The 60,948-nt window shown below is 56.4% G+C and overlaps 6 protein-coding genes and 1 pseudogene across 20 annotated transcripts; 3 read left to right on the forward strand and 4 right to left on the reverse strand.

The window, feature by feature from the left end:
* Nucleotides 1-9,041: 9,041 nt before the first annotated feature.
* Nucleotides 9,042-15,604, reverse strand: LOC122420597 (tigger transposable element-derived protein 1-like). Of its 7 annotated transcripts, XM_043435878.1 has the most exons (5): nucleotides 14,531-15,604; nucleotides 14,141-14,183; nucleotides 13,208-13,664; nucleotides 11,344-11,423; nucleotides 9,042-10,974 (listed from the first exon to the last, which is right to left on the reverse strand). In XM_043435878.1, the coding sequence occupies exons 3-5, from the start codon at nucleotides 13,605-13,607 to the stop codon at nucleotides 9,145-9,147; spliced, it is 2,310 nt and encodes a 769-aa protein (XP_043291813.1). In that variant the 5' UTR covers nucleotides 13,608-13,664; nucleotides 14,141-14,183; nucleotides 14,531-15,604; the 3' UTR covers nucleotides 9,042-9,144. The 7 variants fall into 7 exon arrangements, with proteins under 7 accessions (XP_043291813.1, XP_043291816.1, XP_043291812.1 ...); XM_043435881.1 differs by lacking the exon at nucleotides 14,141-14,183 and having other exon boundaries at nucleotides 13,208-13,660; XM_043435877.1 differs by lacking the exon at nucleotides 14,141-14,183.
* A 2,485-nt stretch (nucleotides 15,605-18,089) lies between these two features.
* On the reverse strand, nucleotides 18,090-23,643 carry LOC122420609 (tigger transposable element-derived protein 1-like). The gene is made up of 2 exons (XM_043435917.1): nucleotides 23,110-23,643; nucleotides 18,090-20,834 (listed from the first exon to the last, which is right to left on the reverse strand). The coding sequence occupies exons 1-2, from the start codon at nucleotides 23,182-23,184 to the stop codon at nucleotides 18,996-18,998; spliced, it is 1,914 nt and encodes a 637-aa protein (XP_043291852.1). The 5' UTR covers nucleotides 23,185-23,643; the 3' UTR covers nucleotides 18,090-18,995.
* Nucleotides 23,644-25,084: 1,441 nt separating this feature from the next.
* Nucleotides 25,085-27,199, reverse strand: LOC122420489 (annotated as a pseudogene).
* A 1,860-nt stretch (nucleotides 27,200-29,059) lies between these two features.
* Nucleotides 29,060-37,709, forward strand: MZF1 (myeloid zinc finger 1). 3 transcript variants are annotated; one of them, XM_043435890.1, is made up of 5 exons: nucleotides 29,060-29,477; nucleotides 29,825-30,008; nucleotides 30,486-30,556; nucleotides 30,666-30,786; nucleotides 36,109-37,709. In XM_043435890.1, exons 1-5 carry the CDS (start codon nucleotides 29,082-29,084, stop codon nucleotides 37,542-37,544), a joined length of 2,208 nt encoding a protein of 735 aa, XP_043291825.1. In that variant the 5' UTR covers nucleotides 29,060-29,081; the 3' UTR covers nucleotides 37,545-37,709. The 3 variants fall into 3 exon arrangements, with proteins under 3 accessions (XP_043291825.1, XP_043291826.1, XP_043291827.1); XM_043435891.1 differs by having other exon boundaries at nucleotides 29,888-30,008; XM_043435892.1 differs by having other exon boundaries at nucleotides 29,900-30,008.
* A 4,332-nt stretch (nucleotides 37,710-42,041) lies between these two features.
* Nucleotides 42,042-45,071, forward strand: UBE2M (ubiquitin conjugating enzyme E2 M). Of its 2 annotated transcripts, none has more exons than XM_043436075.1 (6): nucleotides 42,042-42,458; nucleotides 43,605-43,699; nucleotides 43,822-43,860; nucleotides 43,973-44,076; nucleotides 44,333-44,451; nucleotides 44,551-45,071. In XM_043436075.1, the coding sequence occupies exons 1-6, from the start codon at nucleotides 42,350-42,352 to the stop codon at nucleotides 44,562-44,564; spliced, it is 480 nt and encodes a 159-aa protein (XP_043292010.1). In that variant the 5' UTR covers nucleotides 42,042-42,349; the 3' UTR covers nucleotides 44,565-45,071. The 2 variants fall into 2 exon arrangements, with proteins under 2 accessions (XP_043292010.1, XP_043292009.1); XM_043436074.1 differs by having other exon boundaries at nucleotides 44,388-44,451.
* A 372-nt stretch (nucleotides 45,072-45,443) lies between these two features.
* On the forward strand, nucleotides 45,444-48,472 carry CHMP2A (charged multivesicular body protein 2A). Of its 3 annotated transcripts, none has more exons than XM_043436064.1 (6): nucleotides 45,444-45,864; nucleotides 46,545-46,781; nucleotides 47,628-47,807; nucleotides 47,878-48,008; nucleotides 48,091-48,152; nucleotides 48,265-48,472. In XM_043436064.1, the coding sequence occupies exons 2-6, from the start codon at nucleotides 46,614-46,616 to the stop codon at nucleotides 48,390-48,392; spliced, it is 669 nt and encodes a 222-aa protein (XP_043291999.1). In that variant the 5' UTR covers nucleotides 45,444-45,864; nucleotides 46,545-46,613; the 3' UTR covers nucleotides 48,393-48,472. The 3 variants fall into 3 exon arrangements, with proteins under 3 accessions (XP_043291999.1, XP_043291997.1, XP_043292000.1); XM_043436062.1 differs by having other exon boundaries at nucleotides 46,568-46,781; XM_043436065.1 differs by having other exon boundaries at nucleotides 46,602-46,781.
* A 567-nt stretch (nucleotides 48,473-49,039) lies between these two features.
* TRIM28 (tripartite motif containing 28) lies at nucleotides 49,040-55,316 on the reverse strand. Of its 4 annotated transcripts, XM_043435866.1 has the most exons (18): nucleotides 54,681-55,316; nucleotides 54,236-54,348; nucleotides 53,893-54,025; nucleotides 52,764-52,805; nucleotides 52,150-52,285; nucleotides 51,956-52,072; nucleotides 51,757-51,871; nucleotides 51,451-51,597; nucleotides 51,233-51,347; nucleotides 51,048-51,154; nucleotides 50,923-50,959; nucleotides 50,796-50,841; nucleotides 50,462-50,714; nucleotides 50,063-50,382; nucleotides 49,862-49,985; nucleotides 49,696-49,782; nucleotides 49,480-49,617; nucleotides 49,040-49,385 (listed from the first exon to the last, which is right to left on the reverse strand). In XM_043435866.1, exons 1-18 carry the CDS (start codon nucleotides 55,027-55,029, stop codon nucleotides 49,209-49,211), a joined length of 2,556 nt encoding a protein of 851 aa, XP_043291801.1. In that variant the 5' UTR covers nucleotides 55,030-55,316; the 3' UTR covers nucleotides 49,040-49,208. The 4 variants fall into 4 exon arrangements, with proteins under 4 accessions (XP_043291801.1, XP_043291802.1, XP_043291799.1 ...); XM_043435867.1 differs by lacking the exon at nucleotides 52,764-52,805; XM_043435864.1 differs by having other exon boundaries at nucleotides 49,480-49,782.
* Between the last annotated feature and the right edge of the window lie 5,632 nt (nucleotides 55,317-60,948).

Here is a 60,948-nt window from a genome sequence, read left to right on the forward strand (position 1 = left end):
GAGGGGTGGGATTTCCTGAGGCAGGCCATTATGTATGGACAGTGTCCCTGTAGCAAACAAACCAACTGGGAGCAAAGGTTAAATTAAAAGATTTAATTTGAAGAAAAAAATTTTTTAAACATGGAGTCAGATTTTGTTCTTCCCTGTATTATTTCCCACTCTCAGTGTCCATTCCACAATCTTATGGGAAAAGGAGTGATAATTGTTCTAATTGCTCCATCAGTTGCATCTTTAGGGGAGTGTCCACCATTGGTGCCAGTGTTTCAAATGTTGAGATTTGTCTTCTTTTGTTGCTCTTTGGAAAGTGTCTACTTCATATGTGTAGGCATAAAAATATTTATAATCTAGGTGTTGAGAGTTAAATTTTACTCAGCAAGAAGCTTTTAGGACTTCAAAAATGCAGGCAACATCTAAAGGTAAGGAATTTCGCATTTTTAATATATGGGAAGGTGCAAGAGTCATCTCATTGAAATCATCCCCTTTGATACACACCTCACCATCTGGGGCCAGTATCCTGTCTTCTCTTTCCTGAGTTTCCTCAGGGCTCACAGTGGGGAGTGGCTGAAGCCTGATAGCTGCTAGAGGGCAGGTATTCCTCTCCTTCCCGAGTTTCTTCAGGGCTCACCATGAGAAGTGGCTGCAGCCTGGTGGCTGCTAGAGGGCAGGTATTCCTCTCCTTCCCGAGTTTCTTCAGGGCTCACCATGAGAAGTGGCTGCAGCCTGGTGGCTGCTAGAGGGCAGGTATTCCTCTCCTTCCCGAGTTTCTTCAGGGCTCACCATGAGAAGTGGCTGCAGCCTGGTGGCTGCTAGAGGGCAGGTATTCCTCTCCTTCCCGAGTTTCTTCAGGGCTCACCATGAGAAGTGGCTGCAGCCTGGTGGCTGCTAGAGGGCAGGTATTCCTCTCCTTCCCGAGTTTCTTCAGGGCTCACCATGAGAAGTGGCTGCAGCCTGGTGGCTGCTAGAGGGCAGGTATTCCTCTCCTTCCCGAGTTTCTTCAGGGCTCACCATGAGAAGTGGCTGCAGCCTGGTGGCTGCTAGAGGGCAGGTATTCCTCTCCTTCCCGAGTTTCTTCAGGGCTCACCATGAGAAGTGGCTGCAGCCTAGTGGCTGCTAGAGGGCAGGTACTCCTCTCCTTCCCGTGTTTCTTCAGGGCTCACCATGAGAAGTGGCTGCAGCCTAGTGGCTGCTAGAGGGCAGGTATTCTTCTCCTTCCAGAGTTTCCTCAGGGTTTACTGTGGGGAGTGGCTGCTGTCTGATGGCTTCTAGAGAGTAGGAGGGGGAACCTGGGTCCCCTTGAGATCATCTCAGCAGAGAGAGCAAGCACGTCCTGTGACTCCAGACAATCTTCCAACATTCAGGGTTCAGCATTCAGCCTGCAGGATCCACAGCCATCAGCTCAGCCACCATGCTCTGCACTTAGTTGCTATGTAGCCCTGAAACCTACACTGCAGGAGGCCCTCTAAATGTGGCATCCTGTCCAGCAAACTCTCGGTCACACCCTCCAAGCCCAACCCAGGCCAAACTTTGCTGAGAGGGCCTCAATGGGGACCCAGGTTCCCCCTCCTGCTCTCCCACATTCCCTTTGGTTCTGTGTGATATTAACTGTTTTTACAGCCATCATAATAATGTTGAACACATTACCTTCGTGCTGTCAGTCTCGGTCTTTTGTTGTCCCACTGAGATTCTGTGAGAACACACCAGAAGCTGGGCTGGAAGAGGAGGGGCAGGTCTGGTCTCTGCTGAGTATGGACATCTACTGGAAGGAGATCACAGTTGCAACCTCACCTGCTGCTCATTGGCTTTTTGCTGGTCCATGTGCCCTGCAATCAATTGCCCAGATAAACCTGCTCCCTTCTCCCCATGCTCTTGCTGGTGAGTTGGAATAATTACCAGGTAGCTCACCTGAGGAGTCTCCAGGAGCCCCAGGGATGGGGAACTGCTCAGGGGTAAAGAGGAAATAGGCAGAGGCCTGTATAAAATGATATTGTAAAGCATTGATTCCTAAACACAAGTCAAGTGAAGCTCACATGTGTTCTTCCCTTTTTCTTAACTTCAAGTGTATAGTCTCCCTCCACACATGATTCTGGCCCATGCAGATGGGGTGAGAGTCCCCAGACCTCCCTAACTGGGGTCACACATTCCCTTGGTCAGGACATCATGGCTGTGGTCGGCAGGCCCCCAATGTATAAACAAGCCAGGTCCATATGGTCAAAGCTGTGGTTTGTCCAGTAGGCATGTATGGATGTGAGGGCTGGACCATAAAGAAGGCTGAGCACTGAAAAACTGATGCTTTCGAACTGTGGTGGTAGAGAAGATGCTTGAGAGCCCCTTGGACTGCAAGGAGATCAAACCAATCAATCCTAAGGGAAATCAACTGTGAATATTCATTGTTCGGACTGACGCTGAAGCTGAAGCTCCAATACTTTGACCACCTGATGGGAAAAGCTGACTCATTAGAAAAGACCCTGATGCTGGGAAAGATTGAAGGCAGGAGGAGAAGGGGATGACAGAGGATGAGATGGTTGGATGGCATCACTGACTCAATGGCTGTGAATTTGAGCAAACTCTGGGAGATAGTGAAGGACAGGGAAGCTTGGCGTGCTGCAGTCCATGTGATCACAAATAGTTGGACACGACTTAGAGACGGAACAACAACAACCAGGTAGCCTATCTGTGTCTTGATGAGCCCCGGGGGGCGGTGAACGTGTCAGAGGGAAAGACTAAGAGCCCTACCTCAGCACTGACCCCCGGGAGGGCCATGGAACCCCACGGCTACCCAGAGAAACCCACCTCAGCTCCAGACCCCAGACCTCTGAGCACTGACATGCAGACACAGGCACGGAGTTTTCCAGGACAGAGGCCAGGCCGGGTCTGCACCCAGGTCTCCACGTCCTACTGCACAGAGAACCCCGCCAGGTGTAAATGTCCTCACTGTAGAAGAACACGTCTCATCTAAACATAATCAGTGTAGACAGGACTTGCAGAGGTCTGAATCCACCATGTAGACAGAACTTGGCCAGGTTCAAAGTCGCCTAGGGCTGCGCTCCCAGAAGGCACAGGTCACACCCCCTGGGTTTCTCATCGTTGGACAGGGGCTCACCTGCATGTGAGAACTGGGATGTATCTTTCTTAAAGAAATCATCACTGGCTCCACATTTCACTCACATCAGGAAAGGGAACAAAAGCTTTGACACTAAACACGTCGGCAGGCAAAACAAAACTGTGACCAGGTTCTGCGACCACGTGGTGGTCAGGGCCCGGGGAGAGCCAGGAACCTGGTGGAGCGCAGTCCAGCATCCTGCACAGACAGACCAGAAGTGGCCCGGCTGCAGCATTCCGGGCTCCTAGCAGGAGGCGCTACCCAGGTCTCCCAGGAAGGACAATCCTGCAGCGTCCATAGGAAGAGACAGTCCATCCATCCTGCTGGTCAGTTAGGGAAGGAGAGCGCTCAGGAACTGCTTCCCCGCAGGGGCCGGGGGGTGGGCCTAACACATTCTAGGCTCCAGGTCAAGTACCTTCCTGCCGGGGTTGATGCCCACAGGGCACTGTGCTGCATCAAAGCAGAGAATGCGGGCAGATGTGGGGAATAAACGCCATCAGAGCTGAGCACCTGCGGGGAGCTCCCACCTGCACCCGTCTGCCCATTTCATGCCCCAAGCCCCCACCACATAACCCTAACCCTAACCTTACCCTAACCCTAACCCTAACCCCTAACTCTAACCCTAAACACAAGCAGGCCAGTGTGCACACATGACGTTAGAAGTCAGGACAGGTTGGCTTCCAGGGCCTCCACTGCTGTTTATTGAACACCTGATAGATAATGTAAATGTACAGAGTCACCTTATCTTACCTAGAAATTCACTGCAGACATATTTGATCACAAAGTCCTTGATTTAGGAATGTTCAGAGCATCCTCCTTGAACGCCAGCTGAATCTGTTTTTATCAGTGATGTTGTTGTTGTTCAGTCACTAAGTCATGTCTGACTCTACGACCCCATGGACTACAGCATGCCATGCTTTCCTGTCCTTCACCATCTCCCGGAGCTTGCTCAAACTCATGTCCACTGAGTCAGTGATGCCATCCAACCATCTTATCCTCTGTTGCCCCCCCTCTCTTCCTGCCCTCAAACTTTCCCAGCATCAGGGTCTTTTCCAATGAGTCAACTTAAAGTCAGGTGGCCAAAGTATTGGAGCTTCAGCAATAGTCTTTCCAATGAATAGTCAGGATTGATTTCCTTTAAGGTTAACTGCTTTGATCTCCTTAAAGTTCAAGGGACTCTCAAGAGTCTTCTCCAACACCATAGTTTGAAAGAATCAATTCTTCAGCATTCAGCCTTCTTCATGGTCCAACTCTCACATCCATACATGACTACTGGAAAAACCATAGCTCTTACTATACGAACCTTTGTCAGCAAAGTGATGTCTCTGCTTTGCTGGAGCGATGTCAGGCTGGAGCGGGAGCTCACAGCAGAGGACAAGCCGGGGTGCCCCGTGCCGCCCGCCCCGCTCGCCATGCTCACCAGCTCACCATTGTCTAGGTTTGTCATAGCTTTTCTTCCAAGGAGCAAGCATCTTTTAACAGCTGCAGTCACCACCAGTGTTCCCTGCCCCCAGACAGCCCCTTTCTGAACCTGACACTTGGTGGGCAACTTTCAGGCATCCACAGGGGAGAAAACCACTGGCCCTGGAGGGCTGATGGGGGAGCAACGTCCCAGCACAGCCAGACCCAGCCCAGCTCCACTTGGAGCCAATGGTGAAAGAAACAGGACAGAAGGGGAGCTCAGGGAAGTTTTTGATCACAAACTGGAGTGCCCTGGGACTTGGGCAGGAAGAGGTGAACCGTGGGTTGGGGTGGGAGAGGAGCTGAACCCAGAAGACGGTCTAGGACAAGGGTCCAGGGGCAAGCTTGCTGACTGTGGGCAGCTGAGCAGGGCTGGGGGCCCAGATCTTGCCTCCAGGCCTGGCTGAAGACGGGATGGGCCTGTGGGGGCTCCCTCTCTGCTCAGGTCCCGTCTCCCACGTCCACACTAGCTTCATGTAGGCTAGCACGCCCCACAGACAGGTCTATTTTGAGGCCAGGCATCCAAAGGCAAGGGGACCTGAGCCCCAGGCTGGAGCGGGAGCTCACAGCAGAGGACAAGCCAGGGTGCCCAGGGCCCCCCAGCCCCGCTTGCTGTGCTCACCAGCTCACCCACGGCCATGTCCCTCCTCCCTCTCCGGGCTGGTCAGCAGGGGCTGGGCTTCACTGCGGGGGTGAAGAGGCATCTAAGATTTGGGGGGAACAGAGATCAGAGGCATGTGGCAGGACACTCCTTCCACCCAGGCCCGCGCTCTGGATCCCTGAGTCTCTTGGTGGGGCTTGTCTGGGGCCAGCCTTTGCCGCTGCAGGTCCTGAAGCCCGGCTGAAGGGTGAAAGGCCAGAAAACAAGCAGAACCCTCTCTGAACCCCACCCCAGGAGCCCAACTGTGGGGACAGGAGGGACTCAGTGCAGTGAGCAAGGCGGAGGAATACCGCCCAGGGAGAATGACGCTTCTGGCGATTCCACTAGGAAATCTAGGGCGCACTGGCCCCAAAGTGCCCAGGATGCAATAAAGAAACTTGAGAGTTCATCAAGACTTCTAAAACCATGTATTTGAGAGGTTCACTTGAGATAAATTACTTGATGACAAAAAAAAAAAAAAAATCAGGGATTGATATAAAATGGAAGCATGCAGGCCAGTGTCACTTCCTTGTGAAAATTGGAGAGGGAGTACCCCCACCCCCAACAGTCTGGAGGTCTCAGAACTTCCAACGCGCCCCCCCCTCCCCCCCCCCCACGACATATAAGGCCTCGCTCCTCTCTGAGAAGCTGGCGATAGCGGCTGACCTCGTTCAGGACACGGCAGACGCGGGGGCTGCGCTCTGGCTGGGGGTCGTTGTCCCTGATGCCCCGCAGGCCAGAGTCCACGTGTGCTCCGGCCTTGGCCAGGTGCCCGGTGAGCTGTCCTCGCCCTCCCCCGGCTGCCGCTCCCGCTCCAGCCCCGCCAGCTCCTCGCAGGACGGCTCTGTGCCCCCAGCCCTCGCCGGCGGGAAGCGGAAGACCCTCCGCAGAGAGCAGGCCTTGAACGTGGCGATCAGGCCCTGGATGGATGGCTAGCTGGCTGAGGGCTGCGGCATCCGTGGGCAGGTCCTCCACGGGCACGTCGTCGGAGAGGTCGTCCAGGTTCCCGGGGCGGCGGAAAGCGCCGTCCAGGACGAGCAGTTCTTTGAACGGGGGCGCGTGCCGGGCGCAGTACTTCTCCACTGCGGGGCAGAAGCCCCCGAGCCGCTCCTGGAAGAGGCTCCTGGTGACCCGGGCACCCTGTGCGAGTGCCACAGCGCGGGCAGGTTGGGCTTGGAGAAGCCCCTGAGCGCTCGCGGGTTCTCCGCGAGGAACACCAGCAGCGGCTTCAGCTTGAAGCCTTCGGCGGCGTTGCTGCTGAGCAGCAGGGTCAGGAGATCGCGGGCGCCTGCGAGCTCAGGGTCCGGCTTCTCCGCCGCGGAAGGGCCTGTCCTGCCGGGCAGCCGCCTCCAGAACAACCGGGTCTCGTCCCCACGGAACACCTGCCGGGCCGCGTCGCCGCCGTCCGGGATCACTCTCTGCAGCTGCGCCGGGCACGTGCGCGCGGCCCGTGCCGCGCCTTTAAGAGCGCTAACCAGCCGCGGCTGGCCTCGACGGTCTCGGGCCCAGCCCCGCGCCTTGCGCCCACTTGAACTCCGCGAGCAGGCTGCGGGCCTTCTCCTGGCCCAGCACCGCGGTGCCGGGCGCCGCGCGCCTCCTCGTGTCCTCCATCCGCACGCTCAGCAGCCGCTGTTTTCCATCGCCCTGGCGGTGGTGCGCGACGTGGACGCCTGCGAACTCATTCGCTCTGATCTTGTCCTTGTTGCGGATGGTAGCCACGGGGGCGACAGACAGCCCTAGGGTCCTCCAGATCCCGCTGAGCTTCTCTCCGGCTCCAAGAGCCGCAGCACCTCGAACTTCACCTGCAGGTCGATGGCCTTGCGGTCCCACTTGGCACTCCGGCGCTGGCGCACACGCAGCAGCCTCTCCAGGGCGGGCTTCAGGCCCACACCGCTCTCTCCAGCATATTCTGCTCCCGCCCTGTGCCCGCCGATTTCAGGACCGCTGCCGCCCCTGCCCCGACCTGCTGCAAAACGGGTGGCGGCATTTACGAGTGCTAAGTGCCCACGGGATCAGGGAAAACCGTCAGAGATCACCGGCTCGTGTCTCGCTCTAGGTGAGGGGATTCCGGGCCATATCTGGCCAGAGCTCACTGCCCACTGAATGGATTCTTGCCCCACGGACCACAGAAACTTCACCAAAAACCCACCGCCACCTGCCCGGGCTCTCAGGACACCAGCCCACCTCACCTACTCGCAGGCCTCAGCGAAACCTCCAGGGTGGCAGGACACACCGCATACTGATGTCAGGAGGAGCACAGAAATTACCAGATGTCAGAGACTGGCCCAGGGACGGCAGCCAGGGCACATGAACCCAGCTCCCCGCTCCACGGCGGCCAGGCAAAGGAGAGGCCAGCGGCAGCTGCCATGTCAGGGCCCTGACTTACCAGACGAGCCGTGTCGCTAAGGGTGTCAGAACTCCGGGCTTTTGTTTCTGGGTGTGTTGTGGGTTTTTTTAAATTCATTTATTTTGGGGCCATGCCACGGGGCATGTGGGATCTAAGTTCCCCAACCCGGGGTGGAACCCGAGCTCCCCGCTGTGGAAGAGTGGAGTCCTAGCCCTGTACCACCAGGGACGTCCTGTCTTTGACTGTTTCTAAGGAGGAAATGCTTGTGCAGGGGGAAACCGCCCAGACGGCATACTGCAGGCCCTGGCCCCCCATCCTTCCACAGCACAGTGGGCGGCCCAGCGCTCAGAGGCAGCCCCGCAGTCCAGAGGGGTGATGGAAGCCTGACCGGGGAGCCCCCAGTGGGTCTCAGAGTTGCCAGCAGGACGCCAGCTAAGCCAGACTCAGGCAGGTCTGGCAAGGCTGCTGCAGATGCTCCCAGGCCCGGTGGTGTCTCAGGAACACCCAGCAATGGCAGTCAGGGATAGGGAGGGCCACGGTGGGGTCCCCTCTCCCCCCTCACCCAGCCAAGCTCCTGGGCTGGTCTGCTCTCCTTCCTGCATGTGAGCAGGTTCCTCTCATCATGGGGCACTCCCTGGGTTACCCACCATCACAAACATGCAGGAGCCCCTGACACAGAGAGATGTTCTGGTCCCATCCAGAGGACAGGCAGGCCCAGAGGGCAGAAGAGCCCAAGAGGGCAGAGCCAAGATAATGGTGTGTGTCCCAGAATGAGAGGCAAACAGCGGCCCACACGCCCTCTCAGCCTGGGCAGACGACTCCAACAGAGCCACTAAAGGCTGAGGCTGCCTGCACCACTGGAGGGGAGCCTGGCACAAATGAAGTGACAGCAGTGGGCTGCAGACTGTGGATGGGGCTTTCTTTTGAAACATCTATGTGGCCCACGTTCACACACACGTCCATGTGTGCACTGCCCGTGTGTACATGAGGGACGAAGGACACACAGTGGGTGACAGTGACCATCTTCAGGGAGGCAGACTGGGTGTGAAGCTTAAGCTTTATACACTTCTGCTGAGGTCTGAATTATCATAGAATGCACCTACATTTTACATTTTTCTTTAAAATCAGAAGACATAAATAATGACCACTGTATTTCTATCTTTGTCCAACAGAAACTGCTAAACTATAGTAAGTCCCCTACATAAGAACAAGTTCTATTCCAAGAGCACAGCTTGTAGGTCCAACAAAGTTAGTCTAGGGACCTAACTAACACAACTGGCTACACAGTACTGCAACAGTACTGCATTTAGTATAGCTACACAGTACTATAATAGTACTGTATATAATACTGGCTACACAGTACTGCATAGCACTGTATACAGTACTGGTTACATAATACTATAATAGTACTGTGTGTAGTGTTGACTACAGAGTACTATAATAGGTTTATAATACTTTTCACATAAATAATACATAAATAAACACACACAAAATAAAGAAAGCATCTTTAATCTTACAGTATAATACCTTAGAAAGTACAGGAGTACAGCATAACACCTGATTAGAGGGACTGGCATGGAGTGAATAGGCAAGAAGTTACTGGTGGAGCTGGACGAGGAGGGGGAGCTGGCAGAGAGAAGGACCGTCAGCAACAGGCGGGCGGGCTGTGACGTCACTCAGGCCTGACGTCGAGGCACAGGTTCTGGCTCCTTGCCAGCAAGGAGCTGGCAATTCCATCTCCCTCTTTAAAAGCCGATCGAGGGATGTCTGGGCAGTGGCTCTTTTTTTCTCATCATAGATGACACGGTAGCACTGGATTGCGTTCTGAACGGCTGCCTCAACCTTCGTGTACCGTTCTACATTTGGGTCCTGGGCCTCTAAAATGAACAGTGCCTCCTCAAACAGAGAGAACCCCCTGGCCATGTCCTGCATCGTGAATCTCTTCAGCTCTTCACTTCGTTCTTCCTCCTCCTGTCTCTCTTCGTCCTTTCTCTGGGCCTCCAGTTCCATCAGGTCTTCGTTAGTGAGCTCCTCGTGTTGCACAGCAAGGAGTTCAATGAAGTCATCCTCCTGCAGATCCAGCTCCAGCTTCTCACTGAGGGTCACTAAGTTGCTGAAGACCTCTCTGGACTCCTCATTCACCTTCTCGAATTCACGAAAATCATGAACAAACTGCGGGCAAAGGTTCTTCCATACGCCATTCATGGTGCCGGCCGTAACCTCACGCCAAGCAAAGTCAATGTTTTTTATGGCCTTGTAGATGTTATAGTCCTTCCAAAATTGTCGCAAGGTTGTTCCTGACTCATCACTCGCCTTCACTGCCTGACGAAAAGTGTGACGTAAATAATATTTCTTGAAAGTCGATATAACTCCCTGGTCCATGGGTTGGATAAGGGGCGCAGTATCCGGTGGAAGACGCACTACTTTGACGTTGGGATGAAAATCATCCATGAATGGGGGGTGGCCTGGAGCACTGTCAAGCAACAAAAGAATGTTGAAAGGGATGTCCTTCTCCAAGCAGTATATCTCTACCTCCGGGATAAAGTGGTGGAAAAACCAGTCCTGGAAAATGGCCTGTGTAACCCAAGCTTTGGGGTTACTCTTCCACACAACAGGAAGAGAGCCCTTGGCTATATTTCTAAGGGCTTTGGGGCTCTCTGAATGGTAAACCAAGAGAGGCTTCAGCTTCATATCGCCGGAAGCATTGCCACCAAACAGCAGAGTCAGCCTGTCCTTTGCTGCTTTATAACCTGGCATCAACTTTTCCTCCTTACTGATGTAACTTCGGTCTGGCATCCTCTTCCAGTACAGTCCTGTCTCATCCACATTAAAAACCTGCTCTGGTAAATATGCCCCTTCATCAATAATTTCTCGAAGGATGTCAGGAAATTCCCGGGCAGCAGCCATATCTGCACTCATTGCCTCGTCACTTACTTTTACGTTGTGAAGATTGGCTCTGGCCTTGAACCGATAAAACCAGCCACAGCTGGCGTTAAAAGACGGGCCGTCTGATTCTTCACCATATTTCTTCTTCAGGTCTTCATACAGGCTTTTAGCTTTCTCTTGAATCAGCATTATGTTGAGTGGGGCTCGACGCTGATGCTGGTCCTGCAACCACATGCTGAGAAGTTTCTCCATCTCCTCCATCGCTTTCCCACGCCGCTTGGATATGATCGTCGACATCATCGACACAGCAGACTTCACGTGTTCCAGGATCTTGTCCTTGTTCTTGACGATCGTGCCAATAGTTGAACGGTTCAAGTTAAACGAACGAGCAACATCTGTCATCTTTTCACCTCGCTCCACTCTCTCAATTATCTTCACTTTCGTTTCCATCGTTATCGCGTGGCGCTTCTTAGCAGTACCAGCTACGTCACCGCTGCTCTTACGCTTGCTTCCAGACATCCTGGGCTTGAAATAAAGATACTGTACTACTGTACTGTGAAGTACACAAACACACAACCCTATGTAGAGATTGCATGCATGTGACAGTGTACCCCAGACACGTGAACTAACTTACGTGACTGGACATGCAAACACACATTCACATCTGTAAAAGTTTGCAACTGGCAAATTCATATACAAGGGACTTACTGAACTCTGTATATGATGGTGTTAGCCTGGACCACGGTGCCAGGCAGGGCCCAGCCCAAGGGTGAGGGACCAAGGGTCGGGGGCGAGGGGGTGCTGGGCACAACTGCTTATGGTGACCTTCCCAGGGCTGGGGTAAAGAAGGGTGGGGGGCAGAGTTCAGCAGGATATGGCATCTCTGACTGTGGAGGACTCACAGCTCACCTGAGCTCCATCCAAGAAGGGTTTGGCCAGCTCTGCAAGGTCTCCAGGCTGTTGGTCCTCAGGAGGGGCCTGGACCAGGGCTGAGGGAGAAGGGGAGCATTAGTGTCTGCAGCCCCGCCCCATGGACACAGGGGTTGGACACCCAGAGGTCAACGTGCAGCTGGACACTGGCCAGGGACTCGGAGTTGGATGAGACCTCGCCTGCCCTCAGACTCACACAGAAGGCAGCAGCCCCTTCTGACCCACATACACGCGACCTCAAGAGCACACCCAAGGCCTCTGAAACCCAAGTCACTGAAATGCCAAGGAAACAGTCGTCAGATGCTTCCTTGGGCTGCAGCTGGGTCGTCGGTAAAAAGCTGTGTCAGCAGGCCTGAGCTGTCCAAGCCCTGCCCGCTCCCAGCAAAAGTCTGGCCCTTGATCTGCTCCCAGTAGGGGACCTCAAAGCCCTTGGAAGATTCTGCCTGGTAACAAAGGGCAAGCCCCCCGGGGGACAGCACCCTGGGTGTGCTGGGGCACATCACTGCCAGGGTTACTAAGCACAACCCACACAGCTTCCGCAGGACAGGACTCTGGAATCTCATGCCTGCTGTCTCGCAGAATGGGCACCTTTTCCCATCGCTGACTTTATCTGCATCCTTTCACTGTAATAAACGACAACCATGACTATAACAGTCTTGTCGATTCCTGCAGCTCCTCGAAAATCACTAAGCCTAAGGGTGGTCTTGGGGACCCTGAATGAAAACATCTGTCTGCACAAACAAAGTATACTTAAGTTCACATGAGCATTAATCGTAACAGCCAAAAGGTACCAACAATCCAAATATCCATTAACAGTTAAAACAAATAAACAGAATGTGCTATGACCATACAATTGGATATGACAAGGCATAAAAACCAGTGAGATACTGACATACTACACCATGAACACTGAAAACATTACACTCAGTGAAAGAAGCCCATCCTCAAAGCCACATACTGTATGACTCCATTTACTAAGACATCCAGAGTAAGAAAGTACACAGAGACACCAAGCAGGTTAGCGTCTGCCAAGGCATTGGGAGAGGGCAGAAAGGGGAGTGAGTGCTGCTGGGCATGGAGTTCATTTGAAGGTGATTTCACTATGGTGTTAGACACGGGTGGTGGTTGTAGCACCTCGTGAATATACTAAAACCCATGAACTGTACGATTTTTTGATGTGTGTGTTACAGCTTACTAAAGATGGGTTTTTGTCTGTTTGTTGAAGTGCTATGGTTTCCACCCCTTGATACAAGGGGCCAAGCAGGCAAAGGAGCTGCACAGACACTGAGTGAACGAGCACACAGAGGCCACGGGGGACTGACGGCTATCACCAGCCACCTCTCCGGCCTGCTGCATAGCTGTGTGAGTGCACACCCAGACCAAGGTGAAGACATCATACAGCACGAACTGCAAAGGCACCCTTGGCTGGGCTTTCTCCACTCCCTCCAGAGAAAGGAGGACACTCTACTTGTGACTGGAGGGTCTCATCATCCAACTCAAACCAGACTGGGCTCCATCAGGCCAAGGACCTTGGTCTCTCCCTTCCCTGCTGGACCCACAGGGCTGGCACATGCCATGCACTCAGTGAATTCGCCAGGAAGAAAAAGAGAAAGAAGGCCAAGAGCACCCTCAGAGGGGGAAATGCCATGCCAACCGCAGGTTCGCACCTCTGGGAGGCTCACAGGCTAGGAAAGTCTCCAAACAGGTCACGGCTTCTGAGTCTTCTTCCCAGCGATGGGGACACAAAGGACCGGGGCACAGCGAGCAGGCACTCAGGACCAAGGGTCATGGGCTGGGTCCCCCGGCACATTCCCCTGCCCCAAGCCCACTCCCTGGGGCTCACCAGTCTCCTGAAACATCTGAGCGAGGTCCTCCACGAGCGCCACAGCCTCCTCGCCGCTCTCAGGGCACTGGGACTCCACCCAGACCCGGGTGTCAGGGGGCAGAACACCCAGGAACTGCTCCAGCACCAGCAGCTCCAGCATCTGCTCCTTGGAGTACACCTCGGGCCGCAGCCACTGGCGGCAGAGCTCCCGGAGCTGGGCCAGCGCCTCGCGGGGCCCCGCGGCCTCTTCATAGCGGAAGCTGCGGAAGCACAGCCGGGGGTCCCAACTGAGAGGAGGCAGTGGGGTGTGGGGCTGAGGCTTGGAGAACGGTTCCGGATCCCACGGGATGTCCTCGTCCTCCTCCACCTTGATGATCACCAGCTCCTCCTGACCGAAGGGTGCCGGGTCAGCTGCCATGGTGAGGCGTGGGGAAGCTGGCCTCCCCGTCTTCACTCAGCCACACGCACTGTCTTCCTGGTAAACATGCACACCCAATCAGGGCTGTGCACCACCCACACCCCTCCACCCACTTACACCCTGCAAGGCCACTTGCCATGAGGGAGCGCGTCCCCAAACCCGGCCACCTGGGCAGCTGGCAGAGGACACCTCGAACCGGGAACCTGGTTAGGACAGTAAGGGAGAGGGTCCTGGAGGGAAGCCTTCAGAAGTTCAGGCCAGACTGGGCCAAGGAGATGGGCTGCTCCTGGGGAGGGAGCATGGACATGTCCAGTGTCTCAGTGACAGAAAAGCCGTTCAGCAGCCAAGCAGAGGTGTCAGCGTGAACTAGCGGAGGCCCAGTGACCAGGGAGGGTCCCAGCCCAGGGACCAAGTGCCCAAGTGCAGGATGCAGTCTTCGGGGCACTGGAAGGAGTGACAAAAGGGAGAAGTCCACGACGGCAGCTGGGGACAGGGAGAGCAGCCACACAGGCAGAGCAAGAGCGGGAGCCTACCCTGAGGGCCTTCCTTCACGTTAGGCTCCTTTGGGGCCCGGTCCTGTTTAATGGTAAAATTTCCAAACAGCAAACAGGAACTACTGCTATAAGTGTTCACCAAAAGATCCTGAAAACCAGCAACCCCTCAGCTGGCAACTCTGGGGAAAGGAACTGGAGGAAAACATCTGCATTTCCTTTTGTAACGTCTGCAAAGCATCTGAGTTTCTTTCTTTCCACCAGTCATTTGCTACCACTGTAACTTAAGAACACAGATCATTTTCCGTGCCAATGAATGGCTTTAACAGGGTTTGTCAGGGCTCCCCTGAACCAGGCCGGTCAGTCCAACAGCGCCCAAACACCCGGGTTCTGACCCCCGAGTACCCTGCCCCGACCCGCCTGCACTCTCACCTCAGGGGGGCACGCGCGCAGGTGCAGCGGGAGCAGGGAGGTGGCCTGAGCTGCAGAAATCCAGGAAGACTTCTCAGAGGAGGTGCGTTTAGGAGCAGCTGGGCGGAAAAGCTGACCGAGTGTGTCCACAGAACTGGGAGCCGCCGGCCGGAGGCCCAGAAACTCCGCCAAGGAAGCGACCAACGCGGATGCACAAGAACTGACTCTGAGGCGCGGCGAGAGCCCAGATCCTCGCGGATCACTTCCGGGCAACTTGCTTCCGGGACAGGCCCAGTCCTGCCGGACTCCATGTCCCAGCAGCCCCCGCGCCGCCTATCCAATGATATCGCTCAGTGCCTCAGGAAGTGGGTGGTGATCCTCCGCCCTCTTGTCCCGCGCCCTCTGGCCAGCTGCACACCCTGCCCGGGGCTTTTCCCCACGCGCCTGCTGTCTCCCGCGGACTCACTGCCTTCAGGAGCTACGCCGACTGGCGTGGAACAACGCCGCCGTGCAGAAACGACGACCAAACACCCTTCCCAGGACCAGGAGTTTCCTGGCTGCCCCACGGACTATTTCCGGAGCCTTGTTCCCACTCTGCCCCTCGCCCCCTCTCCCGAGTCCCCAGCCACCTCCCCACAACCCTGCACGCTAGCCAGCGGAGGTGAATGGGGGTAACCCGACGCTTCTGCAGCTCTATGACAACCTCCCGCGCCGAGAAGTGGAATTGGCGCGAGCCCCTCTCCGCCTCTGAGGCTCGCTGGGAAATGTAGTCCTTGGCTTGTCACAAGACCCTCCCAGCCCAGCTGCCGATACTACATTTCCCAGGGGGCAACTGGGGGATGGCGTCCCTCAGGGCCCTGAGACCGGTGCTCCACTGCGCTTTGGCTGAGGTCCGGTCCTGTCCCTGGTTCTGAGGAAAGGAGCCGATGGGTCCATGCGCAAGCGGCCTCTCCGCCATGGCCTGCCTCACGACCTCACCTGCGTCTCTACCCCTCCCTCCGTTCTGTTTAGTTCAGTCGCTCAGTCGTGTCCGACTCTTTGCGACCCTATGAATCGCAGCACGCCAGGCCTCCCTGTCCATCACCAGCTCCCGGAGTTTACTCAAAATCATGCCCATCCAGTCGGTGATGCCTTCCAGCCATCTCCTCCTCTGTCGTCCCCTTCTCCTCCTGCCCCCAATCCCTCCCAGCATCAGGGTCTTTTCCAATGAGTCAACTCTTCACAAGAGGTGGCCAAAGTACTGGAGTTTCAGCTTCAGCATCCGTCCTTCCAATGAACACCCAGGACTGATCTCCTTTAGGATGGATTGGTTGGCTCTCCTTGCAGTCCAAGGGACTCTCAAGAGTCTTCTCCAACACCACAGTTCAAAAGCATCAATTTTTTGGCGCTCAGCTTTCTTCACAGTCCAACTCTCACATCCATTACATGACCACTGGAAAAACCATAGCCTTGACCAGACGGACCTTTGTTGGCAAAGTAATGTCTCTGCTTTTTAATATGCTATCTAGGTTGGTCATAACTTTCCTTCCAAGGAGTAAGCGTCTTTTAATTTCATGGCTGCAGTCACCATCTGCAGTGATTTTGGAGCCCAAAAAAATAAAGTCTGACACTGCTTCCACTGTCTCCCCATCTGTTTCCCATGAGGTGACAGAACCAGATGCCATGATCTTAGTTTTCTGAATGTTAAGCTTTAAGCCAACTTTTTCACTCTCCTCTTTCACTTTCATCAAGAAGCTTTTTAGTTCCTCTTCACTCTGCCATAAGGGTGGTGTCATCTGCATATCTGAGGTGTTGATATTTCTCCCAGCAATCTTGATTCCAGCTTGTGCTTCTTCCAGTCCAGCGTTCTCATAATGTACTCTGCACATAAGTTAAATAAGCAGGGTGACAATATACAGCCTTGACATACTCCTTTTCCTATTTGGAACCAGTCTGTTGTTCCATGCCCAGTTCTAACTGTTGCTTCCTGACCTGCATATATCAAAGGCTTTGGCGTAGTCAATAAAGCAGAAATAGATGTTTTTCTGGAACTCTCTTGCTTTTTCGATGATCCAGCGGATAATTGGCAATTTGATCTCTGGTTCCTCTGCCTTTTCTAAAACCAGCTTGAACATCTGGAAGTTCACAGTTCACGTATTGCTGAAGCCTGGCTTGGAGAATTTTGAGCATTATTTTACTAGCGTGTGAGATGAGTGCAATTGTGCGGTAGTTTGAGCATTCTTTCAGATTGCCTTTCTTAGGGATTGGAATGGAGGGAGCATCTTCTCCCACTGGGTCACCTGTCTCCTCTAGCCGCTGGGCCACACTCCGGCTCCACCGGGGCTGCTCCTGCCTCCCCGTCTGCAGGCATTTACCAGCCACACCATGCTGGGCCGCCTCAACAGGTCTCTGTCTGATGCCTGGCATTTTGAAATGACTGGCTTCCAAAAGCTGGGCACCACCTCCGAGAAAGTCTTCCCTATCCGTCCTCTCCTCTGGCCCCCGCTGGATTTGGGTCCCTCACCAGTCACCCGTCATAGCCATTGTCACACAGAATGCAACCGCCTCTGGACTGGCAGCTCTGAAACCGCTCTCTCCCACCCTGGTCTCCCCACATCCAGCATGTTACAAGTGCCCATAATTTGTGTAATTTATTAATCCAGTCACAAGGCTCCTCAGCAAAGCGCCTTCTCTTCTTGGCATCCCTTTTGCTGCTCTTGCCAGGAAAGCAGGCCAGAGGCCACATCTGACCTTTCTCCCTGGAAGGCTGGACCCCCGCCATGGCTCAGGCTGCTTTTATGTGTTGACAGCATTCCCACAACTGCAAGTGCTAGCTGGGTGACAGGAATGCTCTCTCCCAACTTTACTCTTGGTGTGTCAGTGTGTGCATGTGGGTGTGTACATGTAGGTGCATGTGGGCATGCACATGCACCCACACAGGCACATGCAGGTACCTGTGTTGAAAGGAGTCAAGGCCAGACAGCCCTGTCTCACCACCTGGGGCTCATCTAGCTGGGGTACAAGAACGCCTTCCGTTGCAGACTTTGTGTTGACAGTCCACATGGTATGTCTGCAAACTCAGGCGGATACCCCAGTGTGCTTCGGACATCACTTTGCTGATAAAGGTCCATACGTCCATCTAGTCAAAGCTATCATCTTTTCAGTAGTCATGTACGGGTGTGAGAGTTGGACCATAAAGAAGGCTGAGCGCCCAAGAATTGATGTTTTCAAATTGTGGTGCTGGAGCAGACTCTTGAGAGTCCCTGGGACTGCAAGATCAAACCAGTCAATCCTAAAGGAAATCAACCCTGAATATTCATTGGAAGGACTGATGCTGAAGCCGAAGCTCCAAAACTTTGGCCATCTGATGCAAAGAGCCGACTCACTTGAAAAAGACTCTGATGCTGGGAAAGACTGAAGGCAAGAGGAGAAGGGGGCTGACAGGATGAGATAGTTGGATGGCATCACTGACTCAATGAACATGACTTTGAGCAGACTCCGGGAGATAAAGGCATGGCAACCCACTCCACTACTCTTGCCCGGAGAATCCCATGGACAGAGGAGGCTGGTGGGCTATAATCCATAGGGTGGCAAAGAGTCAGACATGACTGAAGTGACTTAGCACGCACAGCACCAGGAGATGACAGACAGAGAAGACTGGCGTGCTGCAGTCCATGGGGTCGCAAAGAGTCAGACACAACAGAGACTGAAAAACAACAACAAGGGGACAGAAGAACGAGCTGAATGTTGAGGCCATTGAACCCTCAGGAATGACTGAGATTTTTCAAAGAGCTCTAGATCTGGGAGACCAGCAAAGTGACAAAAGGTTCAGCCTCAGAAGCTAGAGAGAAGCCAAGATAACCACGGCACAGAAACCCAGGGAAGAAAACATCTCCAAAGCAAGGAATGGTGCCTGGTATCAAAAGCCACACATGCTCATGGGCTCTGGCACAGTGGAGGCTCAGACAACACAAGTCATGGAAGCCCAAAGGGGTGAGGATGGCATGGAAGGTGAGCCAGGAGAGTAGGAAACCCCCATCCAGAACTGGTGGGACATCACAATGGGGCACGGACAGTCAGGGCCGGCAAACAGGGGAGGCTCATCTCAACCATGGCCCCTCACCACAAGGAAGGCTGCTCTGGTGAGCTCTGCTTGGCAACTGCTGTTCTACAAGGTGTGTCTCTGACATGGATGGACAATCCTGGGTCCCACAGCTTATCTGCAAATCAGAAAACACCGCCCTCAAGCCTGGCGCTCTGTGTGCCACTGTACAAAGTTGGCTGTGCATTAGGTGTGAAAGCCATGAGTGAGATGTGGCAGGGTCTACCCTCCAGAAACAAAACTCATCAGACAAAGCGCATTTGCAATCAGGCCCAAGCCTCAAATCACACAGGTCATTTAAAGAGGTCTGTCCTTCAGAGTCTGTACCCATGGCCACTCACCCACCCTCTGTGGGCCCCACCTGGGCTGAGTGCAGACTTCCTGACATCTCTTTTGTTGCCACCGTCACGGGGCCTCTGGAGGCCCAGGAGCAGCCCGAGCCTGTAGCCTCCTTTCCCGGAGCAGCTCCCGGAGGCGGGCAAGGGCACAGTAGACAGCCCGGGACACCCGCAGGCTGCGTTCCCGGTTGGGATCGTTCTCTGAGAGGACTCGCAGGCCAGCAGCAAAGTGGGACAGGGCCTGGGCCAGATGCTCGGGGCACAGTGCACCCACACCTGCGCCCTCAGCCTCCGTACCCCCTGTGGCCTCCGACTCCGGTCTTCTAGAGGCCAGGCCCTGACTAGCCTGGCAGGGCAGCCCAGGGCCACGCATGTGCCCACCATCCATACCCGGGGGGATGGGCATGGGCTCCCCGGGGGCCTGCAGCAGGTGGCTAACAACGTTGGCCTCAGCCACATCACCCAGGCCTGCGCGGCTAGCTAGTGCCTCGATGCTGTGGGGTAGCTGGGGTACAGCGCTGGGCTCGGGAGCACCAGTCAGCACACACTCGGGCCAGAGCTTCCTCCAGGCACTGTTCATGGTGGCAGGCTGCAGCTCCGCCCAGGCCTCAGCGATGTTGTCCACAGCGGTCACGACGGTGTAGCTGCGCCAGAACTCCCACACGGAGGGTCGGTCTGCACCACCCGTCTCCTGGGCCAGCTGGCTGAGTGTGCGGCGCAGATACTGGGCCTTGAAGGCAGTGATGACACCCTGGTTCATGGGCTGGATCAGGGTGGACGTGTTCTTGGGCAGGAACTCGACCCGCACATGGGCCGAGAGGCCACTCAAGTGGACAGGGTGGCAGGGCGCGCTGTCCAGCAGCAGCAGGGCACGGTGCGGGAGGCCGTGGCTGGCACAGTAGCTTTCCACAGCGGGGCAGAAGCAGCTAGTAAACCACTCCTGGAAGATGACAGGCGTCAACCAGTCGTTGCGGTTGGAGCGCCAGACCACAGGCAGGTTGGCCTTGGAGCAGCCCCTGAGGGCACGTGGGTTCTCTGAGGGGTACACCAGCAGGGGCTTCAGCTTGAAGTCACCAGCCGCATTGCCACCGAGCAGCAGGGTCAGGTGGTCCTTAGAGGCCTTGGGCCCGGGCCCAGCTGTCCCCTCCAGCGCCAGAAGCATGCGCTCAGGCAGTCGCTTCCAGAACAGGCCTGTCTCGTCCACGTTGAAGACCTGTCGCGGTGAGTAGCAGCCCTCCTCCAGGATGGCGCGCAGCACCGCCGGGTAGCGCGCAGCAGCCTGGGCGTCGGCCACGGCGGGCTCGGCCGTCAGCAGCACTTTGTGGCGCACCTTGAACCGGGCAAACCAGCCGTTGCTGGCCCCAAAGGTCTCGGCCCGGCCGCCACCGCCCTGCTCGTGCTGCAGCTGGGCGAAGAGCCGGCGCGCCTGGTCCTGGATGAGCAGCGTGCTGACTGGCAGGTTCTTCCGCTTCTGCTCCTCGATCCACAGGCTCAGCAGGCGCTCCATGCGGCCCATCAGTGCACCCCGGCAGCGCGTGAGCTGCGTGGTGCAGACGGGCATGGCTGCCTGAGAACTGGCCCGGATCCTGTCCTTGTTGACACGGATGGAGGCGACCGTGGAGGTGGCCAGCCCCAGGGCGCGGGCAATCTGCGTCAGTTTCTCCCCCTCCTCAAAGCGCCGAAGTACCTCCAGCTTCACGTGCAGGGTGATGGACTTCCGGTCCCGCTTGGCACTGTGGCGGAGGCCAAGCCCGAGGGGCGCCTTTCCCAAGCCCTGCGTCTGGGGGGGCTTCAGGGTGCCTCCCCGAGCCATGCACTTCAACACGCTCTCGTCCCTCTGCCCGTTGGCGGTACCCAGCGCCGTGCCACAGTGGCCCCTGGGCCTCTCCTGCCACGCCATCTCTGCCTGAAGAGGGGAACACACAGGAGTTACTGTGAGTCTGAGCGAGCAGAGACCACCGCCTGGCCCTTCCGTGCTCTGACCTAGAGCCCACAGCCCTGCAGGCCACTGCCTCGGAGGCAGGTCCAGTCCCTTCTCTCCCTGATGCGAAGCAAACTGCATACACACTTCTGAGCATCCTTTTGCAACCAGAGGAGCATTTCACTTAGTTTTCGTTTATGAGATCAAATAGCGGTCTGCAGGAGGGCAGCAAAGGCTACACAGACATAAAGAACAGACTTTTGGACACAGTGGAGGAAGGAAAGAGTGGGATGATTTAAGAGACTAGCACTAAAGTATATACATTACCATATGTAAAATGGATAGCCACTGGGAGTTTGATGTAGACACAGGGAGCCCAAAGCTGGTGCTTGGTGACAACCTAGAGGGATGTGATGGGGCGGCATTCAAGAAGGAGGGGACATATGTATACCTATGACCAATTCATGTTGATGTTTGGCAAAAGCCATCACAATATTGTAATTATCCTCTAATTAAAAAATAAATGAAGAGGCTGAACACGCCATAAAAACAAAAACATCTGCCAGGAGACTTTGCTCTTCCCCCAGCAAAACTCTTGAAACCATAAGGGAATGCGAAGTAAGTCTAGAAATCCTGATCCACCTCCCAGACACTGATGAGCAGGAGCATCTCCATGCTTCTCACTCAGTGTGAGAAACTGAATAATGCCTCCTAAACACATCCACATTCTAATCCCAGGAAACAATGAGTAAATGACCCTTCAAGGCAAAAGGGACAGGTGTGATTAAAATAATAATCTTGAGAGGCATAGATCATCCTGGGTCATCCAAGTGGGCCCTACACGTAATCAGGGATCCGTGTAAGAGGACGCAAAAAATTTCACTCACTCAGAAGACAATGTGAGAAAAAAAAGAAAAGGCAATGTGACCACTGAAACCTAGAGCTTCAGAAGGAACCAGCCCTGCTAATACCCTGATGTTAGCCCAGGAGACCCACTGCAGATTTTGGAGCTCCAAACTCTTAAGATAATAAACTTGTGTTGTTTGAAACCACTAAGTCTGTAGTAATATGGTACAGCCATGACAGGAAACTAACACAGAGGGGAACTTCCTTAAATCACACCACCACTGTGGAGCACCTGGGGCAGAGGAGGTGGTTCTCCGCACAAGTCAGGGGGAAGTCCCTGGATGTCCAGTGGTTAAGACTCCATGCTTCAACTTCAGGGGGCACAGGTTTGATCCCTGGCTGGAGAACTAGTATCCTCACAAGTTGCGAAGTGCTGCCCTCCCCCAAAAAAAAACCAATGGCCCCTCTGCTCAGGGTCCTCCTAGGCCTCCCACCCCGAGTCAAAGCCACAGTCATCACCAGCTTTGTCAAGGGCCTCTAAGCCTCCTTCTCTCCTTTGCTTACTCGTGACCACATCCTTAGGGCAGGCTAAGGGCACCCCCAGCCCAGGGCCTTTGCTACTGTGGCTCTTTGGCCCACAGTAGGGCGCCCTTCCCTCTAACAGGCATGGCTTATTCTCTCTTCTGCAGGTCTCTGCTCAAAAGTAACCCGATCAGAGAAGCCCTCCCCACCTTTATCATGCATCCCTCACACACTGCCTCAGGACAGGAACTGTACCTACAGAGTACTCCGCTGAGTCCCCAGCGGGAGAGCCTGGCACTCTAGAGGTAGTCTATGGTCATGTGCTAACTTATCAAATGAAGTACACTGAAGGGAGGCCAACTTCTCACTTTGTCCCTTTTGCATTTCAAACCATGTGAAAGTAGCACCTGGTCAAAACACTAAAAGTTTTTTTAAGGAATACGTGTGAAAAACAAGGACAGGTGCCTGACAGGTCTTCGTGTTTGGGGGAGTGTCTATGGCACCCACGAAGAGTACCTAACCCTAAGCCATGGGCTGCACCTGGCGTACAGAAGGGTGAGCATGGGGAAGGCTTCCAGGAAAAACTCCCCGAACTCCAAACAAGTCAAGCGCCCGTCCCTCTCTCTCCATATCGATGCCTTCGCCTGCTCACCCACAATTTTAAACTCCCCCGTATATTCACACATTCTCTCCCTCGCCCGCTAGAAAGTCCCCAAGCCCGCCGGGGAGGAAGGCGCGAGACTACATTTCCCAGAAGGCGGCGGGGCTGCCGATGACTCCCATTGGCCCCTTCCCCCCGCATCCGTTCCCTTCCCCCCACGAGAACCGAGTGTATGGGCGCCTCCGCCCCTTCCCCCGGAGCCCCGGTTTCCGCGAGGCCGACCGCCCTCACCTCCGGGCCGCAACATGGGCCAGCTGACTCAACTGGGCCTACGGGGCTGCAGAGCCTCCTCATCTCCGGCCTCATTCGCCGCTTGCGAGCGGCGGCCGAGCCCAGCCTTCATCTTTAGCGGCGGAGGCGGAGGTTGCCGGGCGACGACCAGGATTGGAGGGGGCCGCGTGGGTCCTGCCCCCAAGACGCGCCTGCTGCTGTGCCCGGTCGCCCAGGGCCTGACGGGAAATGTAGTTCTGTGAGGCGCCTGCCCAACGCTAAGTCCAAGCGGGGAAGCTCAAAGCCGTGTCAATCCAAGGATGGCTTTCTTGCCCATTAATTTCCTTCTCCTGTCTTTTCTGCCGTCTGCTTTCCGTCACTTTCTTTTTTTTTTCTTCCTCTTTCATGAAGTTTTTAATAAGCTGTAATATTCTTATATGCATGCTAGTAACTGGTGAAATGCCAGGCTGGATAAATCACAAGCTGGAATCAAGATTGCCTGGATAAATATCAATAACCTCAGATATGCCAGTGATACCACTGTAATGGCAGAAAGCAAAGAGGAACTAAAGAGCCTCTTGATGAAAGTGAAAGAGGAGAGTGAAAAGGCTGGTTTAAAATTCAACAATGATCCGTATGGTCAAAGCTATGGTTTTTTCAGTATTCAGGTATGGATGTGAAACTAGGACCATAAAGAAGGCTGAGCACGGAAGGATTGATACTTTGGAATTCTGGTGTGGGAGACTTGAAATGGAGCAGGATTATATGGTCCTTGCCGCTGTCGCCGCCGCCGCCGCCACCACCACCACGACGACGTCCTATGCCTGCCTTTTTTTCTGTGGAAAACTTTAGTCAAAGAATAAGTTTAATCAGAGAAGAGAGAAATGCCGAAACAAAGGAAAACAAAGGAAACTAAATAATAATAATGTAGTTATTAAGCATAGTCAAGGACCTTTAGTTCCTTCTCAAGGGCTATAAATAATATTCTGAGCCGTATCCTGTGAGCTGTCTTATACATTCCAAAACACCAGGTGGAAGAACTACATGATGACCAGACTACACCCACGACATGAGCTGCCACAGTTCCAAGAACTGGCTGCAAAGAAATGGGAATAAATGGACCCTAGAACTGAAGATTAACTACACCTAAAACAACCAAGATCATGTTGGTCAGACCACTGATGACCAATTTGAAGATGACTGTTAGAGATGACTGTGCGATTTCTGCATGTAGCCACCCCCCTCCTCTGTCTATAAAAGCTCTTGCTCCCTGCTTGTTGGGGGCGGGAGTCCACCTTTGGACAGATGTCCAACACCCTCCCCCCCCCACCCCAGTTGCCAGCATCGGATATAAAGCAAACGTTCCTTTCTACCAAGCTGGCCTGTTTATTGGCTTTTGAGCGGTGAGGAGATGGACCCAGCACACACTCTTTCAGTAACAGACTTTTGAGAGTCCCTAGGACTGCAAGGAGATCAAACCAGTCAATTCTAACGGAAATCAACCCTGAATATTAACGGGAAGGATTCATGCTGAAGCTGAAGCTCCAATACTTTGACCACCAGATGCAAAAAACCAACTCACTGGAAAAGACCCTGAGGCTGGGTGAGATTGAGAGCAGGAGAAAGGAGCGACAGAGGATGAGATGGTTGGATGGCATCACTGACTCAATGGACATGAGTTTGCACAAACTTCAGGAGACCACTTTGGGTTCCCCACCAACATCAGCTTCCGAAGTTGATACATACCATTTTCAGCACTTTGAAATTCCAAATCTACCTCCTCATGGGACTCAACATCTTGTTTAATTTCTTCCCATTCTCCATATGGGTTTGATTTTTTTTTTTAAATTGTATTTACTTGGGCTGTGCTGGGTCTTCGTTGCTGCGCAGGCATTTCTCTAGTTGCAGAGAGCGGGGCCTACTCTCTAGTTGCAGTGCGTGGGCTTCTCATTGCGGTGACTTCTGTTGTGGAGCATGGACTCCAGGGCTGTGGGCTTCAATAGTGTTCCTGGGCTCTAGAGCACAGGCTCTATAGTTGCGGTGCATGAGCTTAGCTGCTCTGAGGCATACGGGATCTTCCCAGACCAGGTATCGAACCCAGTCTTCTGCACTGGCAGGCAGATTATTTACTACTGATCCAACAGGGAAGCCCCTGATATATATACATTTTTTTTTCTCTAATGAGCTTTGGATTTTTCTTCATTTGGACCTCATGAACTCTTCCTTTAGGTATTTTTTTTCTTTCTGTTTCTGGTTCAGTACCTTTATCACTGTTTTAGTTTTTTCCTTAAACTTTATTTTTAGCTTTTGCATTGCTGTAGAGACCTTTCCTTACCCCTTCCCTTTTTTGCTTCCTGTTCCCCCATCAGTCACTATGTGAATCTGATAGTTGGACTCTTCCAGGGTACCAAGTAACTTTCATTGACTTTACTAGATAAGAGATCGCCAGAGTATGGAATGAAATCATCAGGTTTTTCCCATCTGGATTCCCCTGTTTCTGTGTTATAATAACATGTATAACCATCTTCACTTAATCCTTCTACCCAGTTTTCACTGCTGCTTTTTTAAGTTTCCTTGAAATCCTTCAGGTTTTTCCCACTGAGGTACTCCTGTGATAAGATCATAACAGAAATGGTAACCCTGAGAGATAACTCATTCTGCCCATCTGCCCTTTGAAGGGTCTTTTTTGTCTTCCTGCTGATTTGATGCAGAGATGAATGGAACAGCACTGGTCACTAACAATATGCTTGGCTCTGAAATTTCTGACTCTGAGTCAAACCTTTTCAAATCCTGTTGGTATCCTTTCAGGACAGCTACCTCCACTGCAGCAAACTCCTTTGATGCTTTTTCTTCTTCCTTTCCCTTCTCCCGGCTTTCCTGTTTAACCTCACATATCCTCTTTGCCACATTTTCCTTATGATTCTTTCCTCTTCCAAGAAAGTAAACACTAGGCCTATTGTCCACTATCCAGCACCTGCAGTACTCACAGAAATTTCTTTGGTTGTGACTCCCAGTAGTCTTCCATGGACTGGACCAGCCGCTCTGGTCCAGGCCTGGGTGAGGCTCACATTCCCTATGTGGGATGAGTTGGGACCCAGCTCACCGAGAGGCACACTGGAGCCTTTGAGCCGGGACCGGTCTCTTTCTTTCCATCATCCTTCGTACCACCTTCCTTCCCTGGGTCTGTCTCACTGTTTTCTCTTTCTTCCTATCTGTTCCACATTCAGGGAGAAATGGTTGCCTTCAGACTGTCAAATTTTTAATTTTTGAAACCACTAAAAAAAGCAGTGAACATGTGTCAAAGAGGTATTTACCTCCGGTGGGAACTAGCAGGATGACACAGGTGGTTCTGGGAAGGTGAGAGAGAAGAAACAACAGAGAAGGTGAAAGAACAAACAAACACTGAAATAATAGCGCAAAGTTGGATTGGTGGTGTCCCACATAGGAGTGGGCAGGCATCTTAGTGTCCTACAGGGTGGTTAAAAAAAAAAACTTGGGGTACCCTTCTCTACTGGACAGAAAACACTTACAACCTATCAACCATTTACAAGTTAGCATCTAACGTCACAGTATCTGAACTCTGATCAAAAGAGTTGCTTCGCTTAGGGAATCAGACAACCTGAAGCAGTCTTACTAGAAACGGTGCTAGGACTCCCAGCCATCTTTTTTCTCTTATTGACAAGTTTTGGGTAAGTTTCCTTAACAAGTGTCCCTCCTGCTCCGTCTGTCTCTCTTCTTGCTGTCACCCTTCTCTGAACCCTTGAAAACTCTCGACCCATTTCACTCTATCTCCAATTTCTGTCCCCGTCTCTCCTCTTGCTTCTGTACTCCTGATCCTCGTCTGTCACTTGAATCTCTCGAACTGCACGTCTCGCTGTAAATCGATTCACCCTTTGTCTCTCCTTTCCTCTCCATCCCGGCCCTGATTTCTCTCCCTCTTGTTGACTGTTCTGACACACGTCTGACCAGCCCTGACTCTCTGATCTAGGTCTCTGAGAGATGAAAGCCCTCTACGCTGTCCTGCCTGTCTCTGTCACTATGTGTTCACTTACTTTCACTCTCTCCTCGCTGTCTCGCTCGCTCAGCATCTCTACCCTCACCCCACCTCTCCCATCCTCTCAGACACCAGCCGGTACACGGGGTTGCCCTGGAAACCACCTGCTCAGCCCACCGGTTACTGTAGAGACGCCTGGGGCCCGCCTACCGCCGATGACAACAAAAGAGCGTCAACGGGCCGCGCACGCGCGCGGAAGGCCAACCGACCACACCGCTCGGGCTCGGGCCCGGGCCCGGGGCCCCGGCTCTCTGCGGGGCGAAAATGGGAGGCTCGCTTGCGGTCCCCAGGGCGGAGGAAAGGGTGACCCAGCCTCGGCAGGGAGTTGCTATGGAGACGGGGGCTGAGGGCGTCCTAGCGAGGGCCGTGATTGGTGCAGAACCCTAACTCCTGGAAGCCCCGTAGAGAATTCAGGGAGACTTGCTGGGGGAGGGGGGGGGGGGGGCACGCGCTGCCCGGAAGAAGGTGCTGGGCGCATTTCCCCCTGAGAAGCTCGCGTCGACGGGTGCCGGGACGCCTGAAAGTGAGGCTGGGAGAGCGGGGAGACACGGCCCCAAGAGTGGTCCGACCGTCCGGAAAAACACTGCCCGGCATCACAGCGGGAGGAGGGTGGAAACTGAGGCGACCGTGGAAACAGGCGAGAGTGGAAACTGAGGGGGGGGGGGCAGGGCGGGGGTGCGAGGCGGCGCGTGTGCTGCTGCGCGGAGCATTCTGGGAGCTACAGTCTGGCCGGGAGGGGAGGTCGGCGAGTGCGCAAGCTCGGGAGCGCGGAGCTGCCAGCTGAGCGCCGAGGTGAGGGCCGGGCCCCCTCGGCCGGGAAGGTTCGGGCAGCGACCCGGACGGCAGCCCTGCGGGGAGCGGGGCGCGGGGCAGGGTCCTAGCGCTCCCTGCGGGCGGGCCCGGGGCTGTCGCGCGCGGCGGGGCAATCACAGCGGGTTGCCACGGCGACAGAGCCTGGAGTCCCCGCCCCGTTGCCATGGCGGCACCCGGATCTGCCCCGGCTCCCTGAGGCAAGCGCCGCTCGCCTGGGCTCCTGGTCGAGGTAGTTCGGAAAGGTGCGCAGGGCCGGCAGGGTCGTGGAGGCCCAGCCTTCCCCTGGGGTTTCAGGCGGACTTGGAGCCTTAAGGAGCCAAGGTCAGACTCACGGGATCGGGAGGCCTCGAAATCAAACGTAATAAACTCCGGTTTCTTTCCAAAACTCGCACCGTACGAGTGGGGCGGGGGTCGACCCCGTTTGCAGACCGGGGAGCGGAGGTTCACAGTGGCACCAGCGACATGGCAGGATTACGGGGCAAATAGGCTGGGTCAGGATCTCCGGCTCTCCTCGCAGGCTCCGAGGCCAGCGGTCTGGGGCCCCTGGCACCCCTCTCTGAAACGCCATCACCCGCTAGCCCTACCTGAGTCAGGAGGTCGAGGAGATAATGGGGCTCAGAAAAGGGGGCTGGATAGGGGGAGGATGGCGTCAGAGTGCTGTGCCCTACAGTGGGCCTCGCACAGGTGTGGGCTGGGGCCGCTGGAGGGGGGATGCCCTATGAAACCACGCTGGGGGGGCAACAGTCGGAGAAACACGCAGGAGAGTGGATGGCGCAGTCATGGGCCGGCGGGGCGGGGTGGCGGTGGTGCAGACGCCCAGCGGCGGAGGTCGTAGGCGTAGGTATCTCTTGCAGGGAGAGGGCTGAGGGCAGGGCTCAGGCCGTGCGTGTAGACGGGTGAGATTTAGTGGGCAGAGGAGGAGCCTTCTGGGCCTGAGAACCAGCCCAGCAACAGGGGGTTACCAGAGACTGCACACGCCCAGCTAGAGGGGTTCAGCGAGGGCTGGCCGGTCCCACGCGGCAGCCTCCGGCCTGAGCGGCACGCCACTGTCCCCATCGCAGCAGCCTCTGTGTGCTCCTCCCTGGGGGTGGACACTGGCCTCAAGAGCCCCAGCCTGGTCTTTCCAATGAGGCCATCGGCTTTGGGCTCCCGGGGCCGCGCATCCCTAGAAGATGAGGGGCCCGTCACGGTGAAGCTAGAGGACTCTGAGGCGGAGGGCGAAGCCGTCGCCTGGGATCCGGGCCCAGAGGCGGCACGGCAGCGCTTCCGGCGCTTCCGCTATGAGGAGGCCAAGGGGCCCGGCGAGGCGCTGGCCCGGCTCCGTGAACTCTGCCGCAAGTGGCTGCGGCCCGAGGCGCACTCCAAGGAGCAGATGCTGGAGCTGCTGGTGCTGGAGCAGTTCCTGGGCGCACTACCCCCCGAGATCCAGGCCCGCGTGCGAGGACAACAGCCAGGCAGCCCTGAGGAGGCCGCAGCCCTGGTCGAGGGCCTCCGCCGGGAGCCAGGAGGGCCCCGCAGATGGGTGAGTCAGAGGCTTGGGGTCTCCGCCTCATCCTGGGGGCGCCCTGCTCAGCAGGATGCTAGTCCCCCGCGGTCTGCAAGTGGTCACCTGCAGCAGACCCTGTGCCAGGGCAGCCGCGGTTCTGACGGCAGCCCTCCATCAGCTGGAGTCGGGACTCAGGCCGCAGGGTTGGGGGGGGGAGGCGGGCGGTGTCGGCAGAGGAGAGCAACTGCAGGGCGTCCCTGCCCTCCTTGTCAGTCCCTGGGGGCCGTGGGTCCTCAGAGGCCGAGTCAGTACCCCTGGGATCCCGAGAGGGTGGAGGCCAGGGAGCTCCCTACCTGAGCTCCTGATGGGGGGCACCTGCCCAGGTCACGGTCCAGGTGCAAGGTCAGGAGGTGCTCTCGGAGAGGACAGAGCCCCCCAACTTCCAGGCCCTCCCTCAGCCCACACCTGAGACTCCAGAACCTGGGCTGGAGATGCCCCCTGGGGCCATGGAGCAGTCAGCACTGGGCCTGCGGGTGAAAGAGGAGTCCGAGGTTACCGAGGAGCCAGGTAAGGGCAGAAGGTGTGCCCTCTGCTTCGGCAGCCCCCGCATCCTGCCCAGCCAGTGGTGGCCATTCTCCCCTGTGGGCCAAGCCTGCCACAGCTGTGGTTCCTTCCACGTTCTCAGCATGGTGCTGGCTCCTGGGATTCCCGTGTGTGGAAGAAAGGAGTCCTCTCCCCGAGGAGGTCTGCTAGGGGGGCGGGGGGGGAGGGATTAGCCAACTGCTGCAGACCAGACAGCAGCAGACCGGAGCGTTGGGGGCCGGGGGTCGGGGGGGCACCAAGTGCTGGGGGGTGCCCTTCTCTCCTCCGCCTCCCGGGCAGGTTCCAGACATGCCCCCACACCGCGTTCCTGTGAGTCCCGAGATCCCCCTGCCATGCCAGCCCCAGGTCCCACCCAACCGGATCCTGGCACCTGCCACAGCACTGAGGAGGGCAGTGGGGTGGGGCGCCCTGGAGCTTCCTGACCACACCCTCCTTCTCCAGAACCGCTGCGTCCTCAGCCTCTAAGCAGCCTGCAGGGGACCCCTTTCACTCTGCTCCCCCACCAGGCCCGGGTGAGTCCCTGCTCTGGGAGCCTCAGCGGGTGGGGCTGGGTGGGGGCTGGGTAGGTCCCTCCTGGGTGGGCCTGGCTACACAGACCAGCAGTGACCACTGTGGTTTCAGGACTGTGGCGTGGTGCTGGACCAGGCCTCCCCGCATAGTGAGCCTGGGCCTGAGGGTTCCTCCTGGAGGCAGCACCGTGGGGCCCTGTGGCAGGAGGAAGCTGGGGGCATCTTCTCCCCAGGTGAGTAACACAGGGCCCCTTTTCTGCAGCGTCACCTACGCGCCCGCATTGCCTGGGCAGCCCCTGCAGTGTTCAGCCTGCTTCAGCATCTCCTGCCCTCCAAAGCCAAGCCCTCCACTAACCTCCTGGCCCCATAAACCCTCCTGAGAGCAGGACTCACATTCCCCACCTCCTCTCCCAGCCCTGGCATCCTGGATGGCCCCCAGGTTCCAGGCCTGCATCCCACCGACTGGACAGCAGGTCAGCAGGGTGGACAGACAGGAGGGACCTACACACAGGTGGGGACTGGGCACGACAGCACAGTGTCCCACCCAACCGCCCAGGCTCTCAGGCCAGATGCCCTGCCCGGTCCACCTCAGTCACACGCCTGCGATGGCCCACCATCATCCAGGCCCCATCTCGTCTTCATCCCATTTCCTGGGCCCTTCCACTTCTGGGTTTACTCCCGTGTTCTGGTGGACCTTCCTGTGAACTCTGGAGCAGGAGGTAAAGTTCTGAGAGGTGTTACATATTTAAAACATTCGTCTAACACTCTACATTACACTGAATTTTGGCTGGATGAAGAGTTCTTTTTATTGACTCAGTCTCCAAACATTTTTTTCTTAACTGCTGTAAAACTGGGTCAAAACATTTTTTATCACCACTGTTGGTAAGGCTGTTTAACTTTAAATTCAATTTCTCAATTGTGGGAAACTGGCTTGAATTGTTTCTTTGAGTTCCTTCCCCTGCATTGTTCTGTTCTCTTGTTTCTAGAATGCCTGTCACTCAGTTATTGGACTCTAGGACAAATGCTCCAGTGTTCTGTTCTCTGCAATTTCCCATCCCTTTCTTTCTGCTCTATCTTCCAGAAAATTTCTTCAGATATCCTCCAGATTCTCCTTTTGAGATTTTCACATCTGCTAATAGAGTTTCAATTCCCACCAGTATCTTCTTTCCCTGAATACTTACTTAAGCCACTTTCTGTTCTTACAGTTGTAACATCTTTCCTTATTTCTCTGAGGATAATAATTTGTTGTTGTTCAGTCGCTAAGTTGTGTCTGACTCTTCTCAACCCCATGGACTGCAGCACGCCAGGCTTTCCTGTCCTTCACTGTCTCCAGGAGTTTGCACAAATTCATGTCCATTCAGTCGGTGATGCTATCCAACCATCTCATCCTCTGTCGCCCCCTTCTCCCGCCTTCAGTCTTTCCCAGCATCAGGGTCTTTTCCAGTGAGTCAGTTCTTCACATCAGGTGGCCAAACTGAAGCCAAACTTCAGTTTCAGCATCAGTCCTTCCAATGAATATTCAGGACTGATTTCATTTAGGATGGACTGGTTGGATCTCCTTGCAGTCCCAGGGACTCTCCAAGAGTCTTCTCCAACACCACAGTTCAAAACCATCAATTGTTCAGTGCTCAGCCTTCTTTACGTTCCAACTCTCACATCCATACATGACTACTGGAAAAACCATAGCTTTGGCTATATGGACCTTTGTCAGCGAAGTGGTATCTCTGCTTTTTAGTACGTTGTCTCAGTTTGTCATAGCTTTCCTTCCAAGGAGCAAGTATCTGTTAATTTCATGGCTGCAGTCACCACCCACAGTGATTTTGGAGCCCAACAAATGATGACTTGTCTTCAAGCTTTCTCCCAGTGTTCTCTCTGATCTCTCTGGCAGGTGAGAGAGGGCAGCTAGAAGAGATGAAGAGTTTGCTCCCCACAGAGACCCACTTGGGAGACATGTGTGGGTGGGTGGAGCAACCGTGGATGCCACTGAAGGAGTCACAGGGCACCCTGGCTGGGCTGCGTGGAGGCGGCACCCTTGCTGTGAGGGTCTTCAGTTCTCTCCTCTGAGTGTCCTAAGAAGGCATGTCTAGCCTCTTGCCTGCATCCCAGCTAGGAGACAGGTTGGCATCTCAGTCCCCTGGGTGGCTTCACTTACCCCCTCAACTTCCTCAGTGTTGGCGCACACCCTCAACCCATCCTTTTGCCAGGATGGGAGAAGAGATCCAGAAATCAGAGCTACTGCAATGCCCGCCTGCATCCTCCATTTCCTCAGAATTGTGTGCAGAGAGGGCCAAGCGCTGTCCCCTGAGGTAGCCCAGCTTCAGCTTGAGTCCGCTTCCCCTGCCCACCTGGTGTCCTTGCCCCTTTACCTGCATGGCCAGAGGGACCTGGTCCTTCCGAATCCTGAACATTTCGAGCCTTTGAGATCAAACAGGCTGATTTTCCATTTTTCCCCACTGCTGCACAGTTACTGTTTGCTTGGTCTCCCATCCAGAGTAGAAATATCAGGGGTTGCTTTGTTTCCTTTCCTCTTCATCTTTGTGGATTTTATATCTTGAAGAAAACAAAACCAAAGAAAACCTTTATGGAGGTTTTTAATGCTGTTTCACAATGAAACCAATGTAAATAGATACTGTTATTACCCAGAAGTCCCCATTTGCTGTTTTTATCAATAAAGGGCCCAAACTCATTCTTTCTTCATGGATGTTGACCCATCCTTTGAGAACCTGGACATACCTGATGTTATTTCTGGACTTGTTAGCTAGCTTGGTTTCCTGAGGTGCGAGTGCTCCCACTGGTTGCACTGCGAACAGCCTGCCCTTCATGGCTCGGGGAGTTCCTCGTCTGTCCCTGCACTAAGCATCATCCTGGATGACAGGCTGCCACAGAGTCCATCGTGACTCTGAACTGGAAGGCTCACCTGGGCCCCCAGCTGTTCAGTGGAGATCCCTCTGCAGGCTCACCCACACCAAAGGTCTGTGGGTGGACTGAGCTCACCCAGACCAAGTCCTCAACCCCCAGCTTCACGGCAGAGCCTGGCCTCAGCCCCCAGTCTCTACAGCCTTATCACTTCCGAGCACGGTGCACAAGCTCTGGACGGTCCTTTATTGTCTTGGAGCTGTCCCAGGTATTTTTAAGGTTCTTCTCTTATGTTCTGTCAGTGCTGCATGCTGAAGCTGAGAGGAGGTCTGGCAGCCACCCCTTCCGCTGTCTCAGCCTTCAGCTGGGGGCCCTGCTGGGCAGCTAGCGCCCTGCCTCTCTCAGCACAGCGCAGCCTCCGCGCTCTCCAGCCACACTGGCGGCTCCACCTACAGCTCCTCGGCAGGTCCTTTCTCTGCAGTCCCATCTTTCCTCAGGCTGCACTCACCCACAGACAACTATGGCCCCTGCTTCAAATACCGGTTCCCTCAGCCACTGTGGGCTCTGCACCGGATGTCCTGGCTGCTCCCCTTGCCCTCCACGGAACATCAGTGCAGCCAGTGTTTTCATCAGGAGAATATTCTGAATAGGTAGCATTCACGTTAGAAAATTCAGAAGGCCCAAGGGCATATACAGCGGAGCGCCCCTCCCCTGCCTGAGTCACACGGTCCTGCACCCCAACAGCCAGCAGCACCGGTCTTTTGTATGGACTTACAGAAAGATTCTGTGCGCAGGAAAGCAAACACAAATGTGGATGCATACTCATTTGCCGTCTTTAAAACACACATGGAGGCTTAATCTTCACCCTGTTCCCTGCCTGACATTTTTCGTGCATCTTCCCACTTGAACACACAGCAGCGAGCGCCCTCCTCTTTGGACAGCTCCCCACGACACACCTGTTTACCCATCCAGGTTCCCACTGACACTCTTTTGAGTTATTTTTCAGTGAGAACTGAGAACCCTCCTATTGAAAGGTTGTTGCTGAATCACGCAAAGATGCCGGGGTTCTTGGCCTCTGGAGGAGAAGAATTCAATCCGGGGCCAGAGACGAGGCTGGGTCACTCAGAGCTTTTGTGTAATACAGTTTTATTAAAGTATAAAGGAGATAGAGAAAGCTTCTGACATGGACATCAGAAGGGGGTAGAAAGAGTACCCCCTTGCTAGTCTTAGCACTGGAATTATATACTCTCAAATTAGTTATTACAGTGAATCAAGAATGTCTAGAGGTTGTAAAGACCTCACCAGACCTACTCCCATGATTTACATATTGAGATAACAGAATTAGCCAGAAGGTTTTTTCCAGAGACTGTCCTCAAGCAGGATACATTATTGTTATATAATCCTAAGGAATGTAGAGGGAAAAAAGTTTGTCCTTTCTGCCTCCTTGAGAATTCCAGACCCCTCTCTCCATGGGGACCCCTAGACTTCTTATCAACCTGCCTAGGAATTGACTCTCTCACTATACCGGTCATTTCACACAGGGAGGAACACAACTGGTGGAGAAGTACTTAAAAGTGGAATTGTTGGATTAGCCCACGGGAAATTTATTGTTTGATGTACCTGACGACACCAACTTCTGTCTGTGCTCACCAGCAATGCACACAGACACTTGGGTTCTGGCGTAAGGATGTGAAACTGCAGATGAGTATAGCCCTAATGTGCAGTTTTCTTATGGGGGGAACTAAGCATGTTTTAGGGAATTTAAGCATCAGTGACATTTCCTTTCCTTTTCCAGTCTTCTGCCCACATTCTTTCCTGCTGACTGATTGCTGCTCTTACTTTGGTTAATTAGACCCTTGCCTCTGGAGGGTTCCTCAGTTTGTCATTCATCTTTTGACTCTTGAGGGTTTTTGCTGAGCACAAATGATTTCCTTTGATGCAGTATAATTTATCTGCATTTTCCTTGGCAGCTTGTAGATTTTCTGTCATCCCTGAAACCCCTATTCCCCTCTCTGTGTCCCTGATGTAACCCCCTCCTCCTCTGTGCCGTGCTTACATCTCCTCCCTCCTCCAGCATCTAAGGATGGAGTGCTCACAGCCTGGCTGGAACCTGCTCCTTTGAGCCAGACGCCCACCCCTGTCTGATCACAGGCAGGCCCAGGGTTCCGTGTGCCCTGTAAATGCCACGGCACCACGTCCACACTTCCCTACAGACAGGGCCAGACTCCTGTGCCCCAGTGGCTGCAGAGGTCTCAGCGGCGCCACAGGAGTCCCGCGGGCATCACAGGCACGGCACAGCAGACAGAAGTCCTGGTGCCAGAATTTCCCGCCTGTCCGCTCCACTTCTAGCCTCCCTCAAACCCACCCACTTCTCCGCATTTGTGAGAACCAACATCACCCACCTGCCCAGAGCAAGGGCCACCTTTGCACTACAGCCCTTCCGGAAAGGCGGTTTTGCAAACTTATGCCACTCCTGGAAAGCCGGTCGCCCGTTTTCAGTCTTCCACCTGTCTGTCCCATCCTTACCGCCTTCGGAAGCCTGTTCGGACAGAACCCCTGCCCCTGCCCAGGTGACTTCTGTCTGCCTCCTTGGACAGTTTTAGGTCGCTCCATTTCACACCCTTTCGCCAGGGCTGGAGTGTCTCTGGGCACCAGCGGGTTCTCTGTCATCAATGAGTGGATCCCCTTGTGCCATGCAGGGTTTACACTCCAGATGGACAGCGTCTCTGTGGACCCAGACATCGTGAGCCCCCACATCCACCTGCCCTGGGACCTCGGTGTGGCCAGCCTCACAGGCCGACTCAAGTCAGCCTCCCACGAAGCTGGCTTTTCACACGCGCTAGTGCTCTCCAGCGACCTGGGAGGTGAGCCGGACCCCACGGAGGATGCCCGCCAGGGCGTGGGCCGCGGACTGGCCGCGGCGAGCTGGCGTTCCCCCAGGGGACGCAGCCGGGCTCGGGGGCGCCCCGGCACAGGGGCCGGAGCTGAGCGAGGGGGCCGCTGCGATGTGTGCGGGAAGGTGTTCAGCCAGCGCAGCAACCTGCTGCGGCACCAGAAGATCCACACCGGAGAGCGGCCCTTCGTGTGCGGCGAGTGCGGCCGCAGCTTCAGCCGCAGTTCACACCTGCTGCGCCACCAGCTCACGCACACGGAGGAGCGGCCCTTCGTGTGCGCCGACTGCGGCCAGGGCTTCGTCCGCAGCGCGCGCCTGGAGGAGCACCGGCGCGTGCACACAGGCGAGCAGCCATTCCGCTGCGCCGAGTGCGGCCAGAGCTTCCGCCAGCGCTCCAACCTGCTGCAGCACCAGCGCATCCACGGCGACCCGCCGGGCCCCAGCGTCGCGCCCCCCGCTCCTCCCTGTGCGCCCGAGCCCCCCGGCCCCTTCCCATGCAGCGAGTGCCGCCAGAGCTTCACGCGGCGCGCCGTGCTCCTGGAGCACCAGGCAGTGCACACAGGCGACAAGTGCTTCGGCTGCGCCGAGTGCGGCGAGCGCTTCGGGCGCCGCGCGGTGCTGCTGCAGCACCGGCGCGTGCACAGTGGCGAGCGGCCCTTCCGGTGCGCCGAGTGCGGCCAGAGCTTCCGCCAGCGCTCCAACCTCACGCAGCACCGGCGCATTCACACGGGCGAGCGGCCCTTCGCCTGCGCCGAGTGTGGCAAGGCCTTCCGCCAGCGGCCCACGCTCACGCAGCACTTGCGCGTGCACACGGGCGAGAAGCCCTTCGCCTGCCCCGAGTGCGGCCAGCGCTTCAGCCAGCGCTTGAAGCTCACGCGCCACCAGCGGACGCACACGGGCGAGAAGCCCTACCGCTGCCCCGAGTGCGGCCTGGGCTTCACACAGGTCTCCCGGCTCACCGAGCACCAGCGCATCCACACGGGCGAGCGGCCCTTCGCCTGCCCCGAGTGCGGCCAGCGCTTCCGGCAACACGCCAACCTCACGCAGCACCGGCGCATCCACACGGGCGAGCGGCCCTTCGCCTGCCCTGAGTGCGGCAAGGCCTTCCGCCAGCGGCCCACGCTCACGCAGCACCTGCGCACCCACCGGCGCGAGAAGCCCTTCGCCTGCCAGGACTGCGGCCGCCGCTTCCACCAGAGCACCAAGCTCATTCAGCACCAGCGCGTGCACAGTGCAGAGTAGCCGGAGCACGTGGCCCCACCGTCGTCCACCATTGGAGGCAGGGTGTGTAGGTAGGTGTTCCACCTACCTCATGGGGTTGCGGAGACCCGTGATCGCGTCTGTACAAGCCAGCTCTCTTAGGGCCTGGCTCCCAGTAGGTGCTCAATAAACAATATACAGAACCTCCGTCTGGGTCTGCACCGTCTGCCCACCTGCCTGGACCCCTCTCAGCCCATGCTACTGGTCTACCACCTTCTCTGTAACCACGTGCCTCCTGCAAGACCCAGGGCTCCCGGCAGATGTGGCCCCTAGCAGGGCCTGCCCCCCATCTGCAGGACGTCCCCTTACAGCGGGGCTCCTGTACTATTTGCCTTCGACCCACCTCTCCACTGGCCAAGCCAGGGGAGGACCTGGAGGTCACTGCCCTGCCAGCCAGCCAAGATCATCGGGTGCTGAAGCATCAAACGGGGGCCCATGAGGCCACCGCCAGCCTGAGTTTATATGTTTATGAAACCGAGGAAGCCATATCTTAGCTGTAAAAGCTGTAAGTGGGAATCTAGTCTTAAAAGACTTTCCTCTGTTCCTGCAGACTCCAGCCGGTCTGAGAACCAAAGCTGGCGGCAAGGCCAGGCCAGTTCCCCAGCCCTCCAGGAGCTGTCGTGGGCTGTTCTCTTCCCTCCCTGGCTCCAGGCACAAGCTCTAAGTACCCTCCAACTGGAAGGTCTCTGTCATGTGTATTCAGTAACTACTCACAGGACACACCAGTTGCTGACATGCAGGTGGACAGACACTGGCAGCTCCAGGTCAGAGTCCTGCAGACTTGAGGGCGGGACCTCTGGACCCCTCCGGCCTCTTCCCGTGCCACTGCTGCTTTTGCCCTGTCCTCCCCTTCCATCCTACCGCTGGGGCCTTGACACGGCCCCCCACTCCCCCACTGGATGCCAGAAGTATCAGAGACCGTGGGTGAAAGGCAGTTCCAAAAAGGGGATCTTCATGCAGCAGGGTCGGGCTTGGGACTTAAACCTCACCCTAGGCTGGTGTCAGCCTGCTCTTGGTCTAGAGGCCTAGAGGGTTCCAGGAACAGCCCTTCCAGAAACGCAGCTGGAATTTCACCTACCACTTTGAGTCACCCCGGTCCCCCACAAGACTTGGGCCCTGGTATCAGGAAAAGACAAGCAGCCTGGGCCAGAGGCTTCCTACCAACATGCGAGAGAAGGCCCGCTCCCAGCCTCAGCCCCCCTCCTCCCCAACTCTACCCCTCTCCTTCCCCCTCCCCAGTAGCCTAGCCCCAGCCACAACCAGAATCACTCTTGGCATCTACTACATCCAGCAGGTCAGCCACTCCCCCAGGCAGAGGCACTCCTGTGTGGCAAGATCAGGGCTGGGAAGCTGCGGGGTGGGGGGGTGGGGGGGGGCTCCCCTGGGCCCTTTGACAGCACTCAGTTCTCCGGTCGCAAAGGGTTCTGAGAAACCTGGTGTGGGATACGTAGAATCAGAGGGAAGAGGAAGACAGGAAGGGGCTGAAGAATCAGATCAGGGAAGTCACACGAATGAACACAGGTAGCCAGTAAGCTAGTGGTCTCAGGTTGGAGGAATGTTGCTGGAACTTTATAAAATCCTGTCATGTGGATTTTTTTTTTTTTTTAATGACTTGTGTGACTTATAATCCGAAACAAAGAAAACTCATCTTTGGTCATCTTTGTGTTCATCATGAAAGCTGTGCAGATACAACTACATAAAAACATGAAATTTCACACAGGAAAAATTACAACAAAAGTGAAAAGCATGGAGACATCCGGATGGGACCCCACACCCAAATCCTTGAGAAGTCCATGGACCCACGTCCCAAAACAGCCCTCTGAGAAGTCAACGTGAACAGCTATGTGAGGGCCACCCATGAAAGGTCATTTCTGCAGCTGGCCAGGGACACCTCTGCAATCCAGTCACACAGCTACAGGTCAAGACCCAAGTGTTACCATGTGATCTTCAAGACTGAAGGCTTGGACAGAATGACCACTTGGCCAGAGCCATAGAATAACCCAGGAGAGGAATACCTACGCACTGGTCATCTAGGAAGGCTACAACAGTGCCCAGCCAGCCTGTCCCCAGACTGTCTGTATCCGAGTCCATGTTGTCCACTTCCAAGCCCAGCTGGCTGCCCCATACCACATCCATCCAGTTATTCTCATCAGCACCCCAGCCTCCCAGATCTATCCACTTGTCTCCACCAATCAGCACTGCTCTGATTCCAGCCATCCACCTCCAGCCTGGAGGCCCACAGCACTCAGCCTCCCTGCCCTGCCCACTCCTACTCCCTCATTCCCTGGACAGACCCTTTCTTCACAGTGGCAGGGCCCAGAGGCTAGGCTAACAATCGGAGGTGCACTTTCACCCTCACAACCCACCCACCAGGTTCTGCCCGGTCCTCTGCCCAGTCCCTCCAAAGCACTGGCCCCAGCTTCCCTCAGGGCCTTTGCACGTGTTAAGCAACTGTGCTGCCTACTAACAGGCGGCAGGCCCAAGGGCCACAAGCACCTGTACCACCCAAACCACCTGGGCCTCTCTGCCACTCGAGTGAGCACTAAGGTGACAAGCTTAGCTGCAGCACCTCCAACCCAGGCGCCTGCCTCACTTAGGCCATCCTCTCTTCCTCGGTCCAGACACTATGGCCCCCTTTGCTTAGCATTTTGTTTCATGATCAAGTCTTCCCCACTGCACAGTGGGGTAACCACAAGATCAAAGATCACACGAGTCTAACTGTGGACTGTTACCTCTCCAGGGGATGAATACTCTATCCCGAGACGGGACTTTAGCTGAAGGGTCTCGGCAACTGGCCTGAGGGTGGATACATGAACCAGGCTGGCCAATAAAAACCATCCCTGAGACTTTGGTTGGAAACTGCAGGATGGTCACCAACCCTCACGTCCTGTACAAAGATAATCACCAAGAGTAGAGCAGATGAGAAGAACAGAGAGAAAGAGGAAAACTAACTTTGGAAAAGTCCTCCGCGTCCCAGGACCAGTCATGCCTGAAGCCTGAGAACACAAGGATGGTTGCAATCTCATCCGCCCCAAACCTGAGGTTTTTTGCAGCTTCCGATCGCTCAGCCTCACCCCAGCCCCTCTCCAGCACACAGCTCTCCAAGAAGTCAACGAAGCCGGCAGTGTGGGGCGAGGACAACCAGAGGGTTGAAGGGGGGCTTCTGGAATGGCAGAAACGGAATGCAAGCGGGAGGAAAAGGGAACGGCTGCACAGCCACGACTGGGATCTGAGACCACGGAGCCCAAGGACGTCGAGGGTACCCGGGAGAAGGCTGGGGTCGGCAGGGACACCAAACCACGGCGCGAAAAGGTGGAGGTTACTTTCTGGGGTGAGGATCGGCCCGGGGTCGCCAAGAGGAGGCCATGGGCTGAGCCTGCCCACCACTAGCGCGGGCCAAGCGGGCCGCCGGGACTACTCCCACGGTGCTCCAGAAGACGGTGGCACGTCGCCTGAGCAACGGGATGGGGCGTGCGGCAGGAGCCTCATTCGGACGCGGGAAGCCTGAGGGGCAGAGCCCCGGCCGCCCCGCGGGCCCGGCCCCCGCCTCGACCAGCTCTCTTTGCGCAGCTCACCGCCTGACGGTGTCCTTGGTGACAGCCTGAAGCCGCAGAACCGCTCCGCGCCGCCTGCTCCCGCCTTCCGACGCACGCTGAGCTACGATTGGAGGGGAGGCTGGCTCCGCCCACCTCGCGCAAACAGACGGCGGAAGGCCGCAGGTCTCCTGCGGGACAACTCTGGACCCGCGCGGAGGGCTGCCCCCAAGTGTGTGAGCTCGTGTAAACCTCCACAGTGTTGTACTACGCTCTGACACAATACATGTTTTATTTGTTACTTTACCTCAACCATACTCTGCTAGCGGGTTCTCTGGGCCTGAGATGGGACACCGAAGGTTCTGGGTCACGCACTCTAGGCCACGCTCCTGGCCTTGCTCAGGCTCTGACCCTAACCCTGCCTCGGTCTGTGGCCCCTGGGGACAAGCCCCTCGTTTGGCCCGCCTGCGCCGCCGTTCGCACGACTGCGAGTGGGCATGGCGGCCCGCAAGTAAGGCGGCCCGCATCTGCCCCACTTAAATATGGCGGCGATACCACCACCGCCCCCCCCCCCTCCTCCCTGGACTCGCGGGCGTCCCCGGAAGTGACCGGCCCGGCCTGCACGAACGGAAATACCCGAGCCAAGCCGAAGGAGCTCGACCCCCAAGTCCCAGCGCGGAGCAACGTGGGGCGGTGGCGACGGCTGCGCAAGCGCACAGCGCAGGCCGGACGGGAAGAGCCGAAGCGGGCAGGCGACGGAAATAGCCGAAGCGGTGGGGCGCCCGAGGCCGTTGCGGACCTCCGCGCCGAAGCCGCTGCTGCCACGGAAGCCGGCCCTCCTGTCTAGTACACGGCCACCGCAGCCCCCGCCTCCCCCTTCCGCCTTGAGCCGCAGAGCCCTCGCGAAGAGAGCTAGTGACCAGGCCCAGGGACACGGCCTGAGGACGCCGGAGCGGACAGCCGGGAGGAGGGAGCGGCGGGTGGGGGCGGGGCCGAGTTATCCCGAGAACAGCCGAACGGGCCCGAGCGCCGCCGAGCGGGCCCGAGGCGCCGGGCCAGGCCGGAGCCGACTACGGGAGCCGACGCGGGCCGCGCGGTGGGCGCGGAGCAGCGCGGCAGGCCCGGCGGGCGGCGGCAGCAGCCTAAGAGGCCGCGGCGGCGGGTCCGAGTGGCGGAGGCGGCGCGGGCGGCGGCGGGGGGCCGGGTGGCCGGGGTCCCGGGCCCCGCAGCGGCGGCAGCGGCGGCGGCGGCAGGATGATCAAGCTGTTCTCGCTGAAGCAGCAGAAGAAGGAGGAGGAGTCGGCGGGCGGCACCAAGGGCAGCAGCAAGAAGGCGTCGGCGGCGCAGCTGCGGATCCAGAAGGGTAAGGGGAGTCGGGGGATGGGAGTGGAGGTCGGAGGTCAGAGCCTGGCTCGGGGTGATACGGGAGTCAGGTGTGGAGTAATGCGGCTGCCAGGGGTCAAAGGTGTCAGAAACGGGGAGGCCGTGGATGTGGGGTTTGGAGACCAGGGCCTGGGGGCCGAGGGGCCAGGGGTGGGGTAATATAATCACCAAAGTGGTCGGAGGTAGGGGGACCGAGCAGGGGGCACTGGGCGTATTCGGAAAGCTAGGCTTTTGATACTAGGGACCGAGAATCTGAGGGTGGCAGCGGAAGGGGGAGACCGGCAACTCGAGAGTCTGGGGGTCAGACGGGAACCTGGGCGACAGGAAGAGAAGATACGGACAGTGGGGTCGAGGATTGAGGATCGGGGTGGGAGATTTAATGTATTAACGCTAGAGTCACTGGGAATCAGAGTCAGGCCTGGTGAAGTAGGTTCTGGGGCCTGGGTTTCGTGGGTCTGGGGGAATCACATGTCAGTTTGGGGTGACAGGAGGAGGGAGGTATACTGGGTGCCAGGGATTGTAGAGATAGGAGTAGGGTTTGGTGTAGACCATCCTGCTAGAGATGCTGGAAATCTTATGCTCAGAATAGTATAGGGTAGGAGGCTTGGGAACTCACAGATCTGGAGGTCAGATGGGATCCTGAGTTTAGGATGACAAGCAGAGAGGAGTGTATGGACAGCGGGCCAGGGATTGGGGGTGGTGGTGATTTAGGGTGAGGAAGGGGGATAAGATCCTTGCATCTGGGCAGACAAGTAGAGATTTCTCTAGAAAGCAGAGGTCACGGTCAGGATGCTGGGTTTGGGGTAGTCAGAGGCTCTTGGTGGGGCACATAGGAGTGGGAACATGTAGGAGCTGGGTTGGGGGACTTAGGACTGTGGATTCAGAAGAGTTAGAGCTTACCCTGGGTCAGGAGTTCAAGCACATCTTTGGTGTTCCATAGATGCGGAAGAGCCTGCCTGGAGACGCGGAGCAGGAGGAGCAGGGAGAGGGTGGGGGTTGTGGCCCACTGCCCAGGACAGAGCCGGGGTCTTGGGAGAGGCTCTGGAGGCTCTGCTGGCACCTGCTCTGAGCACCCCCTATCTCTCCCCTTCCCGGCCTGTTTCCCTTTTCTGCTGTGAAAACCCAGACATAAACGAGCTGAATCTGCCCAAGACGTGTGACATCAGTTTCTCAGATCCAGACGACCTCCTCAACTTCAAGCTGGTTATCTGTCCTGATGAGGTGAGGGCACGCTTAACTGGATTCTCAAGCACGGCAGGTGACACCACCTCAAGTTGGCATACCTGGTTAACCTGCCAGACCTTGCAGAGCAGGGTTCTGAGTCCTCTCCTCTTCCTTCACAGGGCTTCTACAAGAGCGGGAAGTTTGTGTTCAGTTTTAAGGTGAGTCTCAGGTGGGCAGGGGTGGCTCCCTGGGCTGAGGAAGCAACAGCTGAGGCCCCGGCCAGGCACTGCTGTGCACCTATCCACCTGCCCTCTCTTCTCCTGGAGCCAGGTGGGCCAGGGTTACCCGCATGACCCCCCCAAGGTGAAGTGTGAAACGATGGTTTATCACCCCAACATTGACCTCGAGGGCAACGTCTGCCTCAACATCCTCAGGTGAGGGCACTGGCCCTCCACTATGCTGCCCAGCCCTGCCTGCCAGGCCCCCTTAGTGACCTTGCACTATACCAGTTTCTTTCCCTTCCCTCTGTGTGTCCCTTGTGGTCTGTGTGTCCCTCTGTCTCCAGCTCATTTTCTTCCTCATGGCTTGACCTTGGCTTTCTCCCTGGCCTGTGCTTCTCCGCACCCTCCCGCTAGCATTTCCCGACCGCGCTGTCCCATGCCCTGGGCCTGACCTGTTTGGTCCCAGCAGGGCCTGTGGTGGCTGCGCGCTCACCAGCCCCTATCATGATGCTCTCTGCCCACAGAGAGGACTGGAAGCCAGTCCTTACGATAAACTCCATAATTTATGGCTTGCAGTATCTCTTCTTGGTGAGTAGGGGTGGGGGTGGGAGGGCGGCTGGGGAAGGTTGGCCCTCTGCCTTCTGGGCTTGTTGACCTCCCCGCCCCCGCCCCCCATACCGGCCACAGGAGCCCAACCCTGAAGACCCACTGAACAAGGAAGCCGCCGAGGTCCTGCAGAATAACCGGAGGCTGTTTGAGCAGAATGTGCAGCGCTCCATGCGGGGTGGCTATATCGGCTCCACCTACTTCGAGCGCTGCCTGAAATAGGGCTGGTGCATACCCACCCCTGCCAGGGCCACCAGCCCCGGCGTCCCCTGCAGATATTTATTGGGGGCCACAGGTGGGGGGACATGGGGCGGCCGGTGGGGGAATCCCATGCCCTGGCCGGCCACCCCTCCCTGCTACCCGCTCCTAGTTTGTTTTTTTTTTAACCACCACGTGATTAAGGTCGGCGCTGCCTCCCCCGACCCGCTCAGCGTTGGGAAATGAATTGGCTTGTCTAGCCCCCCGCTGGGTGTTGTCCAGCCCCACCCCCTACTCTGGGCTCTGGGGTGGGTGGTTATGGGGGTTGGGTGGCTGGGGACCCGGCACCCCACCCCTCCACCACTGGAGGTCCCACCAGGCTATTAAAGGGGAATGTTACTGCATGGCCTCTGCCTCTTCCTTTTGTGGGCTGGGAGGGGCAGGTGATGGCCGCCAGAGCTCCTGCAGCAAGAGTGGTGGGAGTTGTATGCTCATAGGTGGTATGAGGGGACCCCCCCCCCCCCGCCTTGGGCAGCAGGCTGCCCGGTGCCTGAGGCAGTGCTGGTGGGGGAAACCCCGCCCCAGGCCTCGGGCAGGGTGAGATGAATCCCACTCTGGGACAAGGGAGGGGCAGGATCCAGTAACCACTGGCTTTCCGGCCAGTGAGCCGGCAGAGGGGCTAAGTCCGCACCGTCTACTGTTCTGCCCTCCGGCTGGAGGAGGAAAACTGCCTTGATGCCACTGGGTACCTGAAGTTCGGAAACATCAGCTCGAGTTCTGGGTCCCTCAGATGAGCAGGGCTCTACAGTGGGTGACGTGGTGGGGTGCAGGACCACCGGGTGGCTGGAAGGAAGGCGCCCGAAAGGGCACCAAGCCCATAGGGCCAGGACGGGACAGGGCCTCCGCTCCCTTAGGCTGGACTTGAACCTACGGAATACCAAGCTTGCGGCAGCGAGGCGGAAGCTGCTGCGCATGCGTTTGTGGCCGGCGCTTTCCTCGGCGCGTGCGCACGCGCGCTCTTGTCCCCGCCCAGCATTCCGGGCGCCGGCGGGGCGTGTGACGTCAGATGGTTTAATCCGGAAACGGCGGTGACGGTCGAGGTGACAGAACCGAGGGGCTGTCGTTGGTGGGCGCTCCAGGGCTCTGAAAGAGAGGAGCGTGACCCGGAAACGGAAGCGAGTCCCCATCCCAACTCCGGTGAGTCGCCCCTACTGGGGCGCGGGTCCTGGGTGGGCGCGAGGGCGGCGGCGTTCGAGGGCCTCGCCCCTGCCTGGGACCCTCCCTTATCCCCTGGGTCCCCATGTTGTTTTGCCTTCGGTGCCCAAGAACCCCGAAAGGCCCCAAGAGTTTCCTGGGTGAACAAGGCACCCCATCACCTAAAATCCCGCCCTCTGTCCAGGATTCCCCAACATCCCCCAGCCTTATTCTCCGCACCCAGGTTCCCTCAGCATTTAAGACCCCCGCCCTAAACTGAATGCCATCCACGCGCTGTCAGCTTCGGAGCCCCCACATCGACCCTGTCTGTAGCACTTGCTGCCTCCAGCTCCTCATGTTAGGGACCCTGTCAACTGGCCTGTCCTTGGAGCTCCAGGTTCCGAACCCCCTCTCCCCGCGCCCGTTCCTCTGCTGTATCCACACATGGTCATCTCCAGCCTAGGTCCATTGGACATTCTAGGGTCTCATCCCAGAGTCAGGAGCAGATTGAAGCCCAGAACCTCCGTAGGGGCACTGTGGAGTCAGAGGAGCTGGGGTGGCTGGGGCTCCCCAAGTTCCAGGCTCCACTCTTTGGCCTTTCCATTCACTCGTTTTCTCCCTGCTCACCCTTCTCCTTTTTGTGAGCCCTCGTCTGTCCCCGCCCATACACAATGTGACCCCAGCTGTGCCTCACACCACCCTGCAGCCAGGTTTCACGCTAGCCCCAGGCTTACTGGTAGGCTTCTGCGGCCATGGACCTGTTGTTTGGGCGGCGCAAGACGCCAGAGGAGCTGCTGCGGCAGAACCAGCGCGCCCTGAACCGGGCCATGCGAGAGCTGGACCGTGAGCGACAGAAGCTCGAGACCCAGGAGAAGAAAATCATCGCAGACATCAAGAAAATGGCCAAGCAGGGCCAGATGGTAAGCTTGATTGGGCACAGGCTGAGACTCCAGGCCAGGTGCCGTCGCTTGGTCAGACCCTGGGGCTGCAGCAAATGGGACAAAACACTAACATGTTCTAGGGAAATGGAATGAAGGGTTCGAGTGGGGCTTTCCTTAATTTCAGAGTCCAAAACTGCTGCCTCTATGGAGTTGATATTAGAGCCTTGAGTAATGAAGAGGGCAGCCCTGCGAAGAGCCAAGTGTCAAGTGTGTCAGAACAGCAGATGTTCAGTGAGGGAGTAATAGGGAAACTCAAGAGTGGCCCATGCCAGACCACTTAGAATCGTGGGCAACAGTGGGAGCTAAGGGCTGAGTTGAAGGAGTTACTTCAATAGATGTGGTATGAGATTCCACTTGCCCTAAGGGCCAACTAGCAAGAGATGGCTGAGTTTTGGCCTGAGCAGCTTGTTTGAGGAGGTGACATTTCCTGGGATGGGTAAGGCAAGAAGGAGCTCTGGGGAGGACTTCACAGCTGAGCTTGGATACCTTTGTATGTAAATCAGGATTTGGTGCAGCCTGTGAGAGGTGGAGGGGGCGATTTTCTTTGGCCAAGATTGAAATTCAGGAATGGGTGTTGACTAGCCATTGAGGAAAAAGGATTCCTAAAGGGTGGGCCTGGCTTTTCTTCAGGATTCCTGGACCAGAGAGGCGAGAAGCCTACCGAGGGGTCTATGCAGTGGAGACCCAAGACGCATTGGGGTGGGGGTGGGGGGGCGGTGAGCACTGGGGCAGATCCCCAGGAGCCCCTGTAGGCCTCAGTGGGCACACGCAGGGGCAATGAGCACACCCCCAAGGCTCACTCCCTGCCCTCTGTCCCCTCTTCAGGACGCGGTCCGGATCATGGCGAAAGACCTGGTGCGTACCAGGCGGTACGTCCGAAAGTTTGTGTTGATGCGGGCCAACATCCAGGCTGTGTCCCTCAAGATCCAGACGCTCAAGTCTAACAACTCAATGGCACAAGCCATGAAGGGCGTCACCAAAGCCATGGGCACCATGAACAGACAGGTTTGCCTCTCCCCATCACCCCCCACCCCTGCTGAACTCGGGCCCAAACTCACCCTCCTCCCCCTTTCAGCTGAAGTTGCCCCAGATCCAGAAGATCATGATGGAGTTTGAACGGCAGGCAGAGATCATGGACATGAAGGAGGAGATGATGAACGACGCAATCGATGACGCCATGGGGGATGAGGATGACGAAGAAGAGAGGTTTGGAGATGGCTGGCAGGAAGGGTGGGGAGGCATACCTGGCTCTGCGCCTGATCCTCATAAGCATTCTCTCCTTATCTAGTGATGCTGTTGTAGCCCAGGTCCTGGATGAACTGGGGTTGAGCCTGACGGATGAGCTGTCAAGTGAGTGTTTACATCTTGGGCCCTGTGTTAACCCTGTGACCCAGCCACCACCTCCCTCCCCTGCATTACTCTCTTCTGCATGGGTGCTCTTCCTAATCCCCACTCTCTGCAGACCTCCCTTCCACCGGAGGTTCCCTCAGTGTGGCTGCCAGTGGAAAGAAAGCAGAGGCTGCAGCCTCCGCCCTGGTGGATGCAGACGCAGACCTGGAGGAGAGGCTCAAGAACCTTCGAAGGGACTGACTGCCCGTGCTGCCCCAGGGAGCCAGTGGATGGCCCGGCATTTTCATTGTACCTTCTGTAATAAACGAAGTTGGACACTAGTTCTGGGCCTGTGCGACTGACCTGACGTGAGCCAGGCTGGGTTAGGAAGTCACTCAGGCTTGGTAATGTGCCAGTCAGTCAGGGTGTGGGATAGAGGGCTGGAATGGTTTCATCTGGGCAAGCCTACCAGGTCCTCTGGGCTCGGGAAGTGATGGTGAGCTGCGAACACTGGTCCAGCACCCCCCCTGCCTGAGCCTCAAGGCTAGCACCCCCAAAAATGTTGGTAGGTTCCCCCAGACCTGTTGGTATAATTCCAGGAAGCCAGGCCTATCCCCTACGGATACAGTGCCCAACTTTATTAGCCAAGTGGAAGTCTCAGCCCACCCAGCTCACTGTGATACCCTGTCTGGTATAAGAAATGTTCTGCCCCAGTCTAGGACGCAGCACGCACCTGGGGATTCCCCCTGCTTGCCCAGAGATCCGCCAGCCCACCACGTAACCCTCCCCAGACACCAGATGGCTAGAGACATGAGCCCCACCCCATTCAGCACAAAGGCTTCGGTGAGGGGCTGATGGCAGGCAGACACCAGGCCCAGGACCGCTGCCCCCACCAACCAAGGCCTGAGTAATTGGTGAAGTTTTTATTAAATCCACAGAAGTAAAAACCATATCGTGAGGGACCAGGGTACGGGCCACCAAGGAGTGGGAGCCAGGCCACCAGAGGAAGGAGAAGGGGAAAGGAGTGACAGGACAGAGAACAGAGCCAGGCTGGGCTGGCTCGGGGGCTGCCCAGCCTCAGGGGCCCTCACCAGGGCCACTGGACAGGTCCTGGGCACTCAGGCCAGCACCAGGCAGGCTCAGCGGCGGGGGCTCCACCAGCACAGCAGAGAACTTGGTGTCCCCGAAGGCCTCATTCATGCGAGTCTCAAAGAAGCGCTGCAGGCCAATGATGGACTGCACGTCGGCCTTGTCCTGCCAGGCAGATTACAGTGGATGGGTCCTAGCTCTGCCCCCTCTGCCCCCCAGCCTCCCCACCTCCAACTCACCCCCATCCCCACAGGCTCACCTCAGTCAGCTTGTTGAACTGCTTGAACATGCGGCCCACATCCTGGGCAAACTCCTGGGGGGAGCTGTAGGGGGGTGACAGCTTCTCCTGGAGGCGGGCTCGGATAAGGGTCAAGTCCAGGGTGCCCCCAGGCTGATCCTGCAGGCAGAGGCCACAGGCTGAAGGTGAGGCCAAAGAGCCCCTGCACCTCCCACCCTCCCAAGTCCCAGAACTCACCAGGGAGAAGGTGGAGTCAGTAGCCAGCTGGTGCAGAGGCCGGCAGGGCTCATGGCAAAAGAGGGCCAGCAGAACACGCTCACACTTCTGCAGACGACATGGGCATCAGAGTCAGAGAGGAGTTGGGGGCTGCAGGAAAACCCAACATATGGGTCCCCCCCATCACCTGCTGGTTGGCTGGTGAGAGCTTGGCCACCACTCCGGTACTATCCCCCCCATCCAGGTTCAGGCTGCCATCCTCCTCCTTCAGGTCGGGCAGCACATGGCAGAGAGAGCAGCTCCACTCCTCCCTGGAGGAAACAGAGAGGTGAGGGGCTGCACAGGACCCAGCCCAGCCCTCCACCCTGCAGACTCCACAGCCTCGCACCCTGGCACATCCTGCAGGGCAGGCAGGTGGCAGTCCAGGTGGAAGCAGAACTCGCACTGGTTGCACATGACCAGGTCACCTGGCTTCTGGCAGACACGGCAGATGGTGGCACTGTCATCCAGGGAACCTGGGCCACCAGCTGGGGCTGAGGTGCCCTCTGGAGCCACCACCTCCAGACCTGAGCTGGTGCTGCCACTGGGTGAAGCCAGGCGGGGACCCTCTGCACCAGGGCCCTCCCCCAAGGCCATCAACACAGGCTTGGTCTCCGGGCCCTCGGTGGCAGCAGGCGGAGCTCCAATGGCAGCCTCTGTTTCTTCCTCCTGCGAGGAGGCAGGGGTGGTTTAGTGGCCGGGACAGCAGACCTCCACTCCCCAGCCGCATACCCAGGAGCAGGCTCACCTTGACAATGGCCATTCCCGGCAGGGGAGGGGCCCCAGGGACCCCTGAGGGCGCAGTCCCAGGCTGGCCAGCAGCAGCGGCAGCAGCACCTCGCTCAATGACGATGAGGTTGTAATCTTCAGTGGTGCTGCCTGGGAAGACCTTGAAGACTGGTGGCTGGCTGTCAGCCGTGAGATCCAAGTCCAGGCGTTCGAGGCTCACCCGTGGCACCTTGCGCATGAGGCCACTCACCTCGCCGTCACCTGAGCGGGGCCTGTGGGTGTGGCTTGTGTTGAGCACCCCTGACCCCATGACCACCCTGTCCCTACATGCACCAAAGGACAGTCACACTCACCGCTTCACCCCTGACACATGGGGCTCAGCACTTGAGTAAGGGTCATCTGCCCGGGACACAGAAAAAGATAGGTTAGATGAACCTAGGACATTGGATTTCTCCCACCTACTGGGCAGAAACCACTCACCCGATCCAAAGCCGTAGCCTTCCTGCACCTCCATAGGCTGTAGGAAAAGCAAGAGGACCTCAGCAGGCCAGCCACCCACAGGCCTCAGGCCCCTCTCCTCCCCCACGGCCCCCTCCCCTACTCACCTGGCTGCTGCCAGATCCCTGCTTGCTCAAAGGCCCCGGAGCCCGAGGAGGGGCCATGGGTGCCGGGCCTGTGGAGTTGGTGCCAGGACGCTCGGCCACAATCTTGCCTGCAGCAAGGAGGTAAAACAGCTTAAGGCATAGTGCCTGGGAGAGCAAGCTTCAGTGAGAGCAAGACAAACACCCACCAAAGGCCTCTGCACTCTTGGTCCAGGCATTGAGGTCCCACTGAAATTTCATCTCGCCATGGGGCTCCACGGGGTCCACAATCATCTTAAGGGCCCGGTGCAGCTGGAAGTAGATCTGGGGGAGAGCGGTACATGAGTACAGAGGCAAAGGACAGTGCTCCAAGGCCTTGGGAGGTGCTGACCTGGAACCCACCGCCTGGGTGCCCACCAGCACACACCAGCTTCTTGGAGAGCAACAAAGCCGTGTTGTTGTCACTCTCCAGAGCCCACGAGGCAAAGCGCAAGATGTGTTCCTGGTGCTTCTGGATCTTGGTCATGGTCCAGTGCTGCCGTTCCAGGCGCTCCTGCTGCCCCTCAGTTACCTTCTGCAGGTGGAGAGCAAGATAGGTCAGGGAGGAAACAGCACTAGAACCTCTCCCCACCCAAGGATGGCATCAGCGGCCAGCAGAGGGAGCCAAACCCCCAGGACGCTGCTACCAGAGCTAAAGCGAGCTGTCAGCAGACAAGCACCACACAGGAGGTACCTGGGCATCGTTGACCAGCACGCGGCCCCGCTTGTTCAGTTCCTTCATGATCTGCAGGATGGCCATCTTAACGTCCACTTGCACGCGCTTCTGTACGTCAGACACCTGGCGGATCCTGGGGGGCGGAGGGTGAGATCAGGGCCAGTAGGGCAGGTGCTCACCCCAGGACCTCTCCCATCACACTGGCTTCCACACTTACGAGCTGCGAACCTCCTTGGTGTTCTTCTGCAGTGTTGCATGCTTGTCCCCGAGGCGCTTCACCAATGAGGCCAGGAGCTTGCGCTGGTTTCGCACTGCATCCTCCAGGAACTGGTACCTGAGGGCAAACAGAGGTGGGCCCGGGCGCCCAGCATGGGAATGGGCAGCACCCACCCACCATGCCTCAGGACTCACTGGTGGTCTTTGTGGGCGTTGAGCTGGCAATCCCGGCAGGTGAGGGTGTCGCAGCTCTCGCAGAACAGCACAAGGGGCTCGTGCTTGTGCACATTGCAATACACAGTGCGCTCACCGTCCCTCGACTTGGCTGGCCCTGAGGAATGGGGTCTATGAAGCAGGAGCTGGTCCTCACCGCCTCAACTCAAGCGGCAGACAGACTGGGGCCTCACAGTGTCTGTCCTGCAGCCCTGGCTTATCTGCTAAAAAATGCAGAGGGCCTACAGCAGTGGACAGGGAAGGGCCCAAATCCTTGCTCTGAACGCCCTCTGCCCTAATCTTGACCAAGAGATCCGCACTCCCTTCTTTCATCTTCTGGGAGTGATAACTTAAGTGTAAGGACGATGGCCTCTGACAACCACCCCACTGCTCCCTCTACTGAAAACTCCTCCAAGTGGACACTCAAGAGAGCTCCTCCGCCTCTGCAGCCCCCACTGCTGGGCTCCCTTTCTCCTCCACTCAAAAGACTCTGTGCCGCAGGGGAGGGGACTCTGGCAACCACGGCATCCGGACACACACAAGAGCTTTCTGGCCCAGACAGAAAGCAAACAAGGACCTAAAGACATGTCAGGTACCTTTTCCTCCTGAGCCACGCCTGGAGACCTCTTCTCTCTTCTCTGGTAAAAGGAGACCACACCATCTTAATAACCCACGAGGAGCCTTGCAAAGCCTTCTCAGGCTGGACAAAGTTGATGTCAGACCAGGACCCTCAGAGAGGGGTCAGGCCCCCGCACAGGGAAAAGGGTCTTAAGTGCTCAAAGCAAAACCCCCCAAAGACTAATACACCACAGTGACCCCCACCGCTTCCCAGAATCTGCTGCCATTAGATAACTGCTTGGGAACAGCCAGCCCCTTCCTCCCCAATCACGTCTCAATGCTACACTGACCCAGCCTGAGACATAAAAACATCGAGATACAGATAAGGCAAATCTCAGTCCCCCCAGTACAGCCCCCTCCTGCATCCTGATTTTTGCTTAGAACCCAGGACCCCCTTGGAGACCCCTGCCCTTCCCTCCTGGCTCCTCATGACTCACAGCAACGACCTCCATCTGGATTTTCCCATCAAAACTGTCCTCTGGGCTGCAGGAGCTACGGCATGACTACCAAAACACCATTCACAGGGAGTTCTGGATGAAAAACCAAGCCCAAGCCCCTCTCCGAAGAATTGCCACCACGTTCACAGAAAAATCTGAAGATACCTACTTAGACTTTGAAACATCTGCAACCTAACAATAAGAACACTTAGAACACTCACTGGTCAGTGCCAGTCTGAGGACACTCATAGCTTATGAGGACACAAGGTCCAAAGACCTCACTTTTCCTACAGAGCCTTAAACCACATTCCAGGGAATCTCAGGCCTAGGAGATCCTTCACACCATTCCCCAACAGCCTGCATTTCCCTATCCGTACATGCGATCCCCCTCCACCTCGGAGGCATATTCCCTGCCTGGGGATTCCCTGAAGTGCTTCCTCAAAGCCCCCCGTGCACTCCACTCCCTGCCTGTGGCTTTGCCCCTTCCACCCGGACCAGCAGAGGCGACCACCAGAGCACCAGCCTCCCCCTTTTTGAACCCTGCCCTCAGGCCTTTCAATTGGTACCCCCTCAGAAATTCCCTGACACTCCACCAACTGCAACCAGCATCAAAAGCAGCTGGAGAAACATGTAGGGGAAGAATCAAGGCAGCACCCTCCGTGTTGCATACCAGTGGAGCGCACGGTGTGGTCCTTGGTGTACTTCACCCGCTGGTGCGCCTCCACACAGGTCTCACAGAGCGGCTCAGAGCACTCCACACAATAACTGGTGGCTGGGGCATTATCCTCACAGCTAGTGCAGCACTGCTGAGCAAAGGCAGAGTCAGAAGAGACAGCACCACCAGACACATCTGCATTCAGACCCAGAAAATACAACCTGGTAAGATGATGCCTTTACTTAGCCTAGATAACCTGCTAAAGCCGTGGTAAAGCCTGGAGCTGGTACTATGCTCTGCGCTGCAGACTCCTACCCACGTCCAGAGGCCTTCCAGGGATTGCTTGGGCAACACATACCTGATTCGCATCCTGGGAATCCGTGGCGGCCTTACCGCCACAGTCTCGCATGAAATAATTCTCCACGATATCTTTGGAGAAACATTGCTGCTTACATACTGGACAGTCCACCACTGCGAAGAACAGGGGAAAACAAGATCACCGCATACTCACATCCAGACTGCGATCCCATCCTCCACAGGGGCCAACTTCCACCCCATGCTAGGCCAACCTTCCGCTCTAGGAGAAGCAATCAAACCCTTCTTCAACCTAACTTGAAACAGTCGCCCCATCCGAGTACGAGACCCACAGCCCGCACCCGTTTCGGCCACTGTCCGGCCCCGACCCTCTCACCCAGATGACCCCTGCCCTTGTCACGCTGGGGACCGACCCCCAATACCCGAACCTCCTCCGAACCTTGGCTGCAGGGTGGGGGAGGGGCCGCCCCCGGCCCGACAGCACTCACCAGAACCGTCGCCCGCTGCACCTCCATCCCCCGAGCTGTTGGCGGCTGCAGGCGCCGGGGGCCCGAGGCAAGCGCTGCAGGCCGAGTGCAGGCAAGGTAGCAGGCGCGGTTCCCTCTCCGGCCGCAGGCGCTCCCGACACACGCCGCAGTGCTCCAATAGCTCCAGCGCCTCGCCGCCGCCCCCCGCGGGTGACGACGCCGAGGCGGACACCGCCGCCGAGGCCGATGCTGAGCCCGCGGCCGAGGAGGCGGCGGCGCGCTTCTCGGCGCCCGCCGAGCCCTCACCCGGGCTCGGGCTGCCGGAGGCGGCCGCCGCCGCCGCCGAGGCCGCCGCCGCCGAAGCCGCCATTCACACGCCGCCGGGGGCGCCCAAGAAGGGAGGAGGGGCGCGGGGCCCGCCACGCAGGCGCAGACGCGCTCGCAGCCAACGGTTGGCCGCTGCAGCCGCGAGGCCTAGCGCCGCCAGGCGAAGCCTGGGGCGCCGCCCGCTGCGCGCGGGGCGCTGCCGAGGCTCACCCGGCCGCTGCCCGCTCTCCCGCCGCCGCCGCCGCCTGCGCCGCCTCCTCAGCGGCTGCTCAGATCAGCGCCACACGGCACACGTACAACCGCTCGCCCGCGCGCCCGCTCGCAGAAAGAGCCACTGTCGGGGGGCGGGACAGAAATAACTGGCGCCGACGCCGTCGCGCACGCGCGTTGGGCGCCTCGGGCCTGGAGGCGGGGCTGGGGCGCGCGAGGCCGCGAGTACGCACGCGCGGCTCCACCCCGCCACCACCCCTCGCAGCGCCTCTCCCGAGGCAGGGGCCGGGCATCTGCGTCTCCACCGCCCCAGCCTGACCCGCCGGCCGGGCGCGTGCCCGCTACTGTAGTGCCCGCTCCAGGCCGCTTGTTTCGCAGGCACGCACGTGGTCGGCCCCCGCCTGGGTCCCCGCCTCTCGGACCGTCCGGAGAGGTCGCCCGCAGCGACGTCACCGGGCGCTCTCAGGAGGGGGCGGGACCGAGACCTAGGGGAGATGCTGGCCCGGGCGGAGGGGCCAAGGGTCCCCACCCTGTGGCCGGGCCGGTTACTTGCGTTCTAACCTTTTTATTGTTTAACGTGAGAAACACTGAAACCTAAGTCAGCTAGCTCCCAAGGGGCTCAGAGCAGCGAAACTGAAATTCCGCCTGGTCCCCAAGCGCCCCTGGCCACCTTTTAGCCAGCCACTGCGCTGGCTTTGACACTCTTCGGGTGGGCGGACTGAAGAGGGGAGCGGAGTCTGTGGGGAGGTCCATCCGAGGATGGAGGCAGGATCTGTAGGACGGGTAAGCCTGCCTCAGCCGGGAGCAGGATCTGCGTGGGAGGCGGGTATGCCTGTCTGAGGAAGGAAGCAATGTCTGGGAGAGTTCTATCAGGTGAGGGAAGCTAGGCCTGGAGGAGGAATCTTAGGGGAGACAAACACGGTCTTTCTGTAAGAATCCTGTCAGAAGCGGAGTCGGGGCGGAGAATCCTGGGGGTGGGGCGGAATCTGGGGGGGGGGGGTGGAGAGGAGCCCTGTCGGCCCGCGGGCAAGGGAGCAGGGCCTGCGGCTGGAGCTGAGGGAGGAGGGGTACTGAGAGGAAAGCAAGGTCGCCGGGAGGGGATCTATTTGGAGTCACCGGGCAGAGAAAACCAGAGGCACGGGAGCCCTGGAGCTGTGCCTGGGGTGAGCCTCCGTCCCTGCGCGGGGCTCCCGGTCCTGCAGCCTCCAGTCCGGGAGGAGGCTCGGCGGCTATTCCGCGAGAACGCAGAGAATCTGAAGGGCCGGCACGTCCGGCCCCCAGACCCGACTCCGCCTGGCGCGGCTCCACCGACCCCGCAAAAGCTTCAGGGGAGCGGGGCGCGGCCTCCCCCACCCGGCTCCCCAGGACCCCGCACGCGGAGGCGGTGGTGGAAGTGCCTCCGGCGCGGCCCAGCAGGCGGGATCTTTGGCCCCAGCAGGGCCTGGGGGCCGCGGGGCTTTGTCTCGGCTCCGGCCTTTGTTTCGGCTCGGGCGCGGCCCCCAATCCGGGCCCCGCCCCGCCCCAGGGCCCGCCCCTCCCCCGCCGCGGGCCTCGCCCTCCCCCGCGGCCTGGGCCCGAGTCCTCGCTTCCCTCCTAGGAAGAGGGAGTAGGAAAGTTGGTGGCTGGCCGTGCGCTGCCTGAGGCGTGGAATCCTTTAGTAATTATTAGCTGAGCACTTCCCATGACCCCATCCAGCACTCTGTGCTGGGCCCCAAAATCACAGGGTTGCGAAGGGTAGGGATGAGCCATACCTATCCTGGCCCGCCAGTCAAAATAAATAGGTGATGGTCAAGAGTGTGGGATTCAGGGCTGGCCCTAACAGCTGGAGGAAGAACAGTTAAGTCGCTCAGTCGTTTCCGACTCGTGTTCGACCCCGTGAAACGCAGCGCGCCAGGCCTCCCTGTCCATCACCAACTCCCGGAGTACACCCAAACTCATGTCCATTGAGTTGGTGATGCCATCCAATCATCTCATCCTCTGTCGTCCCCTTCTCCTCCTGCCCTCACTCTTTCCCAGCATCAGGGTCTTTTCAGATGAGTCAGCTCTTCGCATCAGGTAGCCAAAGTATTGGAGTCTCAGCTTCAATATCGGTCCATCCAATGAACACCCAGGACTGATCTACTTTAGGATGAACTGGTTGTATCTCCTTGCAGTCCAAGGGACTCTCAAGAGTCTTCTTCAACAGCACAGTTCATGCAGAAGCAAGTGCGCAGGCCCTGAGGCAGGCAGGCACTGAGAGCAGTGACCGGAGAGGTGGGAAGTGCTTAGAAGTTGCTGGACAGGTTGGTTCCTCCGGTTGCCCCGCTTACGGTCCCTTCACTAGACTCGGGCAATTCTTTCAGAACAGCATCCGTGGAGGCAGGTTCAAGTAGAAATCAGGCTCAGACAACTCGGGGAAGTGCCATGATGGAGACAAGTGGGCTTACAGGAGGGCAAGGCCAGGCCAGAACCTGCCTCTGAGTCCTCCCTGAGGAGCCAGCCTGTTCAGAAGAGCATGGCAGGGCATGATCTTACTCCCCAGTAAGCCGGTGTCCCCTTATACCCTTAACCCCTGTGTTCCTTGCCACCCTCTACGGTATCTCACCCTTTCCAATCCTGGACCACTAGAAATTGTCTATATTCTGGCTTTGCAGACAGCGTACCTGCCTGCAGACAGCCATCCTTACTGCCTCTTCACTTCCCAAACTCCATGCTTGCATAGGACTCAACCTCCAACCTTCAGGTATTACCACCAAAGCTACTTCCTGGGGAAGTCTTGTAGCAGGATCACTCCGATCTCTTTCTCCATCTTTACAGGTTTCATTTGGGAACAAGACAGTTGTGATAGTTGCACATCATCAATGTACTTAATGCCACTGAATCATATATGTAAAAAGAGTCAAAAATGGCAATTTTATGTATCTTACCAGGCATATAACAATCAGATTTTGATGAGTCTGTCCCTTCTGACCTCTGATCTCAACACTCAGCTCCAACCACACAGGCTGACCCATTTGTTCCCACCTCATAGCCTTTGCACTTGCTTTTCCTTCTGCCCAAAATGTTCTCCCACCTCTCTTTCTGGGTGACTCCTCCTCCTCTTTCACGTTTGAACATGAGAGAATCACAAAGACATGAGCTCCAAACTGTTTACATCACTGCTCTGTCTGCTGCATCTCACCTGGGGCCTGCTACACAGAGGGCACTCAGTCAGTGAGTAAAAGGACAAATGCTTGAAGATGATGCTAGTTCTGTAGGCTATAAGATGAGATTTGAAGTCTATTACTTTTTAAAAACATCTACTTATTTTTGGCTGTACTGAGTCTTCATTGCTGTGGGCGGGGGTGGGGGGGGGGGTTCTAGTTGCTGTAAGCAGGGACTACTCTCCCGTTGTGGCACTCGGCTTCTCATTGCTGTGACTTTTATTGCAGAGCACAGTCTCAATAGTTGTGGCACACAGGCTTAGTTGCCCCATAGAATGTGGGATCTTCCAGGACCAGGGATTGAACCAATGCCTTCTGCATTGGCAGGCGGATTCTTTACCACTGAGCCACCAGGGAAGCCCCTTCTATTACTTTTTAAACCTTTTTTTAAAAAAATAACTGTGTTAAAATTCACATATCACACCCATCAATTTATCTGTTTTGAAGTGTGAAATCAATGCCATTTCATACATTCACAATGTTGTACAATCACCAGTTCATCTAATTCCAGAACAGATTCATCACCCCAAAAGGAAACGGAATCCATTGGCACTCACTCTCCATTCCTGCTTCAACCAGCCAGTGGCAACAAATGATCTGTTTTGTTTCTGTGAACTTTTAAACCTTTTCATGGAGCCTTATGATATGTAGAGAAAAGCATACACATGACATGTACAGTGAGCATCCTTGGTAACCAGCTCTGATAGCAAAACACAGAAGGGTCTTATCCAATGAGTTGGCTCTTACAATCAGGCAGCCAAAGTATGGGAGCTTCAGCTTCAGCACTGGTCCTTCCAATGAATATTCAGGGTTGATTTCCTTGAGAATTGGCTGGTTTGATCTCCTTGCGGTCCAAGGGACTCTCAAGAGTCTTCCCCAGCCCTAGAATTTCAAAAGCATCAATTCTTTGGCACTCAGCCTTCTTTATGGTCCAAATCTCTCGCTGTCTAGCTTTGTCATAGCTTTTCCCCCAAGGAGCAAAGGTTTTTTAATTTCATCCACAGTGATTTTGGAGCCCAAGAAAATAAAGTCTGTCACTGTTTCCAGTTTTTCCCCTTCTATTTGTCATGAAGTGATGGGACTAGATGCCATGATCTTAGTTTTTTTAATGTTGAGTTTAAAGCCAGCTTTTTCATTCTCTTTCACCCTCATCAAGAGGCTTTTAAGTTCCTCTTCACTTTATGCCATTAAGAGCTGTATCATTATATTGTTATGTAGGAAGTTAGGCATCAGCAACTAGGAGTGGCCTAGCCAAAAACCAAGCAAGCTGATCTCTAAACCCCATCCCAGACACACCCAGGAGATCTCACAGATATGTTACAAAAATAACCACAAGCTTTTCCAGCTCCTGCACAGGCGCCATCAGCACACAGTGAGTGGATACAAACTAACCACAGAGGTTTCTCCCACTCTGGCAAAAGCACCCTTGATGCACAGCTGTGTCCTCAAGTAACCTTAGGCAGCTAGGAGCCTATTAAGGGCTCATAAATATTCTACATATACATACATCTGATTATATGATACTGAATTATGGGAAAGACATGTGCAATAGAGCCTACAAATGCTCAGTCCACTCCCACCTATATAATATGTAAAAAGTTCCATTTTGCATGTGCCCAGACACTCCCCCTTCCCTGATTGGCCTTGAGCACATGCCTCTTTGCATTTTTCGCACAGGGCAGAACCAAGAGGAGACAAGACATATAAAAAGGAGAAAGGAAGGCAGAATCAAGTTTTTTTCTCTTGGGCCCCAAAATTATTGCAGACGGTGACTGCAGCCATGAAATTAAAAGACAATTGCTTCTTGGAAAAAAAAACTATGACAAACCTGAAAATGAAAGTGTAAAAGTATTAATTGCTCAGTTGTGTCCAACTCTTTGCGACAGTATGGACTGTAGCCCTCCAGGCTTCTTTGTCCACAGGGATTCTCCAGGCAAGAACACTGGAGTGAGTTGCCGTGCCCTCTTCCAGGGGATCCTCCCAACCCAGGGATTGAACCCAGGTCTCCTGCTTTGCAGGCAGATTCTTTCTGGTCTGAGCCACCAGGGAAGCCCAAGAATACTGGAGTGAGTAGTCTACCCCTTCTCCAGGGGATCTTCCTGACCTGGGAATCAAACCCGGGTCTCCTGCATTACAGGTGAATCCTTTACCAACTGAGGTCCAGGGAAGCCCATGACAAATCTAGACAGATTATTAAAAGCTTATTAAAAAGCAGAGACAACACTTTGCTGACAAAAGTCCGTATAGGCAAAGCTATGGTTTTCCCGGTTTTCCCAGCAGTCATGTACAGATATGAGAGTTGGACCATAAAGAATGCTGAGCTATGAAGAACTAATGTTTTGTATTATGGTGCTGGAAAAGACTCTTGAGAATCCCTTGGACTGCAAGATCAAACCAGGCAATTCTAAAGGAAATCAACCTGAATATTCATTGGAAGGACTGAGGCTGAAACTGAAGTTCCAATACTTTGGCCACCTGATGCCAAGAGCTGACTCACTGGAAAAGACTTTGATGCTGGGAAAGATTGAGGGCAGGAGAAGGGAGCAACAGAGGATGAGATGGTTGGATAA

Source organism: Cervus canadensis, chromosome 18 (assembly GCF_019320065.1).
Source record: "Cervus canadensis isolate Bull #8, Minnesota chromosome 18, ASM1932006v1, whole genome shotgun sequence".
NCBI lineage: Eukaryota > Metazoa > Chordata > Mammalia > Artiodactyla > Cervidae > Cervus > Cervus canadensis.

What these genes read in the sequence shown, in the direction of transcription:
- LOC122420597 (XM_043435881.1), bottom strand. Translation starts at nt 13,607, where the DNA reads ATGGCAGCTGACCCGGCACCCTTCGGTCAGGAGGAGCTGGTGATCATC. An exon ending in TCAGATGTTTCAGGAGACTG is followed by an intron (nt 11,424 to 13,207) that starts GTGAGCCCCAGG and finishes CTTCTCCCTCAG; the next exon opens with CCCTGGTCCAGGCCCCTCCT. An exon ending in CCTTCTTGGATGGAGCTCAG is followed by an intron (nt 10,975 to 11,343) that starts GTGAGCTGTGAG and finishes ACAGTAGTACAG; the next exon opens with TATCTTTATTTCAAGCCCAG.
- LOC122420609 (XM_043435917.1), bottom strand. Translation starts at nt 23,184, where the DNA reads ATGAGGCCGGAGATGAGGAGGCTCTGCAGCCCCGTAGGCCCAGTTGAG. An exon ending in GCCCATGTTGCGGCCCGGAG is followed by an intron (nt 20,835 to 23,109) that starts GTGAGGGCGGTC and finishes TCCCCTCTTCAG; the next exon opens with GCAGAGATGGCGTGGCAGGA.
- MZF1 (XM_043435890.1), top strand. Translation starts at nt 29,082, where the DNA reads ATGAGGCCATCGGCTTTGGGCTCCCGGGGCCGCGCATCCCTAGAAGAT. An exon ending in CGAGGTTACCGAGGAGCCAG is followed by an intron (nt 30,009 to 30,485) that starts GTAAGGGCAGAA and finishes CTCCTTCTCCAG; the next exon opens with AACCGCTGCGTCCTCAGCCT. An exon ending in TGGGGGCATCTTCTCCCCAG is followed by an intron (nt 30,787 to 36,108) that starts GTGAGTAACACA and finishes TGTGCCATGCAG; the next exon opens with GGTTTACACTCCAGATGGAC.
- UBE2M (XM_043436074.1), top strand. Translation starts at nt 42,350, where the DNA reads ATGATCAAGCTGTTCTCGCTGAAGCAGCAGAAGAAGGAGGAGGAGTCG. An exon ending in TGGTTATCTGTCCTGATGAG is followed by an intron (nt 43,700 to 43,821) that starts GTGAGGGCACGC and finishes CTTCCTTCACAG; the next exon opens with GGCTTCTACAAGAGCGGGAA. An exon ending in AGTTTGTGTTCAGTTTTAAG is followed by an intron (nt 43,861 to 43,972) that starts GTGAGTCTCAGG and finishes TCCTGGAGCCAG; the next exon opens with GTGGGCCAGGGTTACCCGCA.
- CHMP2A (XM_043436064.1), top strand. Translation starts at nt 46,614, where the DNA reads ATGGACCTGTTGTTTGGGCGGCGCAAGACGCCAGAGGAGCTGCTGCGG. An exon ending in TGGGCACCATGAACAGACAG is followed by an intron (nt 47,808 to 47,877) that starts GTTTGCCTCTCC and finishes TCCCCCTTTCAG; the next exon opens with CTGAAGTTGCCCCAGATCCA. An exon ending in GAGGATGACGAAGAAGAGAG is followed by an intron (nt 48,009 to 48,090) that starts GTTTGGAGATGG and finishes CTCCTTATCTAG; the next exon opens with TGATGCTGTTGTAGCCCAGG.
- TRIM28 (XM_043435864.1), bottom strand. Translation starts at nt 55,029, where the DNA reads ATGGCGGCTTCGGCGGCGGCGGCCTCGGCGGCGGCGGCGGCCGCCTCC. An exon ending in ACCAAGGAGGTTCGCAGCTC is followed by an intron (nt 51,872 to 51,955) that starts GTAAGTGTGGAA and finishes TCCGCCCCCCAG; the next exon opens with GATCCGCCAGGTGTCTGACG. An exon ending in GCCCTGCAGGATGTGCCAGG is followed by an intron (nt 49,986 to 50,062) that starts GTGCGAGGCTGT and finishes TGTTTCCTCCAG; the next exon opens with GGAGGAGTGGAGCTGCTCTC.